Source organism: Eublepharis macularius, chromosome 2 (assembly GCF_028583425.1).
Source record: "Eublepharis macularius isolate TG4126 chromosome 2, MPM_Emac_v1.0, whole genome shotgun sequence".
Classification (NCBI taxonomy): Eukaryota; Metazoa; Chordata; class Lepidosauria; order Squamata; family Eublepharidae; genus Eublepharis; species Eublepharis macularius.
In genome coordinates, this window is record NC_072791.1 from 96,843,093 (window position 1) to 96,915,181 (window position 72,089).

General features: G+C 43.0%; 1 protein-coding gene across 2 annotated transcripts; it reads right to left on the reverse strand.

Annotated features, from left to right (window-relative positions):
• Positions 1-26,091: 26,091 nt before the first annotated feature.
• CCND1 (cyclin D1) lies at positions 26,092-49,911 on the reverse strand. 2 transcript variants are annotated; one of them, XM_054971968.1, is made up of 5 exons: positions 49,504-49,911; positions 47,806-48,021; positions 46,771-46,930; positions 39,648-39,796; positions 26,092-29,425 (listed from the first exon to the last, which is right to left on the reverse strand). In XM_054971968.1, exons 1-5 carry the CDS (start codon positions 49,699-49,701, stop codon positions 29,270-29,272), a joined length of 879 nt encoding a protein of 292 aa, XP_054827943.1. In that variant the 5' UTR covers positions 49,702-49,911; the 3' UTR covers positions 26,092-29,269. The 2 variants fall into 2 exon arrangements, with proteins under 2 accessions (XP_054827943.1, XP_054827944.1); XM_054971969.1 differs by lacking the exons at positions 26,092-29,425; positions 39,648-39,796 and adding an exon at positions 45,691-45,889.
• Between the last annotated feature and the right edge of the window lie 22,178 nt (positions 49,912-72,089).

Consider the following 72,089-nt stretch of genomic DNA (forward strand, 5'->3'; position numbering starts at 1 on the left):
TCAGAATGTCATGGGGGACCTTATCAAAAGCTTTACTGAAACCCAGATAAATCACGTCAATGGAGTTCCCCTGATCCAGTAAGGTGGTCACTTGACCAAAGACGGAAACCAGGTTGGTCTGGCAAGATCTGTTAGGGACAAAACCATGCTGACTTCCCCGGATCACTGAGCGGTCCTTCAGATGCTTACAGATTGATCCCTTTAAAATCTGTTCTAATATCTTCTCAGCAACAGACATCAGACTGACTGGCCTGTAGTTTCCCAGGTCATCCTTCTTCCCTTTCTTAAAGATTGGGATAACATTTGCTCTTCTCCAATCTTGTGGCACATCCCCAGTCCTCCAGGAAGCCTTGAAGATGATGGACAGGGGTTCTGCAAGTTCTCTAGAAAGTTCTTTCAGCACTCTTGGGTGCACCCCATCCGGCCCAGGGGATTTGTATTCATCCAGTGCAGCCAGATGCCTCTCCACTATCTCTCTGTCAATGTCAATTAGCCACTCAGGTGTCCCGCCACATTTTCTACTATCTCTAGATGTGCCTGAGTTCTTCAGGGAGAAAACAGAGGCAAAAAAGTCATTAAGCCTGTCTGCTTTTTCTCTGTCCTGCATCAGAGTTTCTCCATCTACTCCCAACAACGGTCCAATTGCCTCTTTTACCTTGCGTTTGCTTCTCACATATCTGTAGAAGTTTTTCTTATTGTAGCGAGCCCTCCTGGCCAGACCCAGCTCGTACTGAGCTTTGGCCTCTCTGATGGCTGATCTGCAGTACCTAGTAATCTTCATATACACCTCTTTAGAGGTCTGTCCTTCTCTCCATTTCCTGAACATTTCCTTTTTCTCCCTTAGCTTATTCTGGAGCTCTCTATACATCCACATCAGTTTCTTGGAGCCCTTATCATGTTTCAGTCTTGCTGGGATAGTGAGGGCTTGAGCTTGCAAAAGCTTGTGTTTGAGAAGGGCCCACCCTTTACTTGCTCCTTTCCCTTCCAGCACACTCCCCGACGGAATGACTCTCATCAAGCCTCTGAGTTCATTGAAGTTGGCCGTACAAAAATCTAACCTTCAAGTCTGGCTATGAACTTCCTTGGCCCCCCCACAGCAACTGGAATTCAAGGAGGACATGGTCACTTCCCCCTAAGGTCCCCACCACCTTCGTCTCATCTACCAATTCTTCCCTGTTGGTTAATATCAAGTCTAGTATGGTCGAGCCCCTTGTAGCTTCCTCCACCTTTTGAAAAAGGAAGTTATTGGCTAGGCAGGTCAGGAAACTGCGTGATTCATGATACTTTGCTGAGCCTGACTCCCAGCACACATCGGGGAAGTTGAAGTCACCCATAATTACAAGGTTCTGATGTCTGGATACTCTACCAATCTGTTCAAAGAGGGCAGCATCTGTTTCTTCTCGCTGGCCAGGTGGTCTGTAGCAGACTCCAACAATAATACCCTTTGTCCTTCCTCCCCTTATTTCTACCCATATGCTTTCCACTGGGCTGTCCAGCCTTCTCCATAACTTGACAATCAAGCCCTCTCCTCACATATAATGCCACTCCACCCCCTCTTCTACCCTTCTGGTATTTCTTGAACAATTCATACCCATCCACTAGCACATTCCAGTCATGGGAATCATCCCACCAAGTCTTAGTAATTCCTATTATATCGTAGCCCTCTGTTTGCAATAGACACTCAAGCTCTTCTGTCTTAGTACCCATACTTTGGGCATTGGTATATAGACACCTGTAGCCGTGTACCTTTGTTTGACCTTTCCTACCCAGGTGGGTCCCCACTGTTTTCACTTTGTCATTGAAATCACCATGTCAATCGTCCCCTTCTCCTGATGAACTTCTCCAGGTTTGTTCCAAACGTTTTCTTCCCTGCTCTTGAGAGGTGAAGCCCATAATGTGCTAGAAAGCCTTCTCTAAGAAAACCTATCCCATGGTCCCAGAACCCAAAGCGCTCCTGCTGGCACCACCATCTCAGCCAACACTTCACCTCAAGTATGGTCCGCTCCCTGCGCGTTCCTCTTCCTCTTCCTATGACTGGAAGGATAGAAGAGAATACCACCTGAGCCCCCAATGTCTTCAACTGCCTTCCAAGAGCTTCACAATCCTCTTTAATTCTTGTGACAGTATTCGCAGCCGTGTCATTCATTCCCACTTGAATCAGCACAAACGGATACTTATCAGCAGGCTTGATGAGTTTTGGCAGTCGGTCGGTAATATCCTGAATTCTGGCCCCTGGCAAGCAACACATCTCTTGGAATTGGGGATCTGGCCCGTGTCTCCACCCATGTCTCTCAACGGCACCCCACGAAGGAATACAGCTGAAGTTGCTTGTGCCCTGGTCAAATGGGCCCGTACAGTAAGTGGACATGCTACAGCTGCAGACTTGTAGCACAACCTAATCACTGAGACCACCCATCTAGATTGGAAGATTTAAATTTCACTTACCGTGAAGCGTCCTTTCTCGGTGGTCTGGGAGTGGGTCATTCCTTATGAATGGGAAGCGACTCCTATACAGTGCAGGGTCAGTTGAAAGTTTGATGATCTCGGATAGGAAGGGGCTTCTCTCCTCAGTTCTTCCAAAAGCCCTGATTTCTGCCAAGTCCTCATAACCTCTATGTAGAACCCCTCCTTATCCCTAAACAAATGCTATATTGATTAACACAACTCGAAGAAAAGACATTAATTCCTATCTTTGAACAGAGAAAACTATATACAACAGATAGTTTATTTTACTAGTAACCCTGACCAGCTCCTTGCACTGTAGACATACTTCTGCACGACTTCCCGCTCTGATTTGGGTAGGCAGGAATGACCCACTCCCGGACCACCGAGAAAGGAAGCTTCACGGTAAGTGAAATTTAAATCTTCCATTCTCTGGTGGTCCTATGGGAGTGGGTCATTCCTTACGAATGGGACTTTAAAAAGCAGTATGTCCCAGGGATGGTTAATTAACAACTCATAGAATGCGTGCTGAAGTACTCTCCTCCCAAATGCTGCCTTGGCTGAGGCAATTTTGTCTATTCCATAGTGCCTAGTAAAGGAGTGTACAGACCTCCATGTAGCAGCCCTGCATATTACCTCTAAGAAGGGACAGGATCTATAGGCAGTTGAGGTTGCCGCTCCTCTAAGGGAGTGTGCAGTGATCCCCTCCGGGGAATCCAAACCCCTAGCTTTGTAAACCAGTCTAATGCATTTCCTAATCCATCAACTCAGAGTAGACAGAGAGACGTGTCTTTCTATGTTCAACCCCCTAAAGGAAATCAACATTGATTCACATTTCCAAATCTGCTTTGTCCTGTCAATATAGTAACTAAGGGCACGCTTAATGACCAGACAATGCCATTCCTTTCCCCTCTCATGTTTGGGGTTAGTGCAAAAAGATGGTAAATTAATCTCCACACCCCTATGGAAGGAGGAATTAATTTTGAGAATAAAGGCCAAATCTGGTCTCAAAACCACTCTGTCATTGTGAAAGATGCAGAGCTCCTTATCTACTTACAGGGCATTCAACTCAGACACACGTCTGGCAGATGTAATTCCTACCAAGAAGAGTTTTGAATGTAAGTTCTCTAAGGTTACACGTGGCCATGGGCTCAAAGGGTTTCCCTGTCAGTGTCTGTAACACTACATTTAAATTCCACGTCAGAAACCTAGAGATCTGAGGAGGATTGATGAGAGCTGTACCCTGCAGAGACATTTTTGTGTGTGGATGCTGAGTAAGGGACCTTCCCTTCCTGCCCCCCCTGCTATAGCAGATATGGCTGCCATCTGCCTTTTTAGGGTACTTGTACTGAGTCTTTGGTTCACTCCCTCTCGAAGAAAAAGTAGGATCTTCTTGATGTACACTCGTAGAGAGTCCTTCTGCCTATTTGCGCACCACCACTGAAAAACTTGCCAAGCATTATTATAACTTGAACTTGTGGATTTTTTCCTTGAAGCTAACATGGTAGCTATGACTTGATCTGAATATCCTAGTTGCCTAAGCTGCTGGCATTCAACCTCCAAGCAGTGAGCTGAAACATCTCAGGCCGAGGATGCAGCAGGAGTCCCTGTGTAAACAAGTCCGGCCTGATAGGGAGGCACCAAGGGTCCGCTGATGACATGCTCATCAGGTCCTGGAACCAAGTCCTTCTGGGCCAACGTGGTGTTACTAGTATCACTTCTGCTCTTTACGATCTTTTTTATCACCTTGTGAAGTATCTGAATTGGTGGGAAGACATATAGAAGTCCTTTTAGCCATTCCCATGTCAGTGCGTCCATATCCAATAGCAGGGACTCCCTGCCCCTGGAAACATACCGTGGCACCTGACTGTTCATTGTATTGGCAAACAGGTCTGTGTTTGGAATGCCAAACTTGGTGCAGATCCCTTGAAACACCTCCTTGTTCAGCATCCATTCGTTCTGGTCTATCTTCCCCCTGCTTAGCCGATCCGCCAGGATGTTGTCTTTTCCTGCCACATGGACTGCCCTTAGCGATTGAATGTTGTTTTCTGCCTATCTTATTGTAATGCTTGCTTCCGCGTGCAAGTTTTTGAACTTTGTTCCTCCTTGCCTGTTTAAATACACCTTTGCTGTCGTGTTGTCCATGTGTACTAACACATGAGCATCTGACATTTGAGCATCGAACCGAAAAAGCCCATTCATGACAGCTCTCAGTTCCAGCAGATTCATACTCTGCTGCCATCCAGGGATCCTGAGCTGTGATCTTCTGAATGTGAGCTCCCCAACCCCACCGACTGGCATCTGTCATCATGATCACCCTCTTTGTGTCTCTGAGGGGAACTCCCATCAAAAATCTGTCTGGAGCCATCCACCATTTCAGCTCCTGACTGATACTTCTTGGTAATTTGACTATGACGTGCTTCCTGTGGGCAATGGCCCTCTGGTAAGGAAGAAGGAACCATTGAAGTGGCTGTGTGTGAAACCCCGCCCACTGAAGTACATCTTGACAGGAGACCATCATGCCTACTAGCTGAGCCAGAGACACTGACTGTCTGTTACTGGTTTAGTTGTATCCGAGCAATCAGAGACCATATCTTCTTTTGTCTCTCCTGGGATAAGAATATCCTGTCCCTTGCCGTCTCTATTAACACTCCTAGATGGACTATTCTTTGCACTGGAGTCAATGAACTTTTCTTTGTGTTGATCACAAAGCCATGTCTTTGGAGGCATTCTGATGTCTTCCTTACTGCTTCCACTCCCAGTTCCAGGGAGGGTGCCTTGATTAGAAGGTAGTCGAGATAAGGAAAAGTGATATTCCTTGCAGCCGAAGCACCGTCACCAGAGTGACTAGTACTTTGATGAAGACTCTGGGAGAGGACTTGAGTCTGAACGAGAGAGCTCAATATTGGAAGTGATGTCAGTTGTATGCGAAACGTGAAAACTTCAATGTGATTTTCTTATTGGTATGTACAGATACACTTCCGAGAGATCTATGGAGGCTAAGAAATCTCCCTTTTGAATGGTTGCTGCAATAGTTCTTAAAGCCTGAAATTGCGTGTTTTGATGAATTTGTTCAGCCACTGCAGATCCAGGATGGCTCTGAAGTCTCCATTTTTCTTTGGTACTATAAAGAAAGTGGAGTAAACCCCTTGGTCCCTCTGGTCTATCGGTATGGGCTCTATAGCCTTGATTTGTAGCAGGTGATAAATTGCCTGCAACAGAAGTTGGTGTTTTAAAATGGAAGGGTTCTTTGGTAGTCGTAGCACACATCTTGGTGGAAGAGAGAAGAACTCTAGAGAGTATCCCTCTGCCATGTCTAGAACCCATCTGTCTGAGATCATCTGACGCCATACGTCTGCAAATTCCTGTAGTCTGCCCCCGATCTCTGAGGCCTGATCTGGGGCATCATAGTCATGCTGAGGCCTCCTTTTTCTGTGCCTTGTTGAATTGTCCGAATCTGGAGAAAGATGTCGATCTGGTATCCATTCTAGACCAGGATTGCCATCGTCCCTTGAAGGACCTGGAACTCCCGAGACGTGGAGACCTCTTTTGGTCATGAAAGGACTGGAATCTCCATTTATGTTGAACTTCCTTCTTTTTTGAAGGCAGTGGTCTCAAAATTTTGTGCCCCATGTATTGCATGACTTGAATATGTCTTGAATATATTTATTGGATTTATTTATTGCATCTCTCTCTGGTCATGGTTTACTTAAAGAGGTTTCTGCGCTCCAGTGTCTATTTCATTTCCAAAATTCAAAGGCTCTAATGAGCAGTCTAATCAAGTGGAGTACAGGAGGGTGCAGGAACGATGGAAAAAGATGACTTTGTGCTAAGTGATCCCCATTGCCGGTGATGTCACGGCAACAAATAAGCGCTAAGGGAGAAAAAGGAAAAGTTCAGGAAATGGAGAGGACAGACCTCTAAAGAGGAGTATATGAGGGTTACTAGGTACTGCAGATCAGCCATCAGAGAGGCCAAAGCTCAGTACGAGCTGGGTCTGGCCAGGAGGGCTCACTACAATAAGAAAAACTTCTACAGATATGTGAGAAGCAAACGCAAGGTAAAAGAGGCAATTGGACCACTGGTCAAATTTCCTAATAAACCATAATTGTAATATTCTCATTTTCAACCGTGCAAATGCCACCACAGCTGTAGTGGATGCCATAAGGCCCAGCAAAGTCAGGATCATTTTGGCTGCTTGAAACCTAGTACACAAAAAGTGATTAGCCAGTCATACCAGTTTAGTAATCCTATATGCAGGCAGAAAGGCTCTATTAGCGTTAGCATCCAGCACAACCCCTACGAACTGTATGGTATGACTCAGTTCTAAACTGGATTTCTCTGTATTTATCACCAAGCCCAGAGTCTTGCACACGTCCAAGATCATAACTACATGGGATTTCAAGGTTTCTTGGGAATCTGCTGTGATTAACCAATCGTCTAAGTAGGGATAAATCGAATAACCCAACTTCCTAAGATGGGCGGCCACTACTGCCATGCACTTAGTATACACCCTTGGCGCTGTGGCCAGACCAAAGGGAAGGGCCATGTATTAGAACGCCTGGTCATTATAAACAAAGCACAAATATCTCCTATATTGTTTGCAAATGGAGATATGAAAGTAAGCATCTTTTAGATCCAGGACAGCAAACCATGCATCCTGGAGGGATATATTTATGACCCATTGTAATGTTACCAACCTGAATTTAGTGATGATGAGATACTTATTAAGACCCCTCAGGTCTAGGATGGGCCTCTTTCCCCCATCCTTTTTATCCATTAAGAAGAATCTGGAGAAAAAACCAAAGGGAGTGTCTTATTCGGAGCCTGAGAGGGTAAAGAAATAGGAGGCAAGGAATAAAACTCTAACCTATAACCAACTTTAATAACTGAAAGAACCCAAACGTCAGTGGAGACTGCCTCCCAAGCCTGAGCAAAATGAGCCAATCTATCCTCGAACCAGAGTAACTCTGGCTCAGTGTCTGACTCTACTCAGAACCGCTCTTTTTGTCCTTGCGAGGAGCCTTTTGCAGGTTGAGCGTGAGATGATCTAGAGCACCCCCTTGTTTCTTTCTGTAATGTGAAGGGCCCGAGAAATGAGGCTTATATGGATACTGCTGCCTATAAGGCTGGAAATCTGTAGGATTTGTGAGCCCTCCTCTGCTGGAAATCCCTCTTTCCAGACTGCCTGTATTCCATATAGCCAAGAAGCTGGGGAAACACCCCATATGACCTCATGGTGTGACGATCCTTTTTCTTCTTTGCTAGGTACTTGTCAGTCTTTTCTGCAAACAAGGTGGAACCCTCAAAGGGCGTATCCTCTATTTTGCTGCGAGTTTCAATAGGAAGTGTGGTGGCATGTAGCCAAGCATGTCTATGCAGTACTATCGCCGTGTTCAGCCCTCTCTTTTTTTTTTAAAGAAATTTTATTAGGTGAGTACGAATTTACAAACATTATTTCAAATATTAAACCTAGATATCAATTTCCCCCCACCCCTTCCCTCCCCCCTTTTCTGGTGACTTCCAACAGTTTTCCAACCCATATCTTAATCTATAACTTATTTTTCTATTCTCTCTCTCTATAATTAACTCTTATTACATTAATAAACTAAATAATTTCCATTAAACTCAAATCTATTTAAAATTTAAACTTTACTATAATTAAAACTTTTCTTTAAATGGTAAAGATTACTGTCCCCACTAAATTCCCCTAACTTTCAAATTGCCAGTTTCCCCTTCACGTCCCACTTTTTTCCCAAATACTCCTTCAATCTACCCCAGTCCTTAAAAAATTCTTCAGCATTCTGGTCTCTCAGTCTTCTTGTCATTTTGTCCATTTCCGCCATGTACAGCAACTTTTGTATCCAATCTCCAATAGATGGTATTTCTCGCACTTTCCATTTCTGCGCATATAGTATTCTTGCCGCTGTTGTCATGTAAAATAGCAATGTTCTGTATTGTATAGGAACATCTTCCATATTTAAGTTCAGTAGCAGGAGTTCTGGGTTCTTTATTTAAGACTGCAAAATCTCATTTATCATTTCTAAAATATCTCCCCAGTACTGCCTAGCTACCTCACAAGTTCACCACATATGATACAGTGATCCTTCATGACTTTTACATTTCCAACATTTATCAGACATTTTAGCATTTCCATAAGCTATTTTTTTTTGCATCAAATACCACCTATATATCATCTTAAAAACATTTTCTTTAATACTGGTACAGGTTGAGATCTTCATTGTACTTTTCCACAAATACTCCCATGACTCCATTGTTATGTCTCTTTGACAATTTATAGCCCACTTCACCACCTGGACTTTAACAGTTTCATCCTCTGTGTGCCACTTCAAAAGAATTTTATAATTTTTGAAATTTTCTTACTTTCTTGCAATATAGCTTCTTCCAATTACGAATCTTTCCATTTAATTCCACTTTTTGAACGATCCGAGTTGTGTAAGTCCTTTATCTGCCTATATTGAAACCATCCATAACATGAACCTAACTCTTCTTCTGTTTTAATTCTTAACATATTTTGTTCCTGAATGAGGATCTTTTTATAGGACAGACATTGATCTCTATTGTAAATAACTCGGATCGATAGATTCATATGGTACCACCCACGAGGGGATACCTTTGCCCAGGTAACTTTTATATTTTTTCCAGATTGTGAAGAGACTCCTTCTCACATAATGATGTAGAAACATAGAATCAGCTTTCAATTTATCATGCCACAAGTAGGCATGCCACCCAAACAGTTTTTTATAACCTTCCAAAGTTAGCAGCTTACAGTTCTCCAAGGACACCCAATCTTTAAGCCAAACCAAACAAATTGCTTCATAGTCAATAGTCTGATATTTGGCAATTGCAGTCCACCTCTTTCCTTGGCATCGTACAAAACTTTCATTTTTACTCGCGGTTTCTTGCCTGCCCATACAAAATCGGAAATCTTCCTTTTCCACTTTTCAAATTGCTTAGTGTCTCTAATAATTGGAATTGTCTGTAATAAGAACATAATCCGAGGTAACACATTCATCTTGACTGCCGCTATTCTTCCCAGCCATGACAGATTTAATTTATTCCATTTAATCAGATCTCTGTCAATTTGCAGCCATAGCTTTTCATAATTATTCTTGAACAAGTCAATATTCTTCGCTGTAAGCTCAATTCGTAAATATTTTACTTTATGTGTTACTTCACAATTTGTAATTTCCATCAATTCTTGTTGCTTTTGTTTGGTCATATTCTTACATAGTATCTTAGATTTTCTCTTATTTACATAAAATCCAGCCAACTCTCCAAATTCCTTTATTTTATCCAACAACTTTGGCATATTTTGTATTGGATCTTCGACAATAACCATCACATCATCCACAAAAGCTCTAACTTTGTAGGTAAAATATTTGATTTTTATGCCTCTTATCGCATCATCCTCTCGAATCTGAATCAACAATATTTCCAAAATCAAGATAAACAACAATGGAGATAGTGGGCAGCCCTGCCTTGTACCTTTCCTAATTTCCAGTTTCTTAGTTAAATCGTTATTGACTACAATTGCTGCACATTGGTCTTTATAAATCGCTCTAACCGCTTGAATAAAGTCTTTTCCTATTTGCAGTTTTTCCATTGTGATGAACATAAAACTCCAATTTAAATTATCAAAAGCTTTCTCTGCATCCACAAAGAAGAAACCAACTTCCTTTTCACAGTGTTTATCATAATATTCTATCGCATTTAGAACAGTTCTCAAATTGTCTTTGATTTGTCTATTTGGAAGGAAACCTGCTTGTTCTTGTGCAATAAATTCCACAAGCCCTTCCTTCAATCTTTCCGCCAATATTTTTGCAAAAATTTTATAATCATTATTCAACAACGAAATAGGTCGATAGTTTTTAACACTGCATAGGTCCTGATCCTCCTTTGGCATTAATGATATAGTGGCCTCATTCCAAGACTCTGGAACCTTTTGTCCTCTTAAAATTTCATTCATTACCACCTTCAAAAAAGGTACCAACTAGAATCTAGCCGTGATTCCATCTGGACCTGGTGCCTTGCCTAATTTAGTCGACTGAATGACTTCTCTTATCTCTGTCTCCGTAATTTCTGCATTCAGCTTTTCCTTCCAATTCTCTGATATCGATGGTAATTTAACTTTATCTAAGTATTGCTCAATAGCATCCAAATTTACTTCTTTCCTTTGATACAGTTTTGCGTAAAATTTGAAGAATGCTCTACTAATCACTGTTTGATCGGTCACTGTCGTTCTATTTTCTTGACTCTTAGTTATCACCTTTTTCTCTTTTTTCTTTTTCAACTGCCACACTAGATATTTCCCAGGTTTGTTTGCTCCTTCGAACGACTTTTGATTCAGTTTCTTCAGTTCCCATTCCAACGCTTTATTCTCCATTGCTTTCCATTGTTCTTGCAAAATTTTAATTTCTTGGAATAGTTTCTTTTTCCCTGGTCTTTTCTTCAGTTGTATCTCCTTAATTCTTATATTCTCCACAATTTCTTTCTTTTTCTCCTCTTTCTTCTTTTTATCCCTTGCATTTAAATCCATCAATACTCCTCTAATAACTGCCTTATAAGTGTCCCAAACTTTGTGAGTTGGAACGGTATTATTCAAATTATACTGTATAAAGAATTTGGTCTCCCTCTGTAGCAATTCTAAATTGTCCTTTTGTTGCAGCAGATCCTCATTTATTCTCCATCTTCGCCTTTTGGTACCTTTTCCAAACTTCCACATGATTGGATTATGATCTGAGCCTACTTTTGGCATTATCTCCACATCTTTTGTCCATACAACCAAGTCCTTAGAGGCCCAGATCATATCAATTCTTGATAGTGTTGAATGTCTCAGCGAAAAGTACGTGTACTGCTTTACTTTGGGATTATTTCTTCTCCAAATATCTTCCAGATTCTCCTGATCCTTCATTTCAAAGAAGGATTTTGGCAATAATCCTCTTTTCTTTTGTGCACCCTTTGTTTTCTTGTCCACATCTAAAGCCGTAACTCCGTTAAAATCACCTGCCAAAATTATTTGTGAGTAAGTTAGTCCATCCAGTTGTTTCTGTAAGTCCTTAAAGAAATTGTCCTTAGCTCCATTCGGTGCATAAATCCCAATCAGCAAAATCTTTTCCGTATTCCAAATATTTTCCACAGCTATATATCTTCCTTCCACATCGTTAAATATCATTTTAGGTTGCAGCTCATCTTTGATGTACAAGACTACTCTTTTTTTTTTGCTTCGATGAAGCTGCAAATTCCCTTCCCAATTTAGCATTTTTCAAATATTTTACATCTTGTTTCTTAATATGAGTCTCTTGTAGACAAATTATATTACAGTGCTGTTTAGATAGCCAATGGAAAATAGTTTTACGTTTGAAAGGTGAATTAAGTCCATTTACCTTCCAAGATATAATTTTGCACTCCATGGTCATATTCTGGATCTTTTAGGTAAGTCTTTTTCACTGTCCATAAAAAACCTCTCCATCTCATGACTAGACCTGATTGTTTTTTTGACTGTTTGAAATTCAAAGCTCAAACCCTCTGGTATTTCCCATCTATATCTGATATTCAAATCCTTCAACATTTGAACCAGTTCTCTGTATTTCTTCCTCTCCAACAAAACTCCTCTAGGTAGCTCTTTCATTATTCGTATTCTTTTTCCAGCAATTTCCAGAGGGTTTTGAAACTGTTTACTCACAATATCTTCTCTTGTTCTTTTCGTTGTGAATTGCACTATCATATCTCTTGGTAGATTTTTTTAAGCTGCATATTTTGAGTTGATTAAGTACGCCACATCCAGTAAAACCACAATTTTTTCCACTTCTTTATCCAAAAATTCTGCAAGTATTTCTGATATCTGCTCTTGGGCTGACTTTCCCTCTGCTTCTGGGACCCCGCGAAATCTAAGTTGTCTTTCCATGTATTTACATTCCATCACGGCCATTCTTCCTTGCAAACCCTTAGTTTCTGTCTTGAAAGAAACAATTTGTCCACTTCATCCTGCATTACCTTCACTTTCAACTGCGTCATTTGTAACTCCTTCTTGACCTCATCAATACTCTTGGTTACTTCTGCCACCTCTGATTTAAGTGTCTCTTTAAAATTTTTCGCCATGTCTCTTATCATATCTTTTATCTCCTTATTTCCATCCGCCACTTTCTTGTCCAAACTCTCCAACGCCGACTGCCACTCCTTCTTCGACATTGTGGGGCTGGCTTTACCTCACTCCCACAAGTCCGCTCTCTTCCGCAACTCCGTGGCAAAAGTAATTCATTGTTTTTGAAATTAAGTCCTTTATTTAAAACAAATTCTTCTTGAATTAAACAATTCCGGTATCCAAAATGGCGGGCGTCTTTTCTCCATGGTTTTAACTCGAAGCTTTTGCCCTTAATCTTCTCCAAGATGTCCCACTTCCGCTTGAATTGAGATCTTGCCCTTTCCCTTTTTCAAAATGGCGCTCTTCCTTTTCCGGGTTTCCGTTGACCGCCGCTTCCAGCCTGTTACTCTATTGCTTTGATGCACTTCCTGCTCCGTCACAACCACCCAGCGGTTCTTGCATTTTTTCAGGTTTCCCACAGTTCGCTATCTCTTTTAGACCACAGGTATGTAAACAATAATTACTTTCTTCGCTCTAATTCTTCTAAATAAATTCTTTTTTAACTCAGTCACTTTACCGGAGCTTAACCAATATGTCCTTAACACTTAGCAATCTTTATCTTCCAAATTAATTCAATTCTTCTTACCAAATTTCTTCTCAGAAAGAGAGATAGCAATCTTTACCTTAATAGTTCTATTTGCGGGTTGTAATCGCTGTTTCGGTACTCAAATTATTCCAAATTAGTCCAAATTAGTTACTGAAGCTTGGGTACGGTGATCCTATGCCAATTCAATGACTCCAAAGCTGCTGCAGAGATCTTTGCCATCCTTCTTCGGGCGGGACCTCAAGGCTGGGTGGGGGACTGTTGCGCAGATTTCCCCTCTCAGCCGAGATCAATGCACCCTCTGGATCCTGAGCATTCATGCCTGTTCTCAGCCTGAGAACAGGGGGCCCCGGGCAATCTAGCACCCCGCTGGCCCTCACAAACAGCGGCTTGGACAGCTCCGCTCTTAGAGCTGCGTCAGACCTCCATGATCGCAAACCGGAAGTCCAAACGCTGTGTTCAGCCCTCTCATGGAGACATTCAAGATGTGACAGCTAACGCTTATTTGTTGCCGTGACATCAATGCTTCATCCTGGAGAACTTTCACCAGTGGTTTCTTTTCCTCAGGCAACATATCCATGTAAGTAGGTATCTGCTGCCAAAGAAAGATCTAATAGCCACCCGTAATCATCATGAAATTCACAATCTTGATGTTCAAAGCAGAACCCAAATAAAGCTTTTTGCCTATCAAGTCCAGTTTCTTGCCCTCTCTATCTGCCGGGGTGGCTTGAGAACCTTGGCAATGCCGTGCTTGCAACTTCTCAGCTATCATGGAGGATGCTGGAGGGTGAATGAACAAGTATGAGCATTTGTCCTGTTTCACTTTGTACAGAGTCTTTTTTTTTTGTAGTAGACAGGATAGAAACGGGTTTTTGGCGTAGGTTGTCCATAAATTCAACTAGCCCTTCAATCATAGGGAATGCAACTACTTCAGGAGTATCTGAGTATGTGTGTTTCAGAATGCTATCAGTCGGCTTCCACCAAGTGGTGGAAACATCAATGTCCAGGGACTTAGCCATGTGGAGCATCTGTTCAGCATAAAGCCTATGATTAATAGAGGGAAAATCTCCCGCTAGGATTCCAACTGTCTTGTCAGGAGACAGATCTGATGCTAAACTCAGCCCCTGCTCAGAACCAAGCGCCTCTCCTTCTAACTCCGAACCAGATCCATGCCTCGGCATTGATGCTTGAACGGCTGGGTGTCTAGTCGATTCTGAACTACGGTGGTGTTTACTTAGTATCAAGTACATCGAAGCCGGTGGCAGTGGATAATTAGGGTAGTATTCCCATCCATGTGGATAGCCCAGGGCTGGGTATGGTGGGTACCATGGCATTACATGGTGGGACTGTGAAATTCGATCCAAGGAGGCTGATCTGTGCTATCTCTGATAATCTGACTGCAACTCAGCATCATCTCCCTCTGACTCCGAAGACCTCTCTAATGAGCCAGGTCCCTTCTCCAAAACCGGTGATTGTTCTCTGTTCTGGGGGTCGGAACAGAGTAGGTGGAGTAGAGCGACACCAAGATTTTCTTAGCGGTTTCTCCAGATCTTATTTCTTCTTCAAGGGTTGGTTGTGATCCCTCCTCTTTCCCACCTGTATTGGAGCTTCGGAACTGTCCCTCTCTGTTCTCGGCAAGGGACATTCTACCAACATGATGCTGGCTGTTGAATGAGCTGACATTGATGTCTCTCGCAACCTCGAGCGCGGGTCATCTTGGTTCTGGGCATGAACTATCAGGTCCAAGAGCATCCCACTGGACATTGGATCTGATGTAGAAGCAGGTTGGGAACGCGGCTTTGATTGGTGCCAAGGAGGCGTGACCAGATCCAACTGAGTTAATGGCGGGGCTTGTGCCAAATTGACCAAAACTGAGTGCTCTGCTGGGGCAGATTTCTTAGCTGCCGGGCTGCTGGCACAAGATACCACTTTCTCCCATAATACCGCCTTTAAGCGGGACACACAATCTGCCCTGGCCTTCAGAGTAAACAGTTGGCAATGCTTTCAATGCTCAACAATGTGCCCCTCACCCAAACAAGCCAGATACAAAGCATGACTCTTGGTCCGCGCCATTTTTGTCCCGCACTTCTCACACTTTTAAAACAGTGCCTTGTCTGCCATTTCTGCGGTCGACTGAAGAGCGCTTTCTGGGGAAGTCGGATCTAGCTTCATGAACTCTCTTAGTTTGAACACACTAACAAACAAATCTCAGCTATGAACTATAAAAACAGTGTTTCATACCTGTAACTGTTGTTCATCTAGGTCTTCTGTGCAGTAACACATGGGACTGCGCACGCGCAGGCCTGCCGATCTCGGAGACTTTTATAGCTCTGAGCCACTAGGGGGCGCCCCAGCCTCTCAGCACGCATGCGTGGCCGTCTTTTCCCACCGAAAACGGCTTCTAAGAGGCGGGGCGCCCCCGACATACCTTCAGATCCTCTTCCGCCGCCGACTGCAAGGTAAGTACCAAGAGAATTAGCGGGGAAGGAGGGAGGGTATGTGTTACTGCACGGAAGATCTAGATGAACAAGTGTTACAGGTATGAAACACTGTTTTTCATCGGCGGTCTTCCTGTGCAGTCCCACATGGGAGATTACATAGCATAAATACCTGGGTGGTAGGCATAGAGGTATCACGACAGGAATATTGATTGTAGGACCGCTGTTCCCACTGCAGTCTCTTTCCGGTCCAAGACGTCCAAAGCATAATGCTTCACAAACGTGTCCGCAGATGCCCAAGTCGCTGCTTTGCAGATATCTTGTAATGGCACGCCTCTCAAGAGCGCTGCCGAGGACGCTTGAGACCTAGTGGAGTGAGCATGAACCTCCAAGGGACAAGGCAAGTTAACACCCTTGTAACTCAACAAAATAGCCTGTACCACCCAACGGGCCAGTGTCTGAGAGTTAGCCCCTCTTCCCTTTTTAGGGCCCGCAAAACAAACGAAAAGGTGAGAGTCCTTCCGGAAAGGTCTAACCCTATCTAAATAAAAAAGGAGAGCTCTACGGACATCTAAGGTATGAAGAGATCTCTCCGCTTCTGAAGTAAAATCTTTAAAGAAAACAGGTAATGAGATTTCCTATGCTAAATGAAATTTTGACACCACTTTAGGTAGAAACTCAATTTTTGTACGAAGGACCACCTTATCCTGATGAATGCCCAGATAAGGGGGGTCACAGGAGAGGGCTGCTAATTCACCCATTCTCCTGGCAGATGTAACGGCTACCAAAAAGGCTACCTTGAAAGATAACAAACTTAAAGGGCAGGAAGCCAAAGGTTCAAAAGGTTTTGAAAGGAGTCGCGTCAACACTAAAGGCAGCGACCACTGGGGAACCAATACTCTAATTGGGGGAAATTATTAAGCCCCTTCAAAAACAATTTAGAGGTGTAGTGGGAAAATACAGTCTTCCAGTCAATAGGAAAGCCGAGATAGCGGCCAAGTACACCTTGACCGAAGAATTAGCTAGACCGGATTGTTTAAGACCCCATAAAAAATCCAAAACCTCAGAGAGGGAGAAAGCTGAAGAGTCAATCCCTCTGTCCCTGCACCAAACAGAAAATTTGTTCCATTTCAGGGAATAGGACTGTCTGGTAGACAACCGACGGGCATTCTGGAGGACATTCACCTCCGCCGAAAACCCTAGTCCTGGAGGATCAACCATGCCGTCAGTCTGAGTGAATGTACTTTGTGATGAAGCACTCCTCGAAACGACAGGTGATCTGGGCAGTCCGGAAGACGACGCATCCGACTGTGCAGTCTCATAAGGGCATGGAACCATGGCTGTCTTGGCCAATACGGGGCAATTAGAATTGCTGACGCTCTGTCCATCTGGATATTGGATACTACTCTGGCCAGCAGGGGAACCGGGGGAAACATGTAGAGGAGGGGACCTGACGAACTCAACTGAAAAGTGTCCCCAAGAGACTCGAGGCTGACGCCTCCTCTGGAGCAATACTGGGGAATCTTGTAGTTCTCTTCCGAGGCGAAGAGGTCTAACTCTGGGGTCCCCCAGTCTGTAAAAATAGGATGTAAATATTTAACGTGAAGGGACCACTCATGCGTGTCCTCTGCCAGTCTACTAAGATGATCAGCCGTAATATTCTCTTCCCCTGGGATATGGATAGCTATGAGCCAAATAGAGTGGCCTATCGCCCACTCCCAAATCTTTATGGCCTCCTCACATAAGGGCCTAGACAATGTACCTCCCTGTTTATTCAAATAAAACATGGTTGTGGTGTTATCTGGTAAAACTTGAACAACCTTATTGCACACCATTTCGGAGAAAGAAATCCAAGTGTAGTAAACCGCTCTTAACTCAAGGAGGTTGATGTGCTCCTCACTCTCCGACTCATCCCACAACCCATGGGCATAAGATCCCTGGCAGTGAGCGCCCCACCCTAGGTTAGAGGCATCAGTTATAACTGTAAGGTCAGGCTGTCTGTAACCAAAGCCTATCCCTTCAAAAAGGTTAGAGTCTTGTAGCCACCAGTCCAAGGATGACAGAACTGTGCGAGGGACACTCAATTTTTTGCGTTGAGAGTCCCTTTCTGGACTAAAGGCACTAGTGAACCAACCCTGAAGCGGCCTCATTGGTAACCTCGCTAAAGGTACCACAGCCGTAGTGGCGGCCATGTAGCCCAAACAGGACCTGGATAAGCCTGGCAGATTGAAATCTACACCCTTTAAATTTCCTAATAAGGGCTTTCATTTTACTCGCCCTGTCGGGGGGTAAGAAGCCAGCATTCTGATTCCCATCTATGATTGCTCCAATAAATTGTATGACCTTGGTAGGGGTGAGTGTCGATTTCTTTAAATTCACAAACAGCCCCAATTTTTAACAGGCAGCCAGAGTGATAGCAATCTGGCGGGAAACATCATCTACAGATTGCCCAACGATGAGCCAGTCATCTAGGTATGGAAAAATACAGCAACCCTGTGTCCTGAGGTAGGCGATTACCACTGCCACACATTTCGTGAACACCCTAAGGGCTGTGGATAACCCAAACGGGAGGACACGGTATTGGAACACTTGGGTGCCATTATGCGTCTCTCCCAGGAAGTAGAGGCACTCCGAATAACCATCTGACTTGGTCATTTTACAGTCGCAGGTAACACATCTCTTAAAAAGAGCTTTATCCAACATTTTCCTTCCAACGAAGTACCGAAGCAGAGCCAACAAGAACCTCTTCAGTCGACGGCAAAAGAGGAACTGAGGGTACGTCGGGGGCGCCCCGCCTCTTAGAAGCCGTTTTCGGCGGGAAAAGATGGCCGCGCTGAGAGGCTGGGGCGCCCCCTAGTGGCTCAGAGCTATAAAAGTCTCCGAGATCGGCAGGCCTGCGCGTGCGCAGTCCCATGCGGGACTGCACAGGAAGACCGCCGATGAACTACTGTTACTATCTACTATAACTACTAACTAGAAAAACTACTAACAATTCTAACCAACGCTAGATTCGGTTTCAAAATGCCTCTAGCTAAGAAAGAATGCGTCCATTCCTTGCGGCGGCAAAAAAATGAGCTGAGGGAAGGTGGGGCGACCTCATATCACATGCCTGCGCTAGTGGGAAAAGCTGGCTTTGACTGGTTTGGAGGAAGTCGCCCCCTCCTAGAGCCTTAAAGCTAAAGAATTCCTGTTCCGAATGGCTGGCCTGCACCTGCGCAGTCCCACATGTGGGATTGCACTGAAGACTGTAGATGAACTTTAAGAATTGAGAACTACTCTTTTGAAACATCAAGTTTTAGAAATAATACGAAACTGATATACTTCTTATAAAAATAAAAGTTTACTTTTTTTATATCCTAGAGTATCGGTCATTCCTATATTCCATTCCTATCCTTAGGACCACATAGCACCATGAAAAAGCCTGACCCTTGGGCATGTTACTAAAGGAGAAAACAGTGTTGCACTTACCTGTAACTGTTGTTCGTTGAGTGTTCTCTGTGCAGACACATATTGGGGACTGCGCCTGCGCAGGCCTGCTCTGGAGATTTTTCTAGCTCTAGAGCTCCTGAGGGGGTGAGTCCGCTCGTCCACGCATGCGCAGGATTTCCCACCCGATTGCATTGAGATTGCCCCCTCGACCCTCAGTTCTCCTAAGCCGCCTGAGGACTATCCAATTAAATCAACAAGAGACCCTTAATGACATGCTTGTCTCGCTCATCCGCATGTTTTTTTGTTTTTGTCCTCACAGCAGGGAAGGAGGGAGGAAATGTGTGTCTGCACAGAGAATACTCGACGAACAGTTACAAGTAAGTGCAACACTGTTTTCATCATCGTGTTTCTGTGCAACCCCACATTGGGAGTATAGCAAGCTACTCAGCAATGGGGGCGGGTGTGAGGAGAATCACGAGAATAATGATTGTAGTACTGCTGTCCCCACAGATGCCTCTGCTCTGGAATTCGTGTCAACCGCATGCTGTTTGATGAAGGTGTCATCAGATGACCATGTAGCTGCCTGGCAGATGTCACGGAGGGACGTGCCACATAGAAAGGCTGCAGAGGAGGATTGAGCTCTTGTAGAATGCACTCTTACTGTTTTCGGACAGGGAAGTCCTGCTTGGAGGTAACGGTGTTTAATAGCTGTCACTATCCACCTAGAGATGGACTGATTGGAAGCCGGACAACCCTTACATGTACCAGCATAACAAAGAGTGATCTAGAATGCCTGAATGCGCTTGTCCTGCACAGGTAATATACTAAAGCCCATTTCACATGTAGGGTGTGTAGTGTCCTTTCTGATTCAATGGTTGGATCTGGGAAGAAGACTGGTAGGGACAAGTGTTGGCCTAGGTGGAATTTAGAGACCACCTTTGGAAGGAAAAGGAGACTCGGATGGAGAACCACCTTTTGTGCAAAAAACTGTAGGAAAGGCAGGTCAATCCGTAGGGCTCCAAACTCCCCAGCTCTCCTGAGGGAGGTGATGGCCACTAAGAATGCAACCTTCCAGGACAACAAGGCTAGTGTGCACTGGGATAAAGGTTCAAACGGGGGCAACATGACTTGGGCTAGCACCAAGGAAAGACTCCATTGGGGAACGGGGGTAGGCCGTGGTGGGAACGTGTGTATGACTCCCTTCAGGAACTGCTTAGCAGCCCAATGTGAAAACACAGTCTTTCTGCCCACTTGCTCATGGAAGGCAGAGATTACTGCAAGGTGCACCTTGATAGATGCTGCTGACAGCCCCCTATACAATAAGAAGGTAATCGAAGACCAATGAGATAGAGCAGGAGAATGGGGACTGGTTCTTCCTTGCTGCCCAGTTGGAAAATTTGTTCCACTTAATCTCTTATGACACTCTGGTGGAAGGTTTCCTAGCATTCAGGAGGATCTGTGTCACCTCACTTGAAAAAGTGTGTCAAGGGTTCAGAAGCCAAGCCAACAGGTTGAGAGCAGCTGGGTTGTGGTGCAGCATCTTGCCCCTGGAAAGTAAGTCCAAGACAGATGGAAGAGGGTGGAAGTGACCCCTGGCCATAGTCTGGAGAAGTGGAAACCAGTCCCTGCATGGCCAACATGGTGCAATGAGGATGCAATGCGTGTGCTAATGTTTGACCCTGCAGAGAACCTGTGGTAAAAGGGGGATTGGTGGGAATGCATACGAGTCCCCTGTCCCATGGGATTTGGAATACGTCCCCAATCGACCCCGGGTCTGCACCCGCTTGGGAGCAGAAATGTCTGGCCTTGGCATTGTCTGAAGTGGCAAAGAGGTTGATGTCTGGGTGACCCCATTCTGCAAAAACTGGTCTGAGGTATTTGTCTCGTATTGACCACTCGTGTGGGTTGTAGGTTCTGCTTAGAGCATCGGCCCTCATGTTCGAAGGCCCTGCTATGTGTATTGCCTGGGGGAACGTGTTGTTGTCGATGGCCCAGAGCCACAGTCGTGTAGCCTCAGTGCAGAGGGTCAGCAAGGTGGTTCCCCTGTTTGTTTACATAATAGAGAGCGGTGTTGTCCATCTGAATCAGGATTCTCTTGCCATGCATGAGCCCTGCAAAACATATGAGTACTTTATGGTCCTCAACTCCAAAGCATTGATATGTAAACCCACTTCAAGCTGTGACGATGTCTCCTGTACAGAGGAGTCTCCTAAATGCCCCCCCCCCAGCCCGTAAGGGAGGCATCTGTAGTGATTGTGAGTTCAGGAGGGTGGACCCCAAAAGGAGTACCCAAACTCAGGTTGGTCACATCACACCACCAGTTTAGTGATCTCAGAAGAGCCCAAGGAATTGAGAAGCATTTGGACTGGGAGTCCCTGACCGGGTTGAACCTTCTAATAAACCAATTCTGAAGGGGCCTCATAACAAGATGCGTAAAAGGGACAACTGCTGTTGTAGCGGCCATAAGGTCTAATAGCTTTTGGATTGACCTGGCAGGCTGGAACCGCTTGGTTAGGAAGTGTCTCACCATGGCGCGAAGGGCAGTTATTCTAGCCCACCCTAGCATCCAGAACAGCCCTGATAAATTGAACTGTCTGTGCGGGTTGTAATGAAGACTTCTTCCAATTGATTAGTAGCCCCAACCTTGATAGGGTAATCTGAATGTCCTCTGAAAGTTGTTCTCTGGAATGTGCCACAAGTAACCAATCATCTAGATATGGGTAAACATTACAATTCCTGGACCTGAGAAAAGCTACCACCACAGCCATACACTTGGTAAACACACGTGGAGCCGAGGAGAGCCCAAAGGGTAAGGCAGTGTATTAGAAAATCTCCCCCACATAGGTGAAATGCAGGTACTGCGTCTGTGGCTCTGATGTATGGCTACATGGAAGTAGGCATCTTTCAGGTCCAAGACAGCAAACCAGGAATCAACTGTGAGATACTGAATAACACCAGATAGTTAGCATACGAAACTTCTCAGCTTTAATAAAGGTATTCAGCTTACGCAGGTCAAGGATTGGTCTCACCCCACCATCCTTTTTATCAACTGTAAAATAACTCGAATAAAACCCCAAACTGAGGGCACTTGCTGAATGGCCCCTTTATCTATCAGGTCCAAAATGGCTGCATGCAATAACTGGGATGGGGCTGTAAAACGCTTCCCAACAGGGGAGAGAGGGGGTTTCTGAACAAAATGTAAATGGTACCCATATTCAGGGCTTTTTTCAGCTGGAACGCAGTGGAACAGAGTTCCAGCACCTCTTGAAAATGGTCACATGGCCAGTGGCCCCGCCCCTGATCTCCAGACAGAGAGGATTTTAGTTCGCCCTCCACACTGCGTAGGGCGATCTAAACTCCACTTTGACTGGAGATCAGAGGCGGGGGCACTGGCTATGTGACCATTTTCGCTGAGGGCAATTTAAACTTTAAAAAACTCCCTCCTTGTTCCAGCTGACCCAAAGTGATGTCATTGGACAGTCCTGGAACCATGCGCGCACTTTATGCATGCGCACATGGTACCAGGGGCACCACCTCCCACCAGGCGTTGCCCCCTATGCTGGCAACCCACCACCTCTTTTCCCAGAAAAAAACCCCTGCCCATATTTAACAATGGCTAACACCCAAGAATCGTTTGTGATCCGCTCCCATTCTGAAGCGAAAGGAGTCAGCCGATCCAGAAAGAACCCCTGCTGGGTTAAGGGAAAGTTGGTCAGTCAGAAATCCCATTTTTGGTTTTGACTCTGCTTCGGAGACAGACTGATTTTGCTTGCATCTCGGCCTGTTGGATCTCCGCCCAGAGCCGCGTTGATATGAGTTGAAACCCTTCTGACTTGACTAGGGGTGATAGTGTTGGTAGGAATACCTCAAGCCTCTCTGGTAGTATGGCTGCCTTCCCTGGCTCCGGTATCTGTGCTGTTGCTGGTTGTGCTGCTGAGGGCCATGACCCCCAATGATCTTGTGGTTAGTTTTCATCTGACTGAGGGACTCGTCTGTCTTTACAGAAAAAAGGGATGAACCCTCAAAGGGAAAGTCCTCTACCTTGCTGCGCTTGTCCGGCGGCAAGGCGGTAGAGCACAACCAAGAGTATCTGCGCAGTACTATAGCAGACGCCATGGCTCTAGCTGCAGTGTCTGCTTTATGTTTTGCAGCCGACATTTGTTGTTTGGCCAAGCGGACCGCCTCACCCTGTATCACCCTGACGAGGGCTTTCTTATGCTCAGAGAGGAAAGCAACCAAGGTGGTCAATCTTTCCCAGAGAGATTATATGATCCCATAATCGCCTGGTAGTTAGAAATTCTGAAGTTTAAGGCTGCCAAGGAATACACCTTCCTTCCTAGGGAGTCAAGTTTTCTCTCTTCCCTGGCAGCTGGTGACGAATGGGAACCATATCTATTCTTCGGCTGCACCTCCTCTGTGACCAAGAAGGATGGCTTGGGGTGGTTAAAGAGGAACTCACAGTCCTGATGTCACAGTTTATAGTACCCCTCCACCTTGCGCAATGTGGCGGGGATGGAGGCTGGTCTCTCCCAAAAACTGTGGCCTATGTCTAGCAGGTCCTCTACCACTGGGAAAGCCACTGAGGGGGAAGTCTCCGAGTGGAGCGCCTGGAGGACCTTACTCTTAGGTTTTGAGGATGACGAGGAGACATCGAGGTCCAGGGCCTTAGCCATCCTGAGCATCTGCTCCGAAAAAAGTTGGAAGTCCTCAGAGGGTGAGGACAGTGGTTCACCCATGGCCTCTCCCGGGGAAGGATCCGATGCCAGTTCTGATCCCCTGTCAGAATATGCGATGGAATCGATTTCCTCCTCAGAGTCTAAGTGCGACTCAGGGTGCGGAGAAAGATGGTGCGATGAGGTAGACGGCACCACGGAAGCAGGCCTATTGGTCGTAGTAGCGAAGGCACCAGGATGCAAAAGTGGTGCTGACTGAAGCCACGCCAACATCTCATGCCAGTTCTGTGTCGGGGCTGCATACGGCCATGGTGGAACCGACAGGTTCGGAGCGTGTGGCATAGCAGTGGTCCAGGAAATGAGTGAAAAGCTGGGCTGTAGGGGTAACATAGCCGAGGAGCTTGGAACCGGCTGTGAGAGGTTTGGTTCCAGGAGCATGGCAAGATGCCGGCCCACTTGTCCTCCCCGAAGAGCTCATCTAGCTCTTGGTGGGGTTTGAGTGTATGCAGCGGAGAAGGGGTAGGTGGCGGTTGTAAAATCTCCTCCTGAATGAGAGAGGTAGCCGAAGAGGAAGCAGAATGACACTTCTCTTTGTGAGATAGAGGAAGACCTTTTAAGATGTTTTGTCTTCATCTTAGCCTTCTTTGGGGCCGGTTCCGAACCTGCACGCTCCAATTGTGCCAGAGTCGGGGAAGATCACTTTGCTGAACTGGAGTGTCTTATTGGATCCGACTCAGTTGCATGCGGCCTCGGAGTCGAAGCAGGCAATGGAACTGGTGATTTCCTCAGCGTATCTTGGGGTTCCGAGCCTGGCTTAGGGGCATCGGAACCAATGTCTGATCGGGCTCAGCGGATGACTCTCCTGTTGGCCTGTTGGATCCCGACAAGACCATCTTCCACAAGGCCGCCGTTAGACGATGAGCACATTCATTGCGCGCCTTGGACGTAAAATGCTGGCAGTGTCGGCAAGCTGGGACGTTATGGGTCTCACCCAAACAAAGCAAGCATAGGTCATGTTCTTCTGTGTGTGGCATTCTTGTGCCGCACTAGGTGCACTTCTTAAATAATGGCTTCAGGGACACTGCTGCCATGATAGCGTACGGAAAAAAACCAACGTTAAACACACTAACTCTATACATGCAACAACTACTACTAACTATTAATAACTACTACTACAACGAGCTAATCACTAACTACTCTAATAACCAATAATGCAGAAGGTAAGGAAGGAAGTCAGGAGCTGGCTAGCGAACCTCTCTCTCAGACAGTGAAAAAGGAACTGAGGGATGAGGGGGCGATCCGCATTTCAACGCAATCGGGCAAGAAATCCTGTGCATGCGTGGACGAGTGGACTCGACCCCTCAAGAGCTCTAGAGCGAGAAAAATCTCTCTGGAGCAGGCCTGTGCAGGCGCAGTCCCCTATGTGGGGCTGCACAGAAACACGATGACGAAATATAAATTATTCTGGAATTTAATTCCTGGTGGCAGCAATCTACCAAGAAGGGCAAGAATAAAAGGCTTGAAGACCAAATCTACTCAAGAGAAAGAAAGCGGTCGTAACAGAGGCCCTGCTGGTCCACTATGGCTTTTGCTTTACTGGGAGTTCAGAGGATCTTTCCCTGGATCTGGTGTTTTGTGTGTCCATTAGCAGCACACTTCTCTAGAGTTTGTTTACGAGCTGAAGGATTTGGGGGTGCATGTTCAGATCCAAAGACACACACACAAGCACTGGTGGCTAGGAATTTCAGATATAGGGCAACATACTTCCTGGGGCAAGTAGATGTATTCACTTCAAAACAGTAACTTGATGGGTTTTCTGGAGGTGGATAATGAAGCTGGAGTAGCTTGATGACCCTGGGAATACTGGATGGGAAAAGCTATCAGGTTTGGTGAACAGTATTAGGTGGTGCTTGATCAGGGTAAATGGGTAAGGGAAAGTGAGGCAGGGCATGGATTAGTCAGGAGTTTCTTGAGACACCTTATTGTCCTAAACTGTCTCTCTCTCCTGGGCGTGGAGGGGCCATTAGTCAGTCACCTCCTCTGACTTCCCTTCTGCAACATTTTCCAGGCTGTTACCCAGTTGCATCCATTTTGTTTCATTTCAAGATAGGCAGTGCCTCATGCTTCTGAAATGTTTATGATTTCATATCTATAAACTGTTCTTGAGCAGGAAGACTTGTGCCCTCTAACTATAGGATACTCTGACTGTCCAGGGAGCAACGACAATAATGAACTAGACAAACCAAGTCTGACTCAGAATGGCAATTTTCTATGTTCAGTGCAATTTTTTATGTTCCGTGGGGCGAACCCCCCCCCCCAACCACTACGGTTAATCAGCACTAGCTGATTTGTTAAAAAATGTCAACTTGTATTTAATGAAAATACCACAGAATACCATCATTGGGTTTTACAAATTTATTTCTAGACTTTAGGGGAATTTCTTTTTTCCTTTTTCTTTTTGCTGGAAACTTATCTGTTACAGGTCTGTTGGTGAAAATGTGCATTTCAGACCAGTGATGCCAATAATATAAAAAAAATACAAATCTGAATTGCTTTGCTTTCTATCGTTATAACAATGTGAGAAATAAAGCATCTCTGTTGGCACGTGAACCCGCTTATCAGCATTTGGCCTTTTAGTACATACAATACTTTAAAGAAATTTTGCAGTACACGCCGCCACTTCTCAGTGAAACACATAATATAACCAACAACCACTATCTTAATCTTGTTTGGTTCAGAGACACAGAGATGCCACAAACAGAAATGTCTATGAGGTAAGCAGTAAGAAATGTTCCTGAAATTTGGACAAAATGAATCCAAGTCCTCCTGGGTCCTGCGACTGCTAGTAGCATTACAAAGGCTGTTTTCTATTTGAATAAGCTTAGGTAGGATCTTAACTGCATTTGCCCTCAAAAAGAAGTTCTAATTCTGTTTTGGTTTAGCAGCATACAGGCAACTAGATTATTCTTCACCATACAACTCTGTTAGCTGGCTTACTTATGAGATTTACAGGTTTGTTTTAAATTAGCATTATGCTATAATTAACAACAACAAAAACCCTAATATATCATAACAGATTAAACACACAAAATACTTAAATTCCAGAAGATAACCTATCATACCACATGATGATTCCCAACTGATGGAAAACATCAAAGGGCATATAAGAGTTATATTATAATGCACCTTTCATATATCAAATGTGGCTAATAACACAGCTTAAAACTACTATGATAATAAACCCCAGATCAGAAAAAAGAATCCACTTTATAAAAACACGTAACAAAAGAACCTGACATTATTCAATCTTCTGAAATGTTTGCCATCTTAACATCAATACAAACTAGTTGCAAATCGCGAGACCCATTCAGAATAATGTCCAATGCATTTCAGCTTGCAGTAGAACTATGAGGTGTTGTGAACGAACATTAAAACCTGATCTAATCACGGTTAACTGAAGAATGAGGTATTGTGAAACAGGAACCTTTTTTGGAATAGAGCAGTAATCACATTAAGTAAAACTGATCACATAAAAAATCTACCCAAAAATGATGTCAATAATATAATTTTCTATGAGAAAATTTAAAACCTATAACATGGCAGTATATGACATTGTATAAACAAAAAAAATGACCACAAAATAGCAGCAAAACACAATGACAAAGATACAGAAAAGCAATGTTAATTTTTTTCAATTCATGCTGGGAATTTATCCATAGCAGCTCATAAAAAGGGGAGCATCCGCTCCTTTTTTTTCCTTTTAAAAACATTTTTTGTTTACAATCAACACCTTAGCGGCAGTTTCTCACATACATTTTGCCATCACATTCTCCTCAAGCATCAACTTCAACAGCTATGTCCACGTCCCTTCAGCTACTTTCTACAATAATAATAAAAAAGATACATAGCCAAGATGTGCAAATTTTCTATTTGAAGCTAAATTTAAAAAAAAAAAAAGGGGGGGGGGAATACACTGGATTAAGAACTTTTTTTTTTCAAGTACACCAATTCTACACTTTTAACTATGGCGCTTTCTCATGGTTAGCATTATTTTGGAAGTATCTGGGCCATATTTCAAATTATCTTGAAATGTCCTTATTTTGAGTAAGATGTGTTAAAATTGCAACATCAAGGGCAGAAAGATTTTTTTAAGAATCAGGGGGTGATTTATTGTACAAATTATACTGGCCTTCTGAACATCCTCTGCAATAAATATTCTTTTTAGCCTTAACTATAAATTATATATTTTAGTGTTTAAAAGCCTTCACTTGTACAACATCTAGAGACAATTCTCAAAATATATGTCCTATAGGTAAACCTTTCAGGCCCCTAAATTTATATTTATAAAAATGAGTTGGCACCAAAAGATTTCTAAATATCTTTTCTATTGAAAAGGTTAGGAAGATATCCTGGCAATTTTGTGACTGTAATTTCTCTCACTGGAACACAACCTTCAGAAAAAAACCCACCTTTCCTCAACACCATAGTTAAATGCACTTGCTTTGCAATTCCGTGTTTGCACACAAGCACTTTATATATATATATATATATTTATTTATATTTATATATATAATTTCCAAACCATTCCATTTGAAAAAAAATCCCACACAATAAAACAAAAGTATTTCCTATACCTAATGAACTGAAAGTGCTTTGAAATGGAATGGTTTTAAAACAATAATAAAAGGATAAACTGTGGATTCAACCTGGACATAATTAGGCTGCAAAGCTTTTGGGTAAAAACCAGCATTTTTTTACACAGGTAACTACAAAAATAGGAAGTTTACAAAAATATATTACATCACTATTGTGATTTCTCTTTATTTATGACTAGAGCAGGATGTCTGGTTTGTCCCTGGCTATGGTGAGCTGGAACCCTAGAAGCCTTATGCACAGGTAATCCACAGGCACTGAAGATTAACATATAATCATGCTGTATGCTAACATATACTAACGTAAAGGTTACATTAACCATTTATAAGGTGAAGAGGATAAAACCTAAGGGAATAAAATAACATTTACAGATGAATTATAAAGTGACTAAATGCATAAGCAAGCAAGATACAGAAAAGCCTAGAACTGCATTAAAGCTATGCTTTTTAAAGGAAAAAAACCCCAAAACGTAAGTAATCTACCTTAAAAAAAAAACCTCTTCTACTTTAAAAATGGTTGGCTTTTTTTAATATCGAACAATCAATTCTAATACCTCCCCTGGAGACATTATGTGTGTGCACACGCGTGTTAATGCCTATTTTTACAACATAGAGACAAAAACACTTAATATAAAAAACTAGTTGATTATTGTATAAAATCCTCTATTTTGTAGCGAAAACCCCTGGAGATCATGCAAATACTATGTTTTCTTTTTAAGACAGTTGGGGGTGGGGAGCCGGGGTTGTCTGTTAAAAGTCACAAAGGAAGGAAGGAATAACGAAGAAAATAATGAATGACATTTTCCCTTCTGGTATAAAAAGTCCTGGAGAAAAGGATTTCTGGGGGACAAGATCCTGATTCCATCTCAGATGCCCTTTCTTTATTTGCTGATGCTGCAAAGCAAACCCCGATTGCTGAAGTCCTCTTAAATATTCACATCTCTAACATCAGTGGGTGTGCAGGAGAGGTCTGCTTCATCTTCAACAGTCTTTGTTTCTGAAGATACGTTGTGTTGCTGTGCCTGGCGCAGACTAGATTCAAGGAGGGATTCAATCTGTTCCTGGCAGGCTCGTAAACAATCCTAAGGACATTTAAGAGATGAGGAAAATGTTTTAGAAAATATAGGAAGATGTCTAAACATCTTCTGTTCATATATCACTGTAGTAGAAATAAATGTGCAGATTGGGGTGAAGGCAGTGGGCATGATCCTGTTCACACAAGTGTCATATGTCATATGAACAGGCTTTAAAAAGTGGTGAAACAACTATCCCAAGTCAGTGATTTGTACTGACGTCCCCCAATTCAATATACGTTGACTGTACAGATGAGTGCTTCAATCCAACCTTCAGAGATGTTCAACAGAGCCACAGAATCCTCTAATTTAATAACAAGAACATTCAATTTATATACCGTCCTTCAGGACAACTTAATGCCCACTCAGAGTGGTTTACAAAGTATATCATTATTATTCCCATAACACCCTGTGAGGTGGGTGGGGCTGAGAGAGCTCCTAGAAACTGACTAACCCAAGGTCATCCAGCTAGGTTCAAGTGGAAGCATGGGAAATGAGTCCAGGAGCTCTGGAGCGCGATCTTCCTTGCCGCACCTGGAATGATGTCATTCCCAGCGTGACAAGGAAGAGCTCAGGAGCACACCTGCACTTTGCAGGTAAGGTAAGTTCCCTCCCCCACACCCCCTCCATCCCCCAAGTTGGGCATCATGGGACCTGGAAACCCAAGATTATCATTCTGAATCCAACTCAATGAAGCAGATATAGATATTTTTTTTCACTAGCTATTTCTAGAAATTGACCAAATTGGTATCAGATAGAAACATAATGTGAACTTAAATCAAGGAAATACAGAAATCAAATACCACGGTATTCTCCATTATATATCTACAGAAATGAAAGGTGGACAGTGAAGAAAGCTGACAGAAAGAAAGTTGATTCATGTGAAATGCGGTGTTGGAGAGTTTTACAGATACCATGAATGACCAAAAAGACAAATAAATGGGTTCTAAATCAAATTAAGCCTGGATTCTCCCTAGAAGCTAAAATGAAAAAACTGAGGCTATCGTACACATCAATAGAAGACAAGACTCACTGGAAAAGACAACAATGCTAGGAAAAGTGGAAGGCAGCAGGAAAAGAGTGATGGTTTGACTCAGTAAAAGAAGACAGCCTCCAGTTTGCAAGATCTGAGCAAGGCTATTAATGATAGGATGTTTTGGAGGTTGTTAATTCACAGGAGCTTGAAGTGACTTGAAGGTACATAACACACTCATAATAGGATCAAATGAATTTGAGACCTTCAACACATGGAAGAGGGATTCTATCAAGGAGCTACAGTCCATCTCCAAAGTGATAGCACATACATCTCAAGAAGCTCCTGTACTATCATTTTTAGAAGACAGTGAATGATTTGACACTGACCCTTATCTTTATGATGTATAGATTATATGTCCTCTAGTACAGAGGCCTTAATTAGATGTATCACTAGTTCTTGTGCAATAACTTGTTACCCGTAGAAAAGAGTAAGAGACCAGTAGCATCTATAAGACTAACAAAATTTGTGATAAGTCACAAATTTCGTGAATTGCACTGAAGAAGTGAAATAGAAAAGAGTCCAGTAGATGCATCTGAAAAAGAGAACTGCGATTCTCGAAAGCTTATGCTACAGTAAAGTTTGTTAGTCTTTAAGGTGCTACTGGACACTTTTCTGTTTTGCTACTACAGACTAACTCCTCTGGATTGAAGAAGTAAGCTGTGACTCACAAAAGCTCACACCTTACCACAAACACTGAACAGAAAGATGTAAGTAAGGAATCCACATTAGATGAAGGCTGAATCAGGTAACATTGTCTTGGAATAATAAATTCTGAGCTGAGCGGATAAAGTCTGAACTCATGCTAAACATATATGGGTAGAACTGTCTTTTGGCTTGGATCCAACACATTTCTGGTGGCACCTTAGAGACCAACAAGATTTTCAGGGCATGAGTGTTCAAGAGTCGAGAGCCCCCTTCTTCAGATATCTTAAAGAGTCTCAAAAACTCTCAAATGCTCATACCCTGAAAATCTTGTTGGTCTCTCAGGTGCCACTGGTCTCAAATCCTGCTGTTCTACTTCAGATCAACATGGTTACCCACCTAAAACTACCCACAGAGCATGACTTTCTTGCCTCTTCCTTCCACTACAGCATATAATGCTGACCAAAAGGTAATTCCTGGGGGTGCTGGGAAGTAGAAGGCAAGAAAGTTACAGTCCACGAGAGGGAATTCTTCCATCCATGGATACACTACAAGCCTTTGACTCTAATCCAACAGGTATGGGAGAATTTACTTCATATATACAATGCATAGATAAAAGAAGTAGATTTTTTTCAGATGCCAGTATCTAAAACAGTTTTTTTATTTAATTCCTATCACTATACTTCTGATCTGAATCTGAAATTATAACTGCAATTTCTGATCTTAAAAATACTACTCAATACGTCAAACTGCTTTTCATATATAAATAGTCTATAAAAATGCATTGTTACTTTATATCATGAATTAGAATATTAAAGAACACGGACAGTATTGATGGCAAAACAGCAAAAACAAGAACAAGTTTTATGGCAAATATATCGTGGCATAAGGTTTCAGAATATCTTTAAGGTATCATTCTTAGTTTCTGCAGCAGCCAAACATGGTTATTTTTTGGAATTTGTACTGGTAGTGATAGGCAAACCAACTGCAGAGCCACACGAATTAGAAATGGGAAGAGACTTTGCCAGTCACCAAAACATGTATTCCTGTTAATCAGTGTGACACGTTCAGGGCCAAGAGCACAGCCACTGCAGCAACAGGGAACAGCTGCATTAAATAGGGAAAACAATCTCACTGTAGTCTGCTGAAACTTTTTCTTCTTCAATGTTTACTCCTGCCTTCTTCACAAACATTGTAAAGCTTTTTTCAACATGTTTAACTCTGTGCATTAAGAACTTTGAAGTTTCCTTTCGGGATTGCCTTTCTGATTTAACCTATGACATGGGCTAGCCCTTGCGGTGAACCCAGTCTTCCATGATAAATTGCCATCAAAAGTGTTAGGATGTGCATGACTGAGAATGAATGTTGTTTTCTTGAGATGGTGACCTGCCTGCTGTTTTCTTTATTTTCCTGTTTCAATTCTGCCTTCATTCAGAAGCTTCCTGTGTGATCTACCAGCTTTTCACTGATTCCACTACCAGAAGAATCTTCTATACCACTTGGCATTGGGGTAAAATAAGATTAAAAACCCAAGCAAACAATTCTCAGCAAGTCTCTTCTGAGAGAGAGGAAGGTTAATCCTACCTCTAAGCAGATCAGACCATCAGTTACAGCTCACTGAAAACAAATAACCTTTGACCTTTAGTGGTTTAAACTCTAGTGTAATATTTCCTCTTGACAGAGACACAGTATTTTAAATAGCAAAGAGAAACACACTATATCCTAAAGTCATTATGCTGTAGGCTGCCTACATACCATGGGCCTTTCTCAGCAATGACATTAATATGGTGTCTCTGACCCCACACATTCTTATTTAAATTCCAGAAAGGATTCACCTAAGAAACAAATACAAGAACTAGACTTCCATAAAGTTCTTTAAAAAGAAACTTCTTTCACTTGCAAGAACTTCTGAGGCTCAATCAGCCATAACTATGTAATAAATTTAGGAGTTCTAGTTTGAAAGAAACCAATTCATATTTGTCTCTGAGTAGTTTAAACCCTGGCTCCACCTTTACAAACCTTTATCACTGATAAATCTCCTGCTGAGCGTGCAACTGAGCTAGCTTCTTCTATAAAATTAAATAAAAGGGTCTGCATAAACTGCTAGTATGATTTAATGGTTTAAGTACTGGACTTAAATTGGGAAGACCCAAGTTCAAATTTCTACTCAGTTATATAGCTGAGTGATTTTGGCCAGTCACTGTGTCTCAGCCTAACCTGCCTCACACTTGATTGTTGTGAAGATAAAAGAGGCAACCATGCATATCACTCTTAAGCTTTTTTTCAGGAAGGGTATCTTTAAAATGTAATCAATTATAATGACAGTAAGTATATACATAAATAAGTACAGACACTTATTTAAAAATGTATATCCTGCCTTTTCTCCTTGGGTTGAAGGCAGTGAAGAAATCTTTTTGAAGCTGAAGATTAGGGCCAGAATTTTGTTCCTCTGAAAATAATAGGATGCATGGATTTTTTCCCATGAATCCACAATCTATAGGACGGAACATCAGGGTTTTTTTTAGGAATCCTCCCCCCCACCCCATTTTTTCAAAGGAAAAATTAGGAAATTTGGGGGAACACCCTATGAAACATTTTGGCTTTTAGAATAAGTGAAATGCTTCTTGAGGCAAGGTTTTTCACACTTAAAATGTATAGCATGAAAAAGTCTAAGGAATTCTTCATTTTTTCTAATAGAAAAATTGGGAAATTGAGGGGAACGCTAAAAAAATGGTTTTTTTTTTCTTTTAGAATGAGTAAAATGCTTTTTAAGGCAAGTTTTCTCATTCAGCATGAAGAAGTCAGACTTTTTTTTTATTTTTCCAGTTAAAAAGTTGGGACCTATCTGGGAATGCTAGGACATAAAAGCGTCTATGTATTTTTTTCTCCTTTTAGAATCAGTGAGATTAGTTTCACTTAAAAAGTGCAATATGAAAATATTTATGTAAGACAATCTACAGCAATAGATAATGGGAGTTCATGTATACTGTAGACATATACATCATTTTCAAATTTAAAAACATTTAAATAATTTTGGAAACAATATATTATGAGGTGTTTAAAGATAATACATTATTGAAGGGTTCAGTGTTTTCAGTGTTATAAAGTTTAATTTACTATCCAACTATGCTGGTAGCACTACCTATTGTTACTCTAAGAGTTTCTGTCCAAATAATAAACTGTCATGTGTTTACTCAGAGTTTATTTTATATTTTCAACCTGTTTGTCCTTTCTCTTATATGGCAAAAATTAAAGATGAGCAGTAATTTGCCACTCTGTCTCAAGTACAGGGTAAAGTTGCAATTTTTGTTACAGAAAACAATGTAATGTTTACATTCCATAAATATGCCAAATAGTTAACATAAATTATACTAAATTATAAACCTAGAAGTCTAGGTTTTAAAGAAAAGTAATTCACGTATTTCATAAAAAATACCCCCTTTTTTCCACTGCTTCAAAATTTCCAAATATTTTACATCTCTACATATGTTAAAGACATTTTGTTGTGTTGGTAGTAGAAACGACTGGTTGTTGACAAGGGGGGGGGAGTGGGAGCACACACAGATTTAGAGGACTGGATATGTGTGTTTAGTATCAGGATTGTACTTTTTAAAAACAGAAAACAATTCCTGAGTAGGAACCTAGATATCTCAGCTGAAGTTTGTAGGCAGCCCTTATTTTCATTCATCACTAACCCAGTTCTCTTCTAAACCCTCTGGCACAAATTCAGGAAAAGGAGGGGTTTGTACATTACTTAATTTTCTAAGCTTGAGGCAAGTCATACAGAAAAGGCAGTGCAAACCACTGGGGCACACATTAGAAGCCACAAAGGAAGTTCATGGTTGTATCCAACTTTCTCCAAACACTGGCTTGGAATGTGACACCAGACCTCTCCATCCACTAAACTGTGTGCATTCCAAAGAATGGGGAGTGACTGATCCAGCACAAAGTGAGACATCCCTCCTTCCTCTACGATACATGGTAAATTCAGGAGAGGAATCTTTCATTTTGTGCTAAGCATTCAGGATGGATGGAAATTACTAAAATGAATTTAGCGGTTTCTAGCATGCATAGATTCAACCCATGTGGTAGTACAAGAGACTCTATGCAAATGTTTTGTCAAACACATGGATTTATAGTGAGCTCAAAGGCACACAGGTGAATTCCATGTGCGTAGTCAATAATCCAGGTTCCTCACTATGCAGAAGCTGTACAAACACGTATCTTGTTAGTATGAGACCCAAATATTGGAAGCAAATGGACAATTAATAATAATAACAATAACAACAACATTCGATTTATATACCGCCCTTCAGGACAACTTAATGCCCACTCAGAGTGGTTTACGAAGTATGTTATCATTATCTGCACAACAAAACACCCTGTGAGGTGGGTGGGGCTGAGAGAGCTCCAGTGAGCTGTGACTGACCCGAGGTCACCCAGCTGGCTTCAGGTGGAGGAGTGGGGAATCAAATCTGGCTCTCCAGATTAGTCTTGCACTCTTAACCACGACACCAAACTGGTTTTTAAAATATGATTGAATAAAGTTTATTTAAAGTAAAACTTTATCTTAAATACTGTTGGTTCTGATGCCAAAGAAAACATTAAAAACAAAGCAAGCTTAGGAGTCCTTTGATATTTACTGTACACTACAGACAAGGGTTTGGATCCTATGAAATTCAAACACCTTGTGTTCAGTTAGGAGGATACAACCCTGTGTTCCATGCATGAAGATGCCTGAGAAATGTATTTGGGTGTATTAAAGGATAACATGGAAATTCAATCATATGTAGCAATGTTCTGGTCCAGAAATGAATGCCAAGCAAAATTCATTTGTTTTTGATGATGGGGTCATGAACAGTTATGGAAGACAGCCCAAGAGCTCTAGCTGTGATTATCAGATTTCGAATTACTACTGCTCAAAGGCAAAATCAGAAATTGGACTCTTTAACAACATAAATATGAGCCATAAAAGAATATAAATTGGGTGATATTCGGTTTTACTTTCTTATAGTTAAAGGTAAAATTTTAATTACAAAAATTCAAATTCTCTGGGTCATCCATTCTACCGAGAACTGTAAGTATATTCGAAAATGTTAATGAAATGATGTCTAAGCTGCTTTGCAGCCTTTTAACTTGGCTATTATATTAACAGATGGCTAAACATCAATATGTTTTGCTAAGTTATGAAGCATTTTTAAAAAGCTCAATGTCTGGCCCTGTACAAAATCTAAGGGAAAAACAAAAGACATGTTTATAACAGAAGGTTAGAATGGTACTGCCCTGACCTGGATAGCCCAGGTAAGCCTGATCTCGTCAGTTCACTGAAGCTAAGCAGGGCCAGTCTTGGTTAGTAATTGGATGGGAGACCTCCAATGAAGACCAGGGTTGCAAAGGCCGGCAATGGCAAATCACCTCTGTTAAGTCTCTTGTCATGAAAACCCCACGAGGGGTCACCATAAGTCAGCTATGAATTGAGGGCACTCTCGACCACCAGGAACAGTATTAATAGCAACACTGTTAATTTTGGGGGAACTCTGTATGTTACCCTGAACTGCTTGGAGGAGTGGAGGAATAAACGTGAAAGACAGATGTTATACACTAAGCCATTTGTAGGGGGTACCATTTTTAAAGAAATATGCATTTGTTTATATTTGGAGGGTTTTTGCTGAGCCCCTGCAAGCCTCCAACTCCCTCCACATGCTGTTCAGGGGTCCTCTTTCCCCAGGGCTACAGCAGGAGAGGGAGGTGGGGACTCCTGATGCAAGGAAATCTCTTTAGACAGCCAAGCCTAAGTTCCCTTGCTTTTTATTTTATATTCTCATCAAGTTTGATCCTGCAAACTAAATGGCCACATCTACACAACAACACAGTAAGCTCTAAGCACGCAGCAAAACATCATGCATCACAAGACAAGCACCTTATGTTAACAAGCCCCCTCCCACATGACCTCCAATGCAGTGGAGGGAAAAATTGAGAAGCCTGGTTCAGAAGTCCTGAGGCACACTGAAAGGAATTCTCTGGATGCTCTTTTGAATAATGCTCCACCAACCTCTCTCCCAAATGCATGATTGTTATACAGATAGCTAACATTATGCAAAAGCTTGTACAAGGACTAGCTGGAAAGAAATCATGAAGTACTGCAGTGAACAGGTTCCACAGCAGTTCTTATGTTTCTTGGGCAAGTAAACAGTGAAGGAATATCTTTGGATTCATTTTCACTTTTCTAGTGCAAGGAGTCAAAGTCTTTTCTAAACTGACGATAGATGCCTTCCACGTACTAAAAGGTACCTTTAGATCCAACCTTTACGCTTTCAACCATAAAACTCCTGCTCTTTGAAAAAGTGCTTTGACATTGACCAGGTCACAAAAGAATGCATTGTTCCACCTGGTTCAGAGGTTATAATGTGATAGAATCTAATTCTCAATGTTATGAATCAGAAATCATTAAATATTATTTTCTTTTACATCAGATATTCACTATCAGCACAAGATAGCAAGTCTCTCTGCTGGCACTAAGTACCCAATTAAAATGGCTTGCTTTGAGCAGAGGCCAATTAGATAGGGAAGAACCTGTGCTGCTCACAGACAGGATGCCATGTTTGCAAATTTAGTCCTAGAGTGCACACAGCCTCCCTCTGTTTGAAAGAGCAAATCCTTCGGAGTAAATTTGCAGTGGTTTAGCGCTGGAGACCCAGGTTCACATTCCTGCTCTGTCATGGAAGCTCACTGAGAGATCATGGGTCAATCACACAATCTCAGCCTAACCTACCTGACAGGGTTGTTGAGCAGATAAAACCGGACAAGAGGAGAACGGTGTGAACTGCTCTCCATCTCAACTGGGGAGAAAGGCAGGGTATAAATGAAGTAAATAATAATAAAATCCTGTTTTCTCAGAAATTATACCACTGAGATCCAAAGGGCTACTCCAGAAATGTGAGAACTGTCAGATAGCTGTTATTTAGAACCCAACCCCCCTGAACGCTACCATTGTACATACTCCATTTAAGGTAATGGGGACTCATTTGAAAGACTTGCCAAGACTGCACACTAACAGGAATGAAGAAGAGCATGGGTGTTAGGAAATCAGACACTGAACACGTGGCACTGAAGCAGGTCGTGCTGCTTTCAAAAGGAATTGCCACATCAAGGCGCAAAGAAGTGTTTCTACACAGCTTTCACTTTATCCCAGTTCCGGAAAGGAAGGAAGGAATCACCCAGAAAACAGGTAGAAACTTTTGCCAATATAACATCTTGGCCTGTATAAACAGCTTGTCTCAGGCTGGCTCCACTAAGCTTTTTCATTATACACAGAAATGGTGGACCACATCAGGCAGGAATTTTGGTATGGGTAGCTTACTGCGTGAGTGCATCTGATCCCTGGAAAAGACTCCATATATCTTATACCACAACACTCTAAAAGGCAGAACAATGAAGCAAACACTAGCAATTAAAACACCATTCTATTCCATTCACTATGAATTCTCACTATTATAAACATGATTGCTCTACAAATCCTCTGTTCTTGTTATATTTTGTATATTTATTGACATATAAAATGGAAGCTTTAGCCTTGCCTTAAAGGTTTGGTTACAAACCACAGGGCTGACTTTATTTGACCCATTGTTGGCACTTGGAGACCTCACAAGAACCTTTTTCAAGCATCTATTTATTGAGCTTCCACATTGTTCCAACACAAAGCTCAACTCTGCCCCAACTTCACACACCATTAGGGCATGGATCATTGACTTTAGGTCTTCCTTGTAGGCTCCCTTCCTGCTCATTCATTCATGAAAGGTTTATTGCTCACCAGTTACTGATGAGCATCTCTAGGAAGCTACAGGACTAAAAAAAACATTTTTAGAGCATTGTTCTGCAGTCTAATGAACTATAGAACAAATAAATACAGCCTCCGCAACTGTCTATGTAAATTGATTTATTAATTAAGATTTCCTTTTCTTGGGGATGGATGCACCACAAAATTTCCACTTGTGTGAGACAATCTGAGCAAGTGGAAATGCAGGGAAGACTGCTGTTGCCAGTTGTGCTAAGCCAAACTTATGGTATCCCTACTTCTTTCCACTTGCACAAGGTATTATGCAGCCAATCCCAAGGATTGGGGAAGTGAACCTAGCAGCTTCTTCATTCCAAAATGGCTCCTGAAGGTAGAATATAGGAGAGGGAAGAGATTGTTTCAGAAGATCGTGCATGTACATGACATGTATATGAACAAACTAGGATGGGAGCGGGAACTACTGCATAAGATCTTGTGCAATTCTTTCTGAAAGTGGAATTATGCTAACAGTAGACTTTAGTTTCCATTTGCACACTGCTGGATCCAGTGCTGGGTTTCTTCTTTAGGAAGCTTAGAATAAGCAACATTCAGTCCATGCAATGCTATCCTTCGTTACTAATGTACATGACAACTACTGGAGTAGATGGCAAATTCTGACATTCGCTCAAACAGAACTGATGTCACATTGAGATGATGTTATAAGACTTAATGTTGCTATATATACACAACCCACTAGTTTCCGATCACCAATCACTTACCGGATCACATTTGATAACTTTTGATAGGAAATGTGTGAGACATTGGTATGACAGGAAAGTGTTGGTGTTTCCAAGGTGAAGGCCTTGCACAGCTGCTACCACGCTACCAGCAGCGATCATGGAAGGTGGGTTTGAAATAAACTTAACATCTGTTGGGAAACAAAAGGAAACAGAGGTGAGAATGTGTATGTATATATGTACGTGCATGTGTGTGTATACATCTTGTTCTATTTTACATATCATTATATATATATATATATATATATATAATTCCAATTTTTTAAAGAAAGGCATTAAAGGGGTGGACTGCACAACAACATATAGGTGAAGGCAACATGGGTATGCGCTGCTGCCACTTGCAAAAATGTGCTTCTGGGCCCATTTTCCTTTAACAGAAAAAGGCTGAGAGGGCCACATATTCCTTACAGAGCAGTTCTGTGCATTTATCCCAGTCAAATGCATTGAAATCAAGTGGCTTAGACTGGGATGACTCTGCACAGGACTGCCATGCAGATGAAGACTTCCTCAAATTTTGTATTCATCAATATATTCATTTAGAAAACTTAGCCCAACCATTCAACAAAAAAGTTGTAATACCACCAAGCACACAAACATTAACTAGCAGCAATTACAAAAGCAGCAAAATAGAATAAGAGGACCTTTCCTAAATACTATTAAAAGCAGCAGAGAATGGGAAGAACTTCACAGGGCTTAAAATGTTATCACAGATGACATCAGGTTCCCCTGCCTGGGAGGCAAATTTCAAAGTATAGGAATCATCACAAGGAAAGACCCTATCTGGTCACAACCTGCCACACTTGAGAAGGCTGGAGACCCAAACAAATCCCTCATATGAACAGCTTCATATGAGGCAGATTCATTATGAGCTTTTTAAATATTCAGGTCATTTTTACAAGAACAAAATGGAAATCAGTGGAGCTAAAGTACCTAAAGTCAGCCTTATAGGCAACACATAACTGAACTGGATGTTACTAGAGCCAAATCCATGAAGCAGGCAGGTGAATAGACTACAGGGTTATGGCACAGTGGTTGGAATTCTACCCCCGAAGTGGAGGCGTTCCCCTGAAATCTTCTATTACATTGGTTTCTAAGAGCTGATTCCCCCCCCCCCAAAGGTAAACAGTAAACATTCTGCCATTTGGATGATAGAATGCTGGTGTCCTTCACTCTGGGATTTGGCCTGGTCTGGACTCCTTGGGAGCAGGGCCACCAACTAGGCTCAAGAACTCAGAGCAGGAACATGTCTATGCTGGCAAATGAAGCACAGGGATTGTGCCTAGTGGGCCAGTTGATCCAACAAGGCAGCCCTCTCAAGCCTCAGACTGAGCAGCAATCTCGCTCAGTTTCATCTAGTGACGGGTGCTGAGGCTCTTAAGGCTGTGCCAAGATCCTGCAAGGAATTACCACTCTCAGCGCTCTGCTCTGGATCTACAAAGGAGGTGGTGCAGCCAGTCTGAGACTTCATCTTCTCTGTGGCCCTTCAGCCTCAGCCCTAAGCTGCTGCCATCCTGTGGAATGTGAGAAGGTCCTGAAATGCTGTGGGCCCAGGTTTGTGTCCTGCCTGGCAGAGGCCTAATAGTTATTTCATGGGCTGGCGGGGCAGGGGCTCACTTGCAGAATCTGGCAGGGCAGCCTCTGGCATTGCTGGAGTGTGGTCAGCAGGTATCTCTGCAGTATCAGCCCCGCCCCCCCCCAACCCTGTCGGCCCTTCTGGTTCCCCGGCCTTGGCTCCTCAAGCTCTTCCTCTAAGCACTCCAGGTCACTGGTTAGTCAGAGGAGGTCATGACAGCTCGTGACAGCTGCTGAAGCCAGCATACTATCTTCATTTTGACATTATCTGGACAGAACCTTTCTGCCCATCCCCAGCACTGGGACATACTGGAATAGTCTAGGCTCACTGTAGACCCCTACACTGCAAAAAGGAAAATTAGCAGCCATCAGCTCCCCCTAAAGTACAAGGTTCAGATACTCTATATTTAGGCAGTTTTCCAATTTTCTTTCCTAGATAAGCACATCATTTCCTCAATGAACCTTAAGCAAGAGCATCTCACACCCCCATTTTATTTACAATTACTTAAAAGTAAGAGCTGTTGAGTACAGTGAAACTTAGTATGGGCCTAGGATTGTAGTTCAAGGAATCAAACCTCACTGAACACAACAGATTAGATTCAAGGATTTCCTTTTGCCAAATGAGAAGACGTCCGCTAATGGAAAACACCTTTCTCCATCCATGGAAGACTACTGACTTAGCAACAGGGAATCCTTGGCTCCAACCACTGAGGCTTTATTTATAAATAGAAATGCTTTGGCTGAAAATCTCATCTTCCTTTTGAAGGAAATCATTAATATATAAGAGTTCAGCTTCTCAAACTCACACCTAAGTGGATAAACTAGATTTAAATGAGCACTTCACCTTTGCAGGCATTCTACCTCAACCTTTCCTCCGATCATTGATTCATCTCTATCCCGGCAACAGGGATTTACGTAAAAATGGCATAACTAAATGAAGGGGGTCCCAAGACCTGGCAGACAATCCGTTACATTCTGATATGACACCACGCTGACAAGAGCCTGGGCCCACTTCCAGACTGCACTGCTGTAGGTCTTGCCACTAAGTCCCTCCCTCCCAGGATTGCCTGGCTTTTAAGTGCAGCTGAGAATGTTATTCCTTTTTTAATAAAAGTAATCAATTATTATTTCTAAGGTTTAGACTCCTTTTTACTTAAGCATTTGACCATTTGATGCACTTGACCATGACTGAAAAGAAGGAAACATGACATATTATCTAATGGTAAAAGCGAAAGCAGAAAATGCCAACCTCTGTACAGCAGTTCTAGAAGCCATCTGAGCAGCCTGTTGCAATACATCTTCCCACCTACTGGGAGATATCCCCCAGATCAACACAGTACTTATTTTCTTTCCAACAGGCCACTATTGAACAGTTCTGGACACCAAATCCAAACAACACAAGTAAGTTATCAACAAAATGGTCTTTAGCCAATATTAAAATTCTTTATTTCTCTATTCTCTGTCAAAGACAGCATATGTATCCTATTCTGATTTACAACTCTACACTACTTTTAATTGGGCAATTTGCTTCAAGGCGGGGGTGGGATTCACAATTCAGAAACTTTAACAGATGGCAGTGATTCGATCAGTAAAAAGATAATGAATCAATCGATCAATTTGATCTCTGAAAACAGTTCATAGGTATTGTTATTTAACCATTTTGCTGTCTTAAAACACCTTTCTACTAACTCCTATTTTCACATTTACCAAAATATATATATTCCCAGTATTGTTAGCCAGGTAAAATGGATCAAACGAATTACTATGTATAAGAGGCTGGAGAAGGAAAATATTCTTATCAAATGTTCTGACTGTTCAGATTAATCCAGATTTGGTGTTCTGCAGGTGCCGTTACGGAAAATTAATTCTAGAATTTAGACTTGGAATAAATATCCTGTTTTAAAATAATGGACCAGTTTCATGAGATCATGCAAATAACACTATGTTTGGGAAATGCAGAAAGTGTTTCCTTTTTTAAGTGGTAATAAGAACAAAGATTCCTAGTCACACCCTTTCTTTCCTAGGTGGAAAAGTGATAATGGAGTTTAAATTACCAGTTTGTGTCTGTCCCTGTAACCACTTCAGACAAGCGGCATGTACAGACTTTTTGTTGCGATACAACAAGGAATTATTCGAGGCAGAGCCCACTAATTTCAGCATATTAATCAGGGGGCCCCTCTTGGCTGTAATTGGATGCCCCCAAGTGAAGAGTGTGGCATTATTGTCAGCCTCCATCGCCTCATCTCGCGCTATTGAGCACTCAGGAACAAGGGGGCTTCGGTGAGATGAATTAGACCTGACACAGCGACAATGGGGAAGGGGGCCCCTCAATTGAAGCACACATCCCCAGTAGCCTATCTGAGACTTCATCCAAAAAGAATAAACAACTTCAGTGTTGTTAAAGGGGGGGGGGGAGAAGAGGAGAGAGAAGAATGCCAACCACCCTGAAGGGAAGACAAAGCAGGCATCTAGGCGCTGTAGCGCTTAAAAAAATTCCTAACAAGGCAAGTCACCCCTTTTCCTTTTTAAATGGAACAGCAATTCCATCTGTCTGGAGAGCTGGGGGCTATGAATGAAAATCTTTTCATTGAGGCAAATCAAAACTCTGAACATAAATCACTGGCTGCAAGATGCAACAGGTTCCAACTGGTCACATACCTTGAGACTTCCAATTTTGGAAAGGCTCAGAGAATAGAAGGATTGTGGCAAACTTGTTTCAAAGGAAGGGCTTTGCTCCAGTGAAATCACATTAAAGACGGCTAATAATCCTCCCAAAGGGACTGAGGATGTTTAGACAACAGCGGCCCATCATGAAATATAGAATCTCCCTATATTTGTTCCTATTTAGTGCTGATCTCAACCTGGATCAATGAAGCACTATTACCTCTTTACCATGCCAGGGTCTTTATTCATTTGGCTAAACAACTCTTTGTAACTTTTCTCCTACAATGCAAAGAGGGGCATTACTGGAAACATATTCAAAATAAATAAATGAAAAATTACAAAGCAAATCCATTTTGTTGTAGTCAGCTAATGGGAGCAGGAGTATAAAAGGAACTGCTCTGCACCACCTCTGCTAGGGGATGGTCTTTGTATCCAGAACAAAGTGGCACACAGAAATCTTCAAACATTTTTGCTGCTTTCACCTCATTGACACTCTCCTATTATTGCAAGCCAGTTGTTATTTTGTTGTCTTCATGCATTCTCTTCTTTCTTGTAAAGCCGAGGTTAGGCCCCAAACAGTCTCTAACAAGCCGGGGGGGGGGGGGGCTTTCTCTTAATGGGCTTTGGATCAAACCTCTTCAAACAGTTGGTTTTAATAAAATGTGTGTCATTCAGATCAGAACATCATAAAAGAGAAACAGTCATATCAAACCTGGCGACTGCAGAACTTATTTCTTTCCCTGATATCGGTCTGGGTAAACCTAAATTAACTACTTTCCCAAGAAAAATGGTGGCTCTTAGGGATAAATTCACCAACATAAAACCCTATTAAGCACTGTTTACTTAGGCAAAATTCCCACTGACTTCATTGGGGTTGGTGGCTCCCTTGTTGACCTCCGCACTTCCTTTAAGCCCCGTGTTAAAAAAAAAAAAAAAATCCCAGACAAGGTTTGCATTCACCAATTCATTTTCCGGTACTACATATGGCATTTAGAACAATGTTTAAGATAGGCCTCGGGACGGGCTTTCGAAAAAGAAACATAACGCTGACAGCAGATCAAAGTACTTGGCTCCTTGCACGCCTCCAACCTTTGAACTATTCTTGTTTTCCTCATTGTGGAACTGTTTCTGCCAGCACCACAACCCAGGTTAAACACCCCCATATCCCAAAGAGGCGAGATGGGAAGAAGAAACAAACAAAAAGGGCTATTAGGCTAACGAGGTGGCTACAAACCAAGCTGTCCCCCAGTGAGTACTTGCTTCTCAGCTGTGACCCTTTTGACTTGCCGAAACTGATTTTTGTTAACTATTCTAAAAGAGAGATCCTGTCTTTTGGTGCTACACCTCTGAAGATGCCAGCCACAGCTGCTGGCGAAACGTCAGGAACTACAATGTCAAGACCACGGCAATACAGCCCGGAAAACCCACAACAACCATTATTCTAAAAGTATTTTTTAAATGTGCTAATGATTTTTAAGGGCTTTGCAAGGAATGTTCCCTGCCCCCCCCCACCCCGAAGTCCTAAACTACCTGCCATTCTGCAGTCCAGCAAAGGATGAAAGGCAAGCCTGAAAGCAGCCAGAATTCTCCTATTTATTCATGGCTATATTTCTAAACCAGGCCTTGCAGCAACAGAAGGGTCTGTTTAACACTCATAAGGAAAATTGTTTGCTACTTGTGTTTGATCAAATTCATCTCAGGCGTGGGATCACTAACTCAGCTAGGAGTTACTTCAGGTATCAAACTAAGCACTGGATTTTCAAAGAAATATTTATTATTTAAGCTCAGTTACACCTTGGCCATTTGGCATTGTTCCCTCAGGCACACCACATTTCACAAAATCAGTATCCCCAGTTCTAGTATGTGTTGCTTTTCACAGCAGCATACTGCAGGCTTCTGCTCGAAAGAGCACGTGCTGTGGCCATATTTGACTCCTGGTTCTTTTGCCATTCCACGTCGTTCTCGCCTCACTAGAAGGAATCCTTCTTCTAAAAAAAATACATACATAAAAAATCCCTCTACCTTTAAAGTTATCTATTTGCTACTTGCTTCAAAAAACAAACAGCAGTAGCTGCTCTACCTGGACATCAGGAATGCAACTTACATTCCTGATCCCACACTCTGACTGGTTGCTTGTGAGGACTGGAGGAGGGGAATTGGCAATTAAAGAAATGAAACAGCAGCAAGAAAAGCATGTGGCGTTCAAGAATGAGTCTGCACAAGCATGCACATGCGCACAGATTGAGCTTGAAACCCAAAACCAGGCCTCTGAAATGCTGGAGCATAGTCAGTCTCTGGCTCCTCTGAGGCTGCATGTACACATGGAATAAGCACAGCACATGGTCAGCTGGGTGTGGACAGCAGAGACTCAGCTCTTGGCCAGACAATCCTTAGTTGTGCATGCTTCATGTTCCTACTACCCTCAGCTAGCAACTCTTAAAAAGGGAGGGGGGGGTGCACAACTTTACATGTTCCAGAAAATGCAGACAGAAATCCTTCACAACCCAGAAACAAAGCAACCCCCAAGTTTTGAAGTATTCAATCTTACAAACCAGAAGCTCCTTGGCTGACTTCTGAGATTTAGCTCCTCTTCTGGCTGTATCATAGCTGAGTTCCAAACAGTCTCTTTCCACAAAGAATTTATTTTACCTTGAAATGTCACAGGTAACACATCTTTCTACAAAACTCACCTTCAGACCAGTAATCCATATTCTGCCAACGAGATAGTGCTAGCACAGGCATTAACTATGCTGAATTCTGGAGCCTGATTGACACCTATGGGGTTCTAGGCAGTGGGTAAGGGAAGAGGGTATGGCTGCTGGGGGTACACAGACACAGAGCACGCCTTTGGAGGGTGTGAGGCTCATACCTGTAGCACATAGAGCCACAAAAGTCTGGGCGTGTTTACGGATGATCTGCTTGCTGTCTTCTGCCACAGGCATTTTAGCTAGAAAATGTTCAATAAAATCATGAGGGGTCATTGCTGCCAGATTCCATTTCAGCTTATTCACCAGAAGCAGTTCCATTTGCTGCAAGGGAAGAGAAAAGAGAGGATGGAGGGGCATGGTTATAAAGTTCCGTCTATAAACAGACGGAAACGCATTGTTATACTACTGCAGTATCCTAAGAAAGCTTTACTTATGGTGTTTTGCACATCGTGGCAAGGCTCATCAACTGCAACCACACTCTCGCTAAGCACGGCAGTAGTTATGCCACCTGAGAAGAACAGGAGCAGGTGGGTAAAATGCCTCTCCACATAGAAATTACATAATTCTCCTCCCTCCCCCTTTCCCAGTGCCATCATCATCCAGCTGCTATAAACCAGTGCTCCATTAACCAGGACTGTTGTTTGAGCTCCAAACACAAGAGGGCGCCAGCCACCCACTTTTCTACCCCCATCTTGTTACTGTATTTTTGGTGAGGATTTAACGTATTAGGGAATTTTCATTCAACTAATTTCTACACAGCATGGCTGACTGATGGTCCTCACCCCATCCCAAGTTAAGGGAAGTTTGATTTACAAGCCAATGCTAAACATCTTAACTTTCTTTATTCAAAGTATGCATGCCGAGGTTAACAGTCTCATTTGGAGCATGTATACTTGAAAAAAAATCTAAGTGAATTCAATAGATTACTCCAAAGGGCATAGGATTCCTGCCTTAATATTCCACATTTCACACACAGAAATGCTGAAAACTGTTGCTCTTCTAAATCAGCCACATACAATTTATCAGTTTTTAATATTGAAAATGTCTAAAAGCTGCACGGGTAACCTGATCATCTTTCTAGAGCAAATTCATGCAGCATTATTTTGAGGAGAATGTTGGGAAGATCCATAGAAAATTGAGTAAAATTTTTTCTGTGGTTTATCGTTTTTTTCCTGATGATATGAATATGAAATTACCAGTAATTCGTTGGGTCTAATGGAGTTGTCAGTGTAAATGCACAATTTTTCTGCAGTTAGAGGAATAGTCTCCTTCATTTTTGAAGCCACAAACATACAGGTAGCTCCCAGAAGTTGCAAACGGCTCTTCTTGAGGGGTTCAAAGGAGAGGTATCGGTCCAAATAATTCATAGCCAAAGGAAAAACCTCCTCTTCACATTTCTGTTCCTCACAAACCTAAAGGAAAATTAAGGAGAGCAAGCTGAAATATGTAATCAATAATAAATGCATTCTCCTCCCCCTACCAACACGAGGTTTTGCTAGGTAAAAACAATGAGGAAAAATTAAATTCGATGCCCTCCATTATAAAAACGTTGAAGAAAGCCTGGCTTGAAAAACTGAAAGAGAAAGTCGCAAGAGAAATGTGCAGTGAAAAAAACGTGGTCAGCATTTGGCAGAAATTGTCTCCCCTCTGAGAGCCAGGGGCAGGGGCCCCAAATAGGTGCATTGGGTTCCAAAGGTTGAGAAGGGTTATGGCCCAGTTGCCCCCTATTGGCTCCAATTTGCTTGGGTGCTGCCGATCCCCCTCTTTGGTCGAGAGTCGAGACACAAAGGTGGCGTCCAGAGAGGCAGCTGCAAGTTTTTCCCCAGACGTCATCTTTTCAAAAAATATTTAAAAATATTTAAAAAATCCCCAGCGGCTCCCAAACAGCCTGAAAACAACCCCTTGGGGATCCTTTACTAATCCCGCTTGCGAGGGGGCCTGGGGGAGGCCTCGGAGGGGCACCCCGAAGTCAAACTCCAGGGCTCCCCAGTCTCCTCCACTCAGCCCCTAGAGAAGCAACATGCGGCATTTCCCAGCGCCGGGCAACATGGTGGTCTTTCAAAAATTAATTAAAAATAGATCGCAGGGCCGGAGGGCTTCGGAAAAGGGCTGAAAATATAGCCCGGGCTCCCCTCGTCTGGCTGGAACCCCCCTGAACCCTGTCAGGCCGGGGGAAAGGAAAACTCACACCGGTTTTTGCCGGGCGAACCTGCGGACAAGTTTCTGTCTTTCAGGGGAAGCCCAGACTCTCCCGGGTCGGAACAAAGAAAAGTTCCAGGCAGCGACTCCCCAAGATTTGCAATCCAGAGCCCGACCTTCCTGCTCTAGGCCCCCCGGCCCCCCACTCCCCTCCGCTCCCTCCTGCGGGCTTCTCTCTCTCTCTAATTATTAATAAACACTTGGCCTTTGCAATAAAAGAACAAAGATGGCGCATAATACTGGCACGGGGAGCACTTGCATACGTGTCCATGGATATTAATTTAAAATAAACCCCCAGTCCGATGCATGGCACGCTTGAGAGGCTGCCCAAGAACCTGGAAGGCGCTTTCAGGGCTCCTGGGATCTCGTGGTCCCACCTTAGGATCCCCCAGAAGAGTCGGGAAAGGGGGGGAGCGTTTGGGAACTTGCAAAACTACTTCCCCCCTTCTTTTTGACCCGATCGCATTCTAGATCAAATAAGAGACATCCCCCTCCCCCCAATATGTAAGGCAGTGTGCGATCTATTCGCGGGTTTAACAAAAGTCTATAGAAAAGAGGGGAAAGCAGCGGACGGACGTGGGGGGAAGAGTTCTACCTCTAGCAATATGTTTTAGGATGCAGGAAATGGGAGGGGGGCGCACGGGACTGATTCGGTTCCTCCAAGCCCCAAGCTTTTGCAAAGCACGTTTACCAACCTCCAACATCCAAGTGGCCACTATTTTCCTCATATATGGTAAGATCTCCTTCTGCACGCACTTGAAGTAGGAGACCGAGGGCGAGCAGGTCTCCTCCGCTTTCAGCATAGTCTGCAAGACCCTGTCATTGAGAAGGTTGGCGTCCAGATATGCTCTCCGGATGGTTTCCACTTCACAGCAGAGCAGCTGATGTTCCATGTCTGCTGCTGCCGCCGCCTTCTTCTCCTTCTCCCGCAGGCAGCTTCGCTGAAAGGACCGAGTCAGCCGCTGGCTCTTCCGCTTGCAGGAGTCCTTAGATGCTGCTCGCTGCTACTGCGGCTACAGCCCTCTGGAGGCTGCAAAACTTTCTAACTTCCAACCCAACTCTCCTGGATGGGACCCCGTGACGTTACTGTTGTTAAGCAGAGATCAAAGCGCCCGGAGAGAATGCGAAAGAGAGGGAGAGGGAGAGAAGCCAAAAGCAGGGGGCAGAGCCCTAAAGCCATCCCATAGGCTCCAAGTCCTTCCCCTTTGCTTCGCCTCGACAGAAGCCCAGCTTTTAATGCAAATGCAAATGAAGACAAGGGCTTGCTTTTCTTCTGAGGGGGGAAGGAGCGAGGTGGTGGGGAAGCCCAAATTGTCTTTTCACTGGATCAGGCAGAATTTTTGAAAAAATGGAGAGAGCTCCAGGAGCCGAATGATGAATGAGACTAGGCCACACACAGACACTTATGGGCAGAGAGGTTGGGAGCCCGGCTGCGGGTTCATTGCAGAAGGCGAAGGGGTAGCGGCACCACCGCAGTTGCAAACCAGCCCCAATATTAGTCACCCGGCTAGGAAGCCAGCCTCATTTTCAAGGGTTTGCAAAGGCGCCTGAGCACTTTCCAGATTGGGCGGCCGGGGGGGGGGGGGGAGGCGGTAATCCCAGGGCAAAAGTGACTGTCGCAGAACCTAGTCTGTAGCGCAAGCCTCTGGATATTGGAAATAAGTCGCATCACACGTGTCTTTGTCATTTTTTTTTTTTTGAAAACCTGAAGCAAGGCTGCCTGATCGTAAGCACATCATAGGCGATGCTGGAGGCTATTACAAACCACAGAAGCCAACAGCTCCCGTAAAAGGCAGCAATCTTCCCATTTCATTGCATTAGCTGGGAAGTCAGTCCCTCGAACTCAACGGGATTCCCACGTTCATGTATTCAGGATCGAGGTGTCGGCTGTTCGCCCTAAAGACAGGGCAAACCTTACAGCAGCTACCCGGGGAAAGGCCAAGCGTGGCTTAACAAGATGGTGGCTACCACCTCCTCCAACGTGCTCAAACTCGACCTCGAAGGAAGACGAACCCGAAGGACGCGCATGAGCCTGCAGAGTCCAGAGCAGAAAGCGAGGAACAGGCTCGCCCCCCAAGGCAGTGCGGTGGTCTTGCTCAGGGCGCGAGTCAGTTGCACACGCGCATGAATCACGCAGGCATCCCCACGTGTAGTCAATCAGTGTAGGATTGCAGCCTAGCTGTAAAACATGGCATTTTCACAGAGCCCCCGCTTCCCAGTTTTGTTTAAAAGAGCCCCTGAAAACTGGAAAGGGGGCGTTGAAGGGCAGGGCTTTTTTGTTCATTGTCAGGAATCCAAGTATTCACTGTGTTATAGTAGTTTTGCAGAAGTCCATATAGAAGACTGGTTTACTCTTAGGGTTGCACAGTATTGCATCCGTTGCGCAACCTGGATCATTCATATGTTATTTAAAGAGTTTAAGCTACTTTTTCAAAATTGTCCAGCGAATTTGGATACAGTTATTTTCTCTGTATAAATCCCCCTCCCTCTCGTGCAGCCTGATCCTATATGTATTTCCTTGGAAGTAACAAACATTAAATTCAATGGGGAGTTTCAAAATGCAGCCCTTTATCACAGTTCTGTAGGTAGGTATGCTCCAGAAACTGGTTAGATTAGGCGAACCGCATGCACATAGTTCTCTAGATGATACAAGGAGGTGCTGTCGTTTCCTGTACAGTTCATCTGGCTCCAGTGTGCTTTCTAGCTGAAGTACAGCCTAGTATTGTGAAATGTAAAGTAAACTCCAACAAATTCCAGGCACGCCTTGATATGCAAACTTAAAAGATATGTTTTTGCATAATAATTCCTGTCCTTTCAACCACTGGAATGAGCCGACAACCCCCCCCCCATCTTATACTGAAGCACTAACATTGGAGGGAGAGAAGTTCATCACGTTATTTGTGACTCAATTTGCTTCTTAGCTTGCTTTTAGTAAATAAAACCCGGTCAATGGCCAGCTGTACGCACTTTCGCTCTCCCAAACAATATTTGCTTTGTAAAGTCGGTTCCCCTTTCAAATGCTTTTTTTTTAAAGAACACGATGGGAGCAGTGTTGTTTTTTCATTCATAAAAATCCGCGTCGGTGGAGCAGAGCCTTGATTTATGAGAGACGGGGCGGTATCAGCTACAGCTTTTCCGGAGCCCCCCTTCTACCACCACCCTCCAGCTGAGACGGCTGCACAGAAAGAGCGGCTTCTTCTGCGTGTGGCAATATTGCAGGAGCGAGATCGCCCACTTAAAACAAAATTGGCTCTAATTCCTGGAGAGAACCTCCCCCCCTCCCCAACTGGGCTCCAATACAAGAGGAAACTGGAATTAGCATAAGCCAATAGGGGAATAGATCTGTTACCAGGCGGATCAGGCAGATCTGAACTAGGAACTTGCTTGATTTCTCTGACAAGACGAATAGGGGTTTGGTCAAAAGTGTTAGCGCTGCAGAAAAACGTGCAGGCTCAACTCGAACGAGGGACGGGCGCCTTTGGAGATTTCTCGCGAGTCTCGCTCGTGGTTGCCCGTTTCTCCCTTTCTTGGGCGTTTCGTGAAAGAGAAAGGGGTCGAACTCAGATGGCCCTTAATTTTACTTAATAATTGCGAAATCGCTGCCACTTTAGAGTAGGGGAGCCAAAGTTATTGAGCGGCGCACGTGTCTTCTTTACGTGGGCGGGTTACAGACGGAGACAGCATGAGGGATCTGACGAACCCCGAAGTTGTTGCGAGTGGACGGGAAAAATGGTTATCGAGTAATAAAGGACTCTTAAACCCACATGTGGAGGTTCACCTTCTGTCGATCTCCAGGAGAATGGGGGTAGTTTTGCTCGCCCATCCCCTAAGGGTCCTTTCCCGTTTCTGAGGGACGGGATCGCACTCAGGTACGCTGGTTGCCCGGGTGCGCCTTCTCATTTCTGCCGCTTCGAGGTGTGCATTTTCCCCTCGGTCCCCAACGCCGGGAACCGGCCGCCTTTTGTTTGTAAGAATGCCATAAATTAAACAAACCACTTCCCACATGTGTAGGTGGAATCTCACCTTGAGCCACATACCTGGCCGGCGACTTTAAAGTCGCTTCCCCCAGCCCCCCGGTCAATGTTTTCCATTGTTAAATCTTTCCAAGCCTCTCATTAAGAAGCTGCAGCTCCGTCAGGTCTCACGTTCTGTTTCCACGGGGGAGACTCTGAAGCACGCACCCACTTCATTTCTCCTTCCCGGTGCATACCCCCACCCCCACCCCCGGCTTGATGGCAAAGGCTCTGTGACTTTTGTTCGGGCAGGTTTTCCCCGCTCGTCAGCCAATGCACGCCTCATTGTTCCAACCTCGGGATGATCTGTCAATCGGATCCACCCTTGGTATTTATTAGTTACAATCCAAAGATCTCTTTGACATTAAAACTACCTCCACAATAGAACAAAATATCCCTGCAGGGCCTAGGAAAAGCATGTAAGTGGGAGTGGAGGCAAAGGGAGCCCCAGCTAGGAGCCCGCTGCGAGCGAACACACACAGATTCGCCAGCAGGCGGGTGCGCAGCGCTGCCGCAGCCAGCCTCCGGGCGCTGGGCTCGCTGTTGGTTTCGCTTCCCCGTCTCTTGCAAGAAGGCGGATTTGGAGATGGGGAGCTTTTAGCGGATGACATCCGGAGCCCAGAGATTCGGGAGTTGGCGGAGACTTGTCGTGAGCCAGGCTAGCGCGCCCCCGCAGCGCGGGGATTTCCGTGGTCTCGCCCAGGTTTCCCTTCGTTGAGAGAAATCGCTCACACGTCCCTGAACGCTAGGGGTTAGATCTGTGTCTGTTGGCATACAAAGCAGCGGAAGGTGTTGTACCTCGGATGGGCTCCGTGGGGTATACTCGGGAGGTGCCTACAGCGCCGTGCGCGCCATCTCCTCTCCCCACGACTTGGCTTGCCTCCCTCTGTTGAAAGCATTGCATTTCTAACCAGCCCTGGTTTGTCGCAATCGTTTACTTAGGGCTGTCTCCAATGTCTTGTTTGCATTCGTGAAATCCCCTTCATATAGAATATTGCGCGTGGCGCTTTTCTCTCCTCGGTGTCGAAAATTTGTAAACTGATCTCGTTAACTATCGTGCCTGGACTGGGTAGCAACATCAGGAAGTTAGAAATTCTGTTGGTCTCTGTGTATATGAGAGAGCGAAGAGGAGTCCAGCAAGCAGAGTTTCTCATGATGTAATCAACATTCTTTCTCCCCTCCCACCCCCAAGTATATGCAACTTCTTCCAGAAAGAGGGACGTAGGAAACTAGAAGTTATCTGCTGCTGTGTTGGAGAGGTGTGGTCAGAGTTCCTCCGGCAGCTCTGTTGGGGGAACGAAGCCGTAATAACCACGGGATTATTCATTCTTACTTAAAACGCAAAATTTCCACGATTCCCCCTTAGATGAGGGCCATTGGCTACATTGTACTGGCATGAAAAAGGAGGTTCAACACGCAGCGTGATAATGCAGATTGATGATGATGCTTTCTGGGGTCTGGGTTCTTCCCAGAGCCATAAAGGGGAGGGGGAGGTGTTACAGCTTTTCACTTTTGGATGTTTAATACAGGATGTGTCTTAGTTTATTTCTTTTGTGTGGTTTATTTTGGTAGTGGTTAACTGGGGAGTAAATAAGGTTTCTGTTTTAATCAGAAAATACATTTAATACTTAGGTTTTTCTCCCCCACCCCAAGCTAAATTGAAAAGTCTTAAGGATGTTAAAAGCAAAACACAAACTCCTGCTAGATAAGGAAGATTTGTGGGTTTTGTGCCGGAGATGGGAGAAATATAGCATGATATCACTTGAATTGGGACTTCTGTCTTTTGATCATTAAATGGGTGAATTCCTATCATTCCTGCCTGCGCTTAAGTTAACAAGCCCACATGGTTTCTCTTATCACCACCGTAATGTCTCTAAGAGGCGGACCGCCTGAACTGAAAGGGATCCCTCAACTTTCTGTTAACTGCATGACTGCGAGTCTTGGGCAAACTTTGCTGTCTCCCTTGGTGGGCAAAAAAAGAATCAAGAGAAAGGCAGCTTGACTTCTGCTTGCAACTGTTGCAGTAGAGCCAGTGTTTAAGATAAGTAAGGACCTTTTGTAGTTTTTAAAAGATCATTTGAAATTTCTCCACAGATGAATATATCTTTCACCAGAGGTATAAAAGGAGTTGCTAGGGCCCCTGTTTGTAAGCTTACCTGCCACCCACATTGGTGTGTTAGTCTGACTTAGTAACAGATACTCACTGTGCCAAAAGCAACTGATTGATGGTGCAGTTCAAAGAACACTTTCCTGAGTGTAAGCCATTGAATAGCCCTGGGTAAGATTCTGCATACTCAGTTCTCTTTTAAACTTGCAGTAAATGTGTGAACTGGGGTAAATGTCACATAATGTATGTGTGCGTGCAAAATCTCTCTAGCTGTATCTCTACTGTGATCTCTCCCTGTGTCAGTGTGGAGTAACCAATGGTTCCCACTATTAGGCGAAAGGCAAAACCTTTATCCCTGAGCATACCCATCTGTTTACTGAGTAGATTTTTGTCCCACCCTTTATTCAAGGAGCTGAAGGTGTGACATGCATGGTTTTCCTTTCCTCCATTTTATCCTCACGTCAGTCCTGTGAGGTAGCATAGGCTGAGAGAAAGCGACTGGCCTAAAGTTACCCAGCAAATTTCATGGCTAAGTGGGGATTTGAACCTGAGTCTACATATCCTAGTCTGACACTTCAGCCACTACACCACATGGCTCTCCCCTTTTACTTATATCCATGTCATTCCTGTGCAAAAGAACAACACGGGCCCTTCAGGACATTACTGTGGCTAGGGCCAAACTTGCTCCCTTCCCAGTACTGCTTAGAGTAACTGTGCACAGTCTACACTGTGTTGTCTACTGTTGAATTTCCAACTTTGTTGCTCTCTGCAAACAGATGTCAAATCCACATTCACAGGTGATGCTTAAATTTAGTTTCCATTTTTCTCAACAAGAACATGAATATCCAGTTTAAAAATGCTTCTGTGAACTACCTAAACATTTCAGGAGTTAGCCCATTAATATGCTTAATGCCTTTGGGGCTTTTCAGGTCTTCAAAGATGTGCCCTAGCACATTATGTGGGTTCTGTAAGTCTCCCCTACTTCTTCATTCTGTCCCCCCCCACCACTTGTACAAACAGAAGATTTAGACATTCCATTTACAATTCCTTAGGCAGCTCCAGATAATGTTGAGGTGGGAGATATAGAATTATCTCCAGAGCAGCAGCAGCAAAGAGCAGAAGATCCATGAAATAAGCAACGAGAAGAAGAGAAAGGCATAACAGGAATCCACCAAATAAGTGGCAGTCAGAGAAAAGAACAGAGCCACCTTCGTGATGCATTGTAAATACTTCAGATAACTAAGAAGAGTTAATCAAGTAGATGGTGACTCAGTTTAGGTTAGGGCTTGATAAAATCAGTTTGTTTTTTTAGAAAGGCTGGTAGTTTGCTTCTCCCAAATAAAGTGTGTAAACCAGCTAGCATATCAACCAGAGTTGCCAGATGTAGTGGGCTGTTGTCCAGAGGTATATTAGTAGATTATTGAAAAATAAAACAGAAATCCCGTGGCGCTTTAAAGACTAACAGCATTTAATGTTGTCTTTATGGTGGGACTGGACTTCTGATTTATGTTGCTAAATAAATCAAGTAATTGTGTCTTGAAATCAGGTTGCATGAGGAGATTAAAGTCAACCCGTTGTTTGCACTTACACTTTGACTGGTGTTACTACCAACCCCCTCTTCCTCAGCATAGAACAAATGTGGGGAAAGATCTGTCCTGCCTCATAGGGTTGTTGTGCAAGAACCACCCTGAAATCTTTGGAAGAAAAGCAGGATGGAAATAGTTTCAGGTAGATAGCAGTGTTGGTCTACAGTAGTAAAATTTTAGGTGCCCCTGGTCTCAAATCCAGGAGGAAATGTGATTGATAAATGCCTTCTCACTAACAGTGCAATCTTATGGATAGTTGCTGCAGCTAAGTCCATTGATTAAGCAAAACATAATGTTTTAGAAATCTATTTTAGAAGATTTAGGATTATAGTCACATATAAAGAGGGTGGATAAGAACCATGTAATGGTGTGGTAGATAGGTACTTAAGGCTGCCACTCAGATGGAGCACATCAGAAGCACTCATTGCCAGGATTGAAACAGAAATCCAGATAGGAAGAGAAGAAAAGGCATGTAACATATGGCAGAGACAGGATTTTCCCTTTTACATAGTTGGGATAGTCTTGGGCAAGAAGAGCTCCATATGGGGGTAAGAGTGGCAGGAATGGGCAACGATGAGCACTGCACCTTTGGGTATGTGCCAAGGTTACAGCACAAACACACCTCAGCAAATCACAATTTGGGGATGGATTCTACCTGCAGATAGGATCAGAAGCATTAATGGAATGCTAGATTATTTGGGTGGGGTGTTTAAAGAAAGGGGAGAAGGATTCATGTTGGCTCACAGGAATGCTCTCTGATTGGATACAGTTGAGAAGGAGAGAGATCCTGGGAATGTTTGGGGGGGAGGGGTGTTGGAGGCAGTCCTTACAGTTAAGGAAGCAGAAAGTCAGTGGATTTAGAAGGGTATAATTATGCTTAGGATGGCACTGTTAGTTACTTCACTGAGTTGGGATTTGTGGCAGGAAATTCCATTGTCCAGATTAAATCACTCTGGAACCTTTTAGGAGGAAATGCTTTAGTTTAATCTGAGCCGAGCATACTAAAGTAGCCACATGTTTTGTACCAAAGTGTTCTTGATTAAATAATGAGAGGTTCTGATTAATGATCTGATGGCTAAGTAAAAGGAGAAAGTTTAGTTACCTTTATTTCTAGTGAGCATGATGTGGTTACACCCAGTTCTTCTTTTCTTTGTTCTTAGTCTTTCTGTTTAGATGGCTCCAATTCTTTTCTGGCTTTCATATCACTGGAAAGAGCTGTTCTCATTGGTAACATGGAGGAGTGGAGAGAGAGGCCAACATAATGGGGGCTTGATGGCAAATCTAGAGTTCCCTCATTTAAAGGAATTATTAATGAACTTTTTAGATCTTTCATCATATGCTAGGGTAACTGGAATGTGCCACCTGAGTTAGTCTGAAATGTATGAATGGTTTGATATTAAAACAAGAAAATAAGCTAAAATTGTATCCTAATCTCTATATAATGTCATCACTGGAGTCATGTGGCACAGCCTAACTGGAGTTCTGCCATCGAAACCTTACTGTCATATGAGTGGAAAATATCTCTTCTTTCCTCTGTGGCAATGAGACTTGTGTAGGAAATTGATTGTGTCTGCACTTTTATAGAACATACCACACGTACTGAAATTCCAGTATCATGTCTTAGAATAAATACTCAGTTTTGGAGGCAACATTCCAAGATCACCAAATAGGCTAACTGCTGAGTAACATTCGAGCCTTAATTGAAGTACATGTTCGTAGAAGGAAGTGACTATTTAGGATTGCACTGTAATTGCTTGCAATCTATGTTAATTATTCTTTGCACAATAAATATGCTTGCAGGAGAGGGGATATCCCTTTCCTGCCCTTTCACTGCCTATTCAGAATAATATAGACTGAGTGTGTTCTATAAAGTGTTTTTTTATAAAGTCCTGGAAATTCTTAGTGAATGAAAAGTGATTAACAATAAGGGCAATGCATCTGTGTTAAGTGAACTTGTGGATGCCTCTTAGGTGCGATGCCTTTGGAAGCAGCAATGAAGTGGTAAGGTCATTTTGAATAACATAGGTGCATAGCCCAGATCTCATGAGATTTCAGAAGTTAAGCAGGGTCGGCCTTGGTTAGTAATTGAATGGGAGACCTCCAATGAAGACCAGGGTTGCAGAGGCAGGCAATGGCAAACCACTTCTATTAGAGGCAAGCTACAAGTGACGAATTACACTTGCCTGGCAAGTGAACAGACTCACGAGTATTCCTCCCTGTTCACTTGCCATTCATTTGCGCTCCACTTGAGTGCAAGTGGCGCGCAAGTGAATAGCAAGTGAACAGGGAGGAATACTCGTGAGTCTGTTCACTTGCCAGGCAAGTGTAATTCGTCACTTGTAGCTTGGCTCTAAGTCTCTTTCCATGAAAACCCACCAAGGGTCGCCATAAGTCAGCTATGACTTGAAAGGCAATCTCCACCACCACCAGGTGCACAGCAAATGTGCAAATTGTCTCCTGTCCTCTGAGTGAAAAAAGTCACTGAAAAATCAACTCCAGACAGCAGAAGACCAGAGAGGTGACATTTCCTTTTCTGCTAGACAGACAAAACTGCAATACTGGATGTAATATGGAAGGAGGTTTTCAAAAAGCCTGCGGTGTTTGTGCTACTATTGAATGAGTGCATATTGTAAACTTTAAAGAGGACAACTAGTTATAGGTAGCTATACTCAAAATTGTATTAAAATTTTCCTTCCGTGTGCTTGATTTCTTCCTTTTTTATTGGAAGTAAATATTCTGACATCAGCTGAACTAGAAAGAGCCTTCTGTGCGTATGGAATTTATTAAAGGGGCATGACATAGACGTTCATTCAAAATATAAATAAGGCTTGCAAAATTATTACTAAAGTTAGTGAACCTCTGTTTCCTGCAGAATAGGCAGTTGAAGGAGATGTGGAGTTACACATTTCAAGGAAGCTGCATCTCAGATTAATTGTATAAGTAAAATCCCTTTTTTGTGGAGTTAACATTTCCCTCAGTATTTTCTGGACTGCATCCAAGACCTTAACTGATTGGTTTGTTTCAGATCTTTTTTACTGACTTGTAGAAAAGTCACCTCATCTGTATTGCAAGATGGAATTTTTGTCCCACCTCTTTGCATCATTTCTTCACACAGAATAGTAATTTGCAGGAGATCGAACATTTACAAGTCTAATTAAATCAGCAGGAACTGAAGGAGATCAGCATATCTAAATTTTCTATTCTTAAGTTCTCCCTATGGAATGCCTGTGGTCTTCTTCATTGTCCTCTTATAGATTAGCAGCCACTTCATAGATACCTTGTTTTAATAATAGTACCACCAAAATATTCCTTATTTTGTTTTTTTCTTGCCTTTGCATTATGAGTTTTTGCTACCTATTGCTTTTAAATGAAAATCTCTCTTTAGCTAAAACTTAACATTACTTTTTATTGCTTTTACCATACTTAAATTTTCTTCATTTATTTGGTTTTTTTTTTTTTTTGAAAGGCACTTGGGTGGCTTGGTTAACCTTTTCAAATGTTGCCATTTAAATAGACTAGCCTGAGTGGAGATGAAGGAAGGCCAAAGAAGAACAATAGTCACTTTCTGTTAAGGACTTTAGCATATGAATGCTTCAAAAGACAGACATGCAGTTATAAGAGCGGGCACTTGGGCACCATTGCAGAGTCATTAATTGCATTGTGATTCCATGATGTAAATAACAACAAATACAGGCCAGGGTGTTAATAGTTAAAATGACTCACCACTCATATTCAAGGGTACTGCTGTAGAGAGTACCTTGAGTTTTGTTATCTTCCGAAGAACACTTCAAAATCATTTTTATTTGAATGGATAAAGGAAAGTTTTGGCTTCATCTGAGTTTGATAAGGTCTTATTTAGGCTGTGGGATGCTATGACAAGTGATAGGAATGAATTTCTTTCTCAAATAAAATTTAACCACCACCACCCCAATATAACTATACTAGAGTTGCCAGCTCCAAGTTGGGAAATTCCTGGAGATCGGGGGGAGGGGGAGGTGAAACCTGGAGAAAGTGGGGTTTGGGGAGCGAAAAGACCTTGGCTTGGCATAATTCCATAAGTCCACCCACCAAAGTAGCCATTTTCTCCAGGTGAACTGATCTCTGTGGCCTGGAGACCAGCTGTAATTCTGGGAGATCTCCGGTCACTACCTGGAGGCTAGCAAGGTTAGAGATAAACTCACAGGGAACACAAAACCGATATGTCTACACAGTATTCAAATTATTACAAAGTGTATTTAAAGTGTGTTCCCTGTGAGTTTATCTCTAACCTTGCTGGTCCGTTTACGGGGATAGCCATCCTTTTTGTTTTTACTACCTGGAGGCTGGCAACCCTAAACTATACTGATTTTTAATATGTGATAACTTATAAAAGTAATTTGTGATAATTTATAAAGTATGGCTATTTAATTCAAATATTAAGTTAAAATCCCCCCTACTTTGTGCAGCTGAGCTTTCGAAGATGTGTTCTACTTCCCAGTCAATAGTCTCCATTTTATTTTGCTTAGATTGGAATAGGCTGACCTGAATGTTCTATGAATCATACTGAGATGTGTAACCTGGATAGCTCTTCACCAAGTGATTGGGTTGAGCTTTGGCATGAGGAGAAGAATTCCTATAGCATCAGTGTGTTTGCTTCTATGTGATCTTTTTCACATCTTCTGATTTACTGAGAAGTGCTGGGCTGTGGGATCAGTGAGACAGCTGCCGGCTTGCAAGTGGCCAAAAACCTTTGGGGCAGATCAAATCAGATGTGGGAGTGAGTACATTGGAATGTGTATGCCCATGTTGGTGATGTCAGGAAAAATTATTTTCTTCCCCTTGAAGCGTGTTGGTGCTGTGCCAGTCAAAATGTGACTCTTTTGAGTGGCTAAGTGCAAGAAGAGAGAGAAAATAACTGTAAAAATATCTGAACAAATGAATTTTACACAATCTGATCAGTGTAAACTTAACAACAGAAGCATTGTTTATTGCTGACACAATTTGCAGGTACCTTTTTGTCCATAACCCAATATTGAATTTCTGCTGCTTTTAAATCTTGAAAATTTGCAGTTATACTCTATTATGTTGTTTATCGACATGTCCTTGAAATTGACTGTACTAACTCAACATGAGTCTCACTGAGAAAGGCAGACTATAAATAAACAATTAAAACATTACAAATCTGAAATTATCTGTTTATCTGAAATTATCTGTTTAACATCTATATGAAAATATTGAGCGTGATTATTGAACAATTTTTGCCATGCAGTGACAGTGGGGAGAAGGTATGACCACAACAGCATGAAAAGGACCAGGAGGAAGCCAAGCTGAGCAGTATCCATAGCTCACTGGACTTACCTGATCGCGGTGCGGGAAGAGATGATGAGCAAACCTGTGCTTGGTATTATCTGGCTGGGTCTAGATGAGTAGCCACTGATAGTGCAGGCTGGGCTTGATCCTGGCTCCTCCAGGGTAGCTGCCTATCAGGATTTTCCCCCATTTATTTATATCCTGCTTTTCTCCTGTATTGGGAACTCAAAGTAGCTTAGTGAAAGTGCTGATCAGTTGCCTGACCACCATAATTATGGTCCACCAATCTGTGAGTTAAAAGTTTGAGCATGCTAATAGGTTCTTCAGGCACAACTAAAAACTCATGCATGATATACCTTAGAAAAACATAATTAACAGTAGCTAATTATCTTTGCAATGGTTAGAAACCATATATAAATCATTACTTTCTTTACTACTACTTGTTCTCGGTCAATACATTTTTACTGGAAGTAGTTTTGGCATGAGCAGTCCAGCATACATTCTATTGTTTTTTAAATTTTATCTTTCTTAACTATGTAAGTTTTCTAGTACTAGAGGATGTTCTTTGTTTCCTTGTACTGGGAGTTCTACTTGCTCATTTGCCCGTAGAGCTATAGTTTGTGAAGGTGGAGAATGTAAGGTATGGTAATGGTCGCCTCTTTAGCCTAATTGCATTTCTTTTGTTGAGTCATTTCATTTAGGATTATATTGTTTACCAAATTGGTCAGATTTACAGTCTTAAATTGTGCTTGTTTCTGGCTGTGGGGAAAATAGGGATACTGTTTTCTGTCTTGTGTGGCAATTGAAAGAAAAATTAGATAGACAAAGCAAGGCAAAAAAAGGATATTTCTGTAAGTTTGACGGAAAAGGAGAGTGTCAGTTTTGATTGCGGTTTGCATTCTAGAATAGCTTGGTTAATGTGGACAAGAGACTGATATGAGGACAGAGCAATTCAAATGTTACATTTTTATTTATTGACTCTGTCACTGTCTGAAACAAGCTAGGGTTTCACATTGCATGCTGTTCTCCAAGCAGAGGTGTTCAGAGAATATTCATGAAAAATAAACCCTTGCAGTACGTCTAGAATAATGGCGGCATAGTTCAGGGTAAGTTTTGTTAGCCAGATTATTATGTGGGTTTATGGATTTATGCACGTAGTCTGGCATTTGTACCGTCATGTCACTGTGGGTCCAGCATGCAGCTCACCATCCACTTGCTGTATTGCAGCTCAGCCCACACTTTCCAGCAGCAGTCTTCAAATTTAGCAACCCAAGGATCCTTATTTTTGTTTCTAAACATTTCATGGACCCCAATCCCTCTCATCCTCCTCCTCCACTGGCATGTGGCATACAGCCCTTTTAAAAGTGTGTGTGGCACCCATGGAGGCTTATATTCTCTTGCATCCTCAAAATGATGTAGTGAGACCTGATCAGCGGCACTTTAGAGAAGTTTAAAAGAAATGTGTTCTTGCCTGTATGTAACCTGCACACAGTCTTAGAGGGTAGCTGATTCAGCAGAGCCACAACTCAGAAGGCACTGGCCAAACAAGAAACAGCCTTTTCGGTTAATAACTAGCTAGTGGCCAGATGAAAAGGGGTGGGAAGGAGCCTGGGAAAAGGAATCCACAACTGCTCACTGAAACAGAAAAAGACTAGCCTCAAGCCAAACCTGAACTTCTGGTTTCATCTGAAAACCCCCACTGGCTGTGTTGTCTATGGATGCAGAGAGAGAGCTCTCTCTAGCTGTGCTAAATTCTTTTGTGTTGGAAAACAGAGTAAAACTCACTTCAGTTTTATGCTGGAAATAACTATGATTACTGCAATAGGATTGTACATCCTTCATACCCCTTTGCCAATTAGAGTTCCTAGGGCTTGAACTACTGGAACCCAATGACCAGTTAACACATTTTCTCACTGGGGTTCTGAGGTGATTTCGAAGCTGTGAGTATATGAGTCCTTTGAATGAGGGGGGTGCCAATTCTGTCCTCTTCCTCTGAAATGACAGTCCTTACACCCATTTTCTGAGAACCCAATCTATTTTCATATTTGCTGAATAGGCATGGGAAGCCTCCCTCCCCTCCCTGGTGCTCTTGTAAAGGATACATAGAGCTCTGGAGTATCCTTGCAGTTACCCAGGGATATTTGGATCCTGGTTGGAAAACACTGTTTTATAGGTTTATAGGGGACTGACAAATACCAATTAGGGGTGAGTGTGTAGCAAAAGGAGCAGCACATGATATGTTTTGCTTTGTGTGGATTCCCTGAATCTGAATTCTTACAAATTTGCTCATTTGAACAGCATTTCTTTTGTTGAGTCATTTCATTTAGGATTATATTGTTTACCAAATGGGTCAGATTTACAGTCTTAAATTGAAATGGCTTGCACAAGACAGTTTTATTTACATTATTTATAGTCCACCTTTCTCACTGAGCCTCAAGTGATTACATAGAATGCGAACATTGGCCGGGACATTCAATAAACAATACAATACAGTAAGGACAGCAGACAATTTCAAACAAGCAGAAATTCAATCAGAGCTGAAGAAAAAAACCAAAAAAATCTGAAACAAAAACAGTGTGATGAAACTATCTAGTAGGAGCATACTTACAGCAACAGACAATACACAGTAGTGTGGTCTGTAGTCACCATTGCATCTCTCGGAGCCATTACCTTATAGCACAGCCCTGTGTAAGAAAGCCGTGTCTCTTTCCTTTCCTTGTTAGCGGATATTTTTTGTAACTGATTTAAGGGAATGTGCTATGCCAGATCTAAAAAATTCTAGGTCTATCCTTGGAAGTAGAATGTAGGTTGTATATACTAGGCTAGATGTGGTTGATAAAGAGGTATAGTACTAGTCATTGGGAAGTAGGATTGCCAGGTCCCCTCCCCTCCAGAGCCCAAACTGGGGGATGGAGGGTGGGGGTGGACATGCCCATTGGGAATATTCATCTTGCACATGTAGCATGGAGCACTTTCTTGTTACGCCAGGAATGATGTTATTCCTGGCATGACATGGATGTGCTCCAGAGCATGTGGGCACAACCTGTGGAGCTCCAGGGACCATTCCCTGCCCCCTTTCCCTCCACCAGACAGGTGAGAGGTGGTGTGGGGCGGAGGCTGGAAGGAGGTAAACCCCTGCCCCACCGGGGGACTAGTATCCCTATTGGGAAGAAGGCAAACGTATAATAGTCTGAAACTAAAGTGTTTTTACATGTCTAGATATTTTAAATTCAGAAATACAAAGTGATACTGCAGCACTCACTGTGACAAAATAAAATAATTATATTAATGTTATTAAAAACAACAATGACCAAAAAACTTTCATAGTTGCAAAGAACATTTTCCCCACTGCATTTTCGTTCTTATGCTTGTTATTAGATGTTTTTAAGAACATCTGAGTTAATGGAATAATCTTGCATTGCTCTCTCTGGGAGTTGATATATATCAGGCTTTTAAATAGTTAGGTGATAGGCCTTTACCTTATAATGGAATTTCAGTCATCTGAAGTTCAGACAACTTGTTTAAATATGTTTGCAATGCAAGTGTTTTCTTTGATGAGGGCAGGGAATACAGATAACAGTCAGAGGGGATCCTAAGGGTAGAATGACCTGAATTTCATAATCATGTATGTTCTGAAGAGGTTCAGAAATGATCTGAACTTATTTGTGTTATGAGAAGAGTTGAAATTCATGGATTACAACAGAACAGATTTGGCAAATGTCACTGAATAATGTGAAATACATGAATTTAAAATATAAATGAAATGGATACAATTAAATCAAACAATGCCATCCAATGCAGAGTTACAAGCTTTTTATACCCATTGATTTCAATTGATTTGAAAGACTACTTCTGCTTACGATGGCACTATAAATCTCTTCCACTGAAATGAGAAAGGAGTGAACTCTTCTTTCCATAATGGGACCAGGTTTTCTGAGCTTTTTCAAAGAATTGCAAGGGCAATGTACTGTTTCAGCAGCAACTTGGGCTTTTTCTGGGAGTTTTTCTGAAAGTGGAAAGATCTAGCTCAGTCCAAATCCTTCCATTCCTAATCTGCGCTGTTTCAAATCAGTTTCCTTGCTTGCCCTTTTGAGCCTACCTTATTCACCTGGCAAATTGAAAATTCCCATTGATCTTTGCACAGGGACAATCCTATTGGTAAATCTCCTGGAATATAAACCTGAGGATGCGCCACCCCCTCCTGCTATTGTGGCTGCTGGAAAGTAAGCTTTAGGGAAAGGAAGGATACCAAGAAATAGCCTAAACTTATTTGTGTTATGAGATGAGCTGAAATTCAAGGGGATCATAAAAAAACTCATTATTTCTCTACTGTGTGTGTGCAAGAGTAATTTCTGAACACTCCCAATTCCTAAGCTCAGTAGTGTCATATAATTTTATTCTTGTTATTCTGTGAGCATCTTTCACATGCAGAAGTCCTGTCTCCATGGTGTAGGCGCATCCTTCTGGACCATGTTGCAACTAGTAATATTAGGTTCTTGAAAGACTAGGGCTTGTACTAAGCACATAGTAATGAGATGTAGGCATGTAGTTGAGCCCTTCCTTCTCTGGCACAATAGGACGATAATCATTCCTCATGGGGCTAAAGGACCTTACCACAGCTTGCAATTTTCAAAGAGTATGGACAAGTTGGTGTGGGTGTGTCACTTGTCTGAGCAGCTCATTTAGCGCTGATGGCAGGAGAGCAGCAGCTACTTGGCAGATTGCTGTAGATCGTGTTATTTATTTATTGCATTTATTGTCAGCCTTTCTTCCATTATGGCATTCAAAGCAACATACATGGAAGTTCTTGGGAGGACTTCCAAGCAGACACTGACCTGCCCTAAACCTGCTTAGCTTCAGCGAGGATTATGTGTCTTCCAGTTATATCCTTGGGCCAGAAAAATGATGACATGCCTTGCTAAGTCTGCAAGGACCTGATTGTTATTAGGGACAATGTACACTATTGGGCAGATAAAACCAATCTGTATAAGTGGAGTGGTAACATGGCACAGAGTTCCTGTACATGTGCCATTTTAAACAGATTCTCCTCACATCTTGAGAGAAAAAACTTTGTGAAATGATACTTTCCCATTCCCTGGCAATAGGAATGTTTGTGTGTGTGTGTTATGTGCTGTCAAGTCGCCTTCACCCTATGGTGACCCTCTGAATGAAAGACCTCCAAAATGGCCTATCATTAACAGACTTGCTCAGATCCTTCAAACTGGAGGACGTGGCTTCTTTTATTGAGTCAAGCCATCTTGTGGTAGGTCTTGTATTAGAAACATTTAGGAACGTTTTAGGTCTTGTTTTAGGAACATTTAGGCATATGTTTTCCCACTTGCAGTCTGAAATGGGCCCAAGAAATCTGTACCAAAAGATTTATAAGATTATGTAGCTTAGCATTTAGCTGTTCTAAGCATTAGGAATGTATCTTGAGTCACATCCATCCTTTAGGGTTGAGACCAGTTTTGTCTGGTCTGTGTGGATTAGGGTTGCCAACCTTCAGATGGTGGTTTAAGATCTCTCAGAATCACAACTGATCTCCAGGTGACATAAATCAGTTCCCCTGGAGAAAATGGCTGCCTTGGAAGATGGATACCATGGCATTATACCCAGACAAAGTCCCTCCCCTTCTTAAACCTCACCATCCTGAGGCTCCACCCTCCAAATCTCCAGGAATTTTCCAACCTGGACCTAACAACCCTAGTGTGAAGATGAAAGGAACTGGAAGAGAAAGTGGTTTTCAGATATGGCCAATTAAACTAGTTTAGAAGTTTTGGATGTTGAGCTGTAGCTTAATAACTAGTTGCTCATGTTGATTGCTTCTGTATCTCTGTAATGTGTGTTCTATCAGCACATAAAACAAAGAAGACACCAGTGCTGTCTTCTAAATAAACTTGCTCTGTAAAAAGGCTGCCCTTGTGATGGATAGGATTTGCTTTATTTTCCCAGAAACTATCAGCTGGTAAAGTTGATGGAAGGGATAGCAGTATGGGGGGAAATATACTGATAATTTGAAAAATAAATTGTGCTACTGTTTAAGGGGCTAGACTTTTTTTTAAAAAGTTGGTTATTCTTTGAATTCTTGCAAGTGTTATATTGTCTTTAGTAGCACTCTGTGCTCCATATTGGTAACCCTATTGTAATACACATTGCCCCCCCCCCCAGTCGGAATAAGAGGCAGACACAAGGCTTGGGTAATAAAGGGCCACTTTTATTTAGGCAACAACTAAAAAACTCTGGCAAGGGCCTAACCAGCGGTACAGGTCAAGCCCTGGGGTCACTCCCCTGGACCCCGCCTTGACCTGTCTGGGCGAGACCCGCTGCCCTGGATGCGAGCCATCCACATGCATGGCTGGGATCTGACCGGCCTGGCAGATGGTTTCCCCCTTAAAGCTCCAAGCACCTCCGCCGCACAGCATGAGGGAAGGACTTGTCCAGGAGATCCCACCAGGCAGCCTGCCCTCTCAACTAGCCGCCGCAAAACATGCCAGCTGGTCCTGACAGGCCCCTAATATCCCCACCAATGGGGATGTGCCAAGGGTACTCACCGTCCCGCTAACATCCCCCCAACTAAATCCTGCCAACGCTAAGGCCGAGCCCCTGCTCAGGCCTTCGCGCCCCACAGGTGACTTACTGTAAGCCATAGCCCTTGCCTCAGGTCATCTAACTATATATACATATATGTTGTTGCCCGCCACCAAAAGGTGGCCCCATCGCCTCGGTAGAGGTTGGCCAAGCGGGCCTTAATCGTGAGATGGGGAAGATAAATGTCCAACCCATTCCCCCAAGCTAACTGAACTATCTCCAACCAAATAGTTAAGATGCCAGGCCACGGCTTGCTAATCTACTGCAAGTCAGTCTGCGCCTGCAAAACAAGGGGCCATACCCTTTACAAGCCCAGGTCATACCCTCACAGGTGAATGACCAATATGTCAGGCGGAGGACCCCTGAAACAGCAAAGGCAGCAGCCCTGGCCACCTTAGGCCTCGTCGGCCCTGCCACTCAACCGTGGCCCACTCGCTTAGCCCAAGCTGGGACCCGATGGCCATCCTCTTGGCTTGGTGGGCCACCCAAAAACCATGCTGTGTCCACCTATAAAGATCTGCAGCCTTCCTGGCGAAACACAGCACCTGAAGAAAAAACAAGTCAGTTGAGGTTCCCAGCACCCAGTGGGCGAATGTAGACCGATAAGCCTTGGACCTCTACCAGCCCACCCGCTGAATAACCTAATAACACATAGCTGCAGCTATCAAGGCTGCCCTAGTCCGGAAGGAATGGGTGCCACTTTTAATGTTCGGCAGACTCAATCTTGTCAGAGGCCATCCAATGACTGTCCCACACTGGTCAACCAACAAGAGGGGACCACTTCCTAAGAACTACAAAACCTAAAAGAGCACGCAGGCTCAAGGAAGTCACAACCACACACTATTATTACAGTGTAATTCCAATATTTACATCACATACAGTCCCAAACATACAGAACCATAACGCCCAAATTACAGACCAATGGAATACAATTTCATCATCCAATGTGATAAGTTCAATATATATCATTAATGCCGGATATATTTACAAATGGAATGTCCATAAATTATCGATGGTAGCAGCAATGCCACAACGGGCCAACGATGGCTATTGATTTCACTGAAACCAGTGTCCACGGCGACGAGTTAAACCGGTCTCCTTCACTTTCACTCGTTTCAGCCCGCTTCCTTCTTCAGGCTGTTACTTCTATAATAAACCATAATGAAGTAAGCTGCCATCCAAACCCTGTTTATGAAGACACATAACCAAAACTGTATACTTACGTTAACGTCTTTTTTTGCAATCTTAACCTCCAATACTGAAAGAACAATGACACAATGGGACAGGTACTTAATCATTCTCAAAACCAGCTTATATGGTGGTTTGTTCAATTACCTAATTGCCCCACCTACAGCTTCCAATTATCGAGAGCAGCCATTAATCGCTCAGTAACATTTAATGATACATTCAATTACAATAAATACAATAAATACACTCAATAATTATACATCTTTATACATCATTCAATTAATAGAAAAATATTCATAAAACATCATGGACATACCGGTTATCTTGATCATTTAGTCTCCCTCAATAGTTGATAAAACTTACAAAAATAATTAGACTCAAATTCATAAAAATACCGAGTAGTCCAATTCATTATTTAAACCTGCTGGTGTTAAAGTGTTTAACCTAAATATCCAACGTGCTTCTGCCTGTAATAGACGTCGACTTGCATAGCCCAGATTATTAACTACCTCTAAAACTGTAAACTTTAACTCTTTTTCATTCCTATGATGCATTTGAAAGTGCTGAGATAAGGGTGCTTCCTGATTTCGAGTCCTAATTTTTGAAATGTGTTCCTGGATCCTCAATCTGATCGGGCGCGATGTACTCCCTACGTATAATAAAGTGCAAGTGCATTGGACAAGATAGACCACGTTGTTTGTGGCGCATGTGGAAAAATATTTTGAGAACAATGGACGGCCGGTCCTTGGGTGCACGATGTTTTTAAGGTCAATGCTTAATGGGCAAACGTTGCAGTGCCCGCAGGGAAAATGACCCTGCGGCAAGTTGGAAACCACCTCCTGCATCTTTAAATCTGAGTGGACCAGCATATCCCGTAAATTTTTGGTCCGTCTGAACCCAATACGTGGGGGAAAACTACACTCCGGGATATCCTGTAAAATATGCCAATTCCTTCTGATGATGCCTGCAATTGACCCTGCCAGTGGCGAAAAATCCATAGCCCATGTAATATTATTTTCAGATAGTTGACTACGGACCATCAATGTGACAAAACTATAACCCCCCGTCTTCCCCTAGGCTCCCCTCAAAGTGCAATATACTACTCAAATATACCCCTCAACGCGCAATATACTACTTCAGCGCCAACACCAGGCACCACTCTATATCTGCCCATGGACCCAGTTGGATAACATACCGCAGCTGTAAGTGATCTGTCCTAGAACGTCTAATCCTATAACATCTAATCCTTAAAGTAGCATTATCATCCAAACACTTTTTGTGTCCTAGGCCAGTAAGGCCCTACCTGACTCAGCCTTGAGAAGATGGGCCACCCATTCACTTATCCTAAGTACCCTGAAAAAAGGCTGTCCGCGCAGCTGCCTAAACTAGAGCCAACCCCAGGACCAGAGCAGCGCACTGGATGGCTGGAGTAAGAGGCTCCCTATTATGCCTTGGTCTAGCTGCCTCTCGGGGTCTGGCTATTATCCCTTGGTCTGGCTGCCTCTTGGGGTCTGGCTGCCTCTTGGGACCAACCCCCTAACCTCTTCACTAATGCGGACATTCCCAATGGTTACTGCAAACCCGTGGGCTCTGCTGGTAAATGCATTGCTAATGCCGCCAGCTGTTACCTAATAGAGTTACCACTAAGCCCCTAGCCTGCAGCCGAACACGACTGCCTAGGTGCTATCCCACCCTGGGATGTGCTTGGCCATGAACACAATGTGGCACGGTATGCTTGGCAAGGTCTCGTCCCCTGAGGCCCTACTCAACCCAAACTGATGGCCACTGCTCGGCACACTAGTGCCCTCAGAAGAACACCCCAAATCCAAGAGAGCAGGAGGCATCAGAGTGCCCATGCAACTACGCTTCCAGCAAATGATCACCCCTCAAAAGGAAATGCCATTAAATTCCTGTAAAATTCGTCCCAAACCATAAGTTCCTCCCAAGTTCCTCCTTGAATCTAGCATCCATCCTGAACATCCATCCTGAGCCTGTGATGGGGAAACCTTAATTTGTCCATGGCATCACAGAGGCACCTGGGGGCCGAACTTTTCAGAGAAGCTCTGGAAAGGACTTTTAATGAGGTTATGTCTTTTAAGGTCCTTTCTTGGGAGTTTTCAACAGAAGGAAATGAATTCCTTCATATCTATATGCTCACAGGTGTAATTAATCAATGGAAACAGAGGCTGGCTAGTTGGTGATGGTTATCAATGTTGTCAATGAAAAGAAGAAAAAATGTTATTATGTACAAGGTACGTAATAGTAATGATTAACTGCTGGGCCATAGGTGGAGTGACCTTCTTGAAGTTTTTCCTGTCCTAAAATTCTGGGATTCCATGTTGGTCTTTGCCATGAAGATCTGATGTGCTAATATTAATAATCATAATATTTGTTGAAGACAGCTGGCACAAATGCAGAAATGTGAATGTGTTACTATAATAATTGTGCACCCAGCTGTCCCTTAAATCTTCAAGAAGCAATACTGTAATGGATAACAATTCTAGCATAAA

Coding starts and splice junctions, on each gene's coding strand:
- CCND1 (XM_054971968.1), bottom strand. CDS start 49,701: ATGGAACATCAGCTGCTCTGCTGTGAAGTGGAAACCATCCGGAGAGCA. Junction 46,931..47,805: donor TTAGACCCAACGAATTACTG/GTAATTTCATAT, acceptor CTTCCCTTGCAG/CAAATGGAACTGCTTCTGGT. Junction 39,797..46,770: donor TGTGGCTCTATGTGCTACAG/GTATGAGCCTCA, acceptor GTTTCCCAACAG/ATGTTAAGTTTATTTCAAAC.